At 36.0% G+C, this 72,089-nt stretch overlaps 4 protein-coding genes across 10 annotated transcripts in view; 2 read left to right on the top strand and 2 right to left on the bottom strand.

Moving 5' to 3' along the window:
- Fundc2 (FUN14 domain containing 2) overlaps nt 1-6,706 on the top strand; it is a 14,255-nt gene extending 7,549 nt beyond the window's left edge. Inside the window, exons 4-5 of the mRNA XM_005342011.4 lie at nt 4,121-4,252; nt 5,642-6,706. Coding sequence (XP_005342068.1) covers nt 4,121-4,252; nt 5,642-5,719 — 210 coding nt within the window. The 3' untranslated portion in view covers nt 5,720-6,706. The remainder of the gene's footprint in view (nt 1-4,120; nt 4,253-5,641) is intronic.
- A 4,448-nt stretch (nt 6,707-11,154) lies between these two features.
- On the bottom strand, nt 11,155-23,609 carry Cmc4 (C-X9-C motif containing 4). The gene is made up of 3 exons (XM_005342013.5): nt 23,543-23,609; nt 22,454-22,521; nt 11,155-11,512 (listed from the first exon to the last, which is right to left on the bottom strand). Exons 2-3 carry the CDS (start codon nt 22,509-22,511, stop codon nt 11,370-11,372), a joined length of 201 nt encoding a protein of 66 aa, XP_005342070.1. The 5' UTR covers nt 22,512-22,521; nt 23,543-23,609; the 3' UTR covers nt 11,155-11,369.
- Mtcp1 (mature T cell proliferation 1) lies at nt 11,440-24,669 on the bottom strand. 2 transcript variants are annotated; one of them, XR_013431607.1, is made up of 5 exons: nt 24,532-24,669; nt 24,229-24,399; nt 24,096-24,147; nt 22,454-22,521; nt 11,440-11,512 (listed from the first exon to the last, which is right to left on the bottom strand). XR_013431607.1 is itself a non-coding variant. In XM_013366029.4 (4 exons), the coding sequence occupies exons 1-3, from the start codon at nt 24,634-24,636 to the stop codon at nt 24,100-24,102; spliced, it is 324 nt and encodes a 107-aa protein (XP_013221483.1). In that variant the 5' UTR covers nt 24,637-24,669; the 3' UTR covers nt 22,464-24,009; nt 24,096-24,099. The 2 variants fall into 2 exon arrangements, 1 of the variants encoding a protein (XP_013221483.1); XM_013366029.4 differs by lacking the exon at nt 11,440-11,512 and having other exon boundaries at nt 22,464-24,009.
- A 4,870-nt stretch (nt 24,670-29,539) lies between these two features.
- Nucleotides 29,540-69,621, top strand: Brcc3 (BRCA1/BRCA2-containing complex subunit 3). 6 transcript variants are annotated; one of them, XM_078034020.1, is made up of 12 exons: nt 29,540-29,814; nt 30,441-30,457; nt 31,378-31,432; nt 35,384-35,504; nt 40,502-40,588; nt 43,322-43,410; nt 44,479-44,534; nt 51,145-51,219; nt 63,809-63,940; nt 65,064-65,107; nt 65,436-65,604; nt 67,999-69,621. In XM_078034020.1, exons 1-11 carry the CDS (start codon nt 29,692-29,694, stop codon nt 65,585-65,587), a joined length of 951 nt encoding a protein of 316 aa, XP_077890146.1. In that variant the 5' UTR covers nt 29,540-29,691; the 3' UTR covers nt 65,588-65,604; nt 67,999-69,621. The 6 variants fall into 6 exon arrangements, with proteins under 6 accessions (XP_077890146.1, XP_077890145.1, XP_077890148.1 ...); XM_078034019.1 differs by having other exon boundaries at nt 31,375-31,432; XM_078034021.1 differs by lacking the exon at nt 51,145-51,219 and having other exon boundaries at nt 29,542-29,814; nt 31,375-31,432.
- Nucleotides 69,622-72,089: the final 2,468 nt, after the last annotated feature.

Genomic DNA, 72,089 nt, shown 5'->3' with positions numbered 1-72,089 from the left:
GTAAGTTCTGTACTACAATCATAATTGCATGGACTGGGATTGTGGCTCAGCGGTATAGCGTTCATCTAGCACGTGTGAGCCTTGGGTTCAATCCTCAGTACCACATAAAAATAAATAAATACAATAAAGGCATCATGTCCAACTACAGTGTACTTATCTGGTTTAAAAAAAAAAGAATCATAATTGCAGTGAGTTTTCCAGACAGGTCAAGTGAAAATTTAATGTGTGGAAGAAGAAAGTTAGTAACTGGCTGAGGCTTGGTTGAGGTATAGTACTGCTGCATAACATACCCCTTCAAACCTAATGGCTTCAGACAACAATCATTTTGTTCTCTCTCATGGATAATGAGAAGTCAGGAGTTTGGCAAGGGTTAAGGTGAGTGCTGTGGCTCAGGATCTCATATGGTTGGCATGGCAATCATGGCAAATGGTGGCTAGAATCAGATGAGTAGGCTGGCTGAGCCTCTGTGTCTGTCTCTTTTTTTTTCATTCTAGTACATCCTGTGATTTGGTTTTATTTCTAGATATCTTATAGCTCTAGTCATTCTTGTATATGATAAAAATTTTAAAATTGCATGTTCTAACTCATATGTTGAAATGCAGTTGATATTTTATGTTACCCTGATAGCCAACCACCTTGCTGATGCCTCTTATTTGATTTGTATGAGATTCTTTGAGGCTTTATGTATAAAAATATACCATCTATGAACAATGATATTTTTACTTGATAGTATTTGTGAATTTAATTGCTTCTTGTTTTTTTACCAAGCTAAAAATTGTTTCAGTTACTTCTTGCAGCTTTCCAGCCAGATTTCAGTCAATACACAGCAACAATACCCATGACTGATTAATGTGCCACTTATCAACATATCCAATTTCCTGTTTGCCCTGGTGGACTGGACTTCAGTGTTTCTCCTTTGCAGTGAGGATCATGATGCTTTGTCAGTAGAGGTGCTTCTTTTCACAGTTTTGTTTTTTTAAATCCTTCAGTGCATTTTACCAGTCATGCAAGTTGAGAGCACAGAGACATCTCATAGTCGTGGCTTGGTCTTGTGGGACACTTCACCTACCTCCATTAACTCTTTTACACTTTTGTTAAAAAAAATCATTGTTTATTTGTGTAGTCTGTTTCTATGCATTTTATTCTAGTCCATTGATCTGTATGTGTCTCTCTTCTTCAGTACCATACTGTGTCTTGACTGCTGTAATATTATAGCAAATATTAAAATCAGGTAGTATGATTTTTCCAGTTCTGCTCTTTTTCAAAATTATTTGGGTTACTCTAGTTCCTTTCCTTTCCATATAAATTTTAGAACCTGCTTTATATCTATAAAAATCCTACTGGTATTGTGTTTCACGCACACAGCATGCCTTTCCATGTATTTGGATTGTCTTTGAGTTCTTTCTTTGCATTTTGTGGTTTTCAGCATATAGAACACCTGTACATTTTTGCTGGATTTATGTGTAGTATTTAATATTTTTGCAGCTACTGTACATCATTTTAAAATTTCCACTTCCAGTTCAAATTGCTATCATAGGGAAATTCAGTTGCTTTTGTATGTTGATCTTGTATCCTGTGACCTTGCTAAACTCACTTTTTTAACTTGAGGAATTTCTGGGTTTTTGTTGAATTCTTTGAGATTTTTTTGTTGAATTCTTTGAGATCCCCTGTGTAGACAAAGATATCTCTACACAGGGATATTGTGGCTTCTACCTTTTCAATCTGGATGCCTTCCTATTTTTTCTTGTCTATTGCATTGAGTATGACTTCACTTCTGGCATGATGCTGAGTAGAAATGGAGAGATGGACTCTTTGCCTTGCCTCAGCATTCATTATTTAACATTTTTTACAATGTTAGTTATAGGGGTTTTGTAGATGTTTTTTATCCAGTTGAAGAAGTTTCCCTCTATTTCTACTTTCACTGAGAGTTTTATCATTAATGTGTATTGAATTTTGTCAGATGTTTTCATGTCTTCAAGGAGAGGCCAGATGGGACTGCAGACAAAACAGGAAACATAACAAATTTGGTGGTACTTTGAATTCTGGTCTTTTCCAGTCTGTGTGCTGTTCTTTTCTTGTTATAGTCCTCAAATAGCTATTCTATGTATTCTGTTGGTGTAATAAGAGGATTCTGTGGGAGGAACTGGGTGAAATGAACTGGAGCCTTCATTTAGCATACAATTTTTGATATTCAACTCTGTTGCTACTATAAATAGCTTTATTCTTTTTAGTACTAAGTAATATTTATTGTGTAAACATGACATAATTTGTTTATCCTTTCCCCTACTGATAGACTTGTGAGTTATTTCCAGTTATGCCTATAACAAGTAAACCTACCATAATATAAATAACAGCATATGGAGATTCAGTGTTGGTAGATAACGCCAAGTTATTCTCTTAAAAGTGTCCACTGAGGGGCTGGGGCTGTAGCCCAGTGGTAGAGCACTTGCCTAGCGTGTGTGAGGCTGGGTTTGATCCTCAGCTCCATATGAAACTAAACAAATAAGGCATTCTGTCCACCTACAACACCAAAAAATATTTTTAAAGTCTCCAGTGAACACCCTCAGAACATAATAACAGTGTCTGCTTTCCTACATCCTCACTAACACAGGATATTTTCAATCTTATAATTTTCTCCAATCTGATAAAAATTGTAAGTAGCTCACCAGGCACTGTGGCACATGCCTGCAATCACAACAGCTCAGGAGGTTGAGACAGGAGATCCACAAGTTCAAAGCCAGCCTTAGCAATTTAGTGAGACTGTCTCAAAAAATGAAAAGGGCTTGCAATGTGGCTCAGTGATAAAGTGTTCCTGGGTTCAATCCCTGGTAAGCCCTACCCCCTGCAAAATTATAGGTGGCTGACTTCTTATTTTAATTTTAATTTCCTTCATTACTTCTGAAGTTGAATTTTTTCCTTTTTTGCCATCTTATTTTGTAAATTATCTTTATGGATTTTTCAAGTGGTTTTTTTAACTATCTCTAAAATAATATTTTATGAGTATTAATGTTTTGTGATAGCGCATATTTTCTCCAGCCTGTTTGGGTGACTAGGTTGGCTGATGGTGTCATTAAATAGGGATGAGAAGAAAATAAGCAGCTGGAGGAAACATTAGAAGGGTGAAGAGTTTCAGTTTTAGATGACATATAAAAATTTTGATAAATAGAAATAATATTGTTGGGGATAGCTACAGTCATTGTCTTCATTCCTTGAAAGAAACTAACCCATCAGACAACTACATAGTTGAATTAATTTTATCCTATTTACAATTCTTTGATAAAATTGTGGGGCTGGGGTTGTGGCTCAGTGATAGCTTGCTTGCCTCACATGTGAGAGACCCTGGGTTCTATTCTTAGCACCACATAAAAATAAACAAACAAAATAAAGATATTGTGTCAATGTATAACTAAAAAAATAGTTTTTAAAAAATTGTTTTCACTAGATAGGAGACCAAGAGGAAAGAGGAAGGGAGATCAAGGAGAGGCACTAGGGTATAAAACTTACTAAATTATATTATTATATTCTGTGCATGTATGAATGTGTAACAATGAATCCCACTTTTATGTATAGCATACCAATAAAAATTTTTTAAGAGTTGTTTTCACACACCTGTCAACATTGATTTTCATTTTATCATCTTAGTTTTTAAGCTAACTTAAAACTGTGTAAAGGGACAAGAGTATAAGTAAAAAAATTGCCAGCAGTTATTGAGGACCTATTTCTTTTTTTTTGGTGGGGGAGTACTGGGGCTTGAACTCAGGGGCACTCGACCAGTGAGCCACGTCCTCAGCCCTATTTTGTATTTTATTTAGAGACAGTGTCTCACTGAGTTGCATAGCACCTTGCTTTTTGTTAAAGCTGGCTTTGAACTCATGATCCTACTGCCTCAGCCTCCCAAGCTGCAGGGATTACAGGCATGTGCCATTGCGTACCGGCCTATTGAGGGCCTATTTCTAGTACCAAACATAGGACATTTCATATAGGGTCGATACTAAAGAGATGTTGAGTGAATGTCATCCCACAAATAACTAGAGCAGCTGTCTGAAAAAATGGAAAGTAATTTATTCTGAGAAAAAGGAATAACGAGCTTATGTTTGTTTTGTCATTGTTCAAACTATAGCTTGCAAACCATACTGGGTATATTAAAGTTGATTGGCAGCGAGTAGAAAAGGACATGAAAAAAGCCAAAGAACAGCTGAAGATTCGTAAGAGCAACCAAATACCAACTGAGGTCAAGAGTAAAGCTGAAGAGGTGAGAATTGTTTTGTTCAAATCCAGTATATAAAGGATATAGACAGTTTTGTATGTATAAAATGGGGTAGATAGATATGCCAGTATCTCAGTGATGGATATGGCTTAAAACTTAAAAAGAATTTGGAGTAATGAGACAAGAGCTATATTGTGTAGTTAAGCCTTAGTTGGAATATCTGCATTTCAGAGGCATTTTTTAAAGCTACATAATTGAAGTATTTGTTGACCTTTTTCAGTGAGTGAAAGTACAAAGTGATATAGACAGTACTTGTAGTTAACTCGGATATGTAGACATGGGGGCACCACAGTGGATGTTAAAGGATGTATTTTCAGTGTGATCATTTTGAGTTAAATTTATTTCCATGCCTGCTTATATCTGAAACATCCATACTCTGCTTGTTCTACACGTAAGTAGTAAGTAAGTAGCTGAGGGGTTGACAGACTTTTTCTGTAAAGGGCCAGATGGTAAGTATTTTCAGCTTTGTTGCTCATATGGTCTTTGTCACAAATACTCAACTCTACTATGTAGGGTGAAAGTAGCCATAGATGATATATAAAGAAGGGGATGTGGTTGTGTTGCAGTAAAACTTTATTTAAAATAGCAGAATAGATATGGACCATGGGCTGTAGTTCTCTGACCCCTGATCTACTGCAAAAAGCCAGGTTAAATTATATTGGCTAGCATTAAAGGGACAGTTGGTACTTTGGCCCATAGTGGAATGTGGCAGAGGAGGACATCTATGGGGAATTATACAACTTGTGGTCTGATTTAAGAAGCTGGGTGAAGATAAGTTCAGTTTTTAGCAATAAGATGACTTCATGAAGAAGAGTTTTAGTTTGCTGGTGGAGTTGAAAGCAAAACTAACAAGTTGAAGAATGAGTAGAAATAAAGTAAAAGTAGTAAATGAATGCAGTTATTTTAAGTGCTTTGTTTAGGGAAATGAGATCTAGGAAAAGTTAGGCATTAGAGCAGAAATGAGGCAGGAAGACATAGGCATTGTGGCAGTGAGGGGACACCAGATGGTTTGGAAACTGGTTCAAAAAGGATAGAATGGTAGAATGATGGGGAATGCCAAGATGTGAGTCCCTTGTATGGTTGGCAGATAAAGCTACTGCATTGGAGTTCAAGAAATGATTAGGATGTATTAAGGGAAGTAGTCAGGAGATTGATAGCACATAGACAAAGGAGCCATAAAGGGTACCTAAGTGTATGTTCTGAGCCTCAGATGAATAGGAGCTTTTGTAGGAAGGTAGGTGAATGGTGGGAATCTTTGGGAGTTTAAGGAAATAAGGACCTCACTTGTTAATCAACAACAGTAATAGAAATGATTCCTAATATTATCATTCTTAGCAGCTGACTCACTCATTGTGCCAAATCTTTTATTCACAGGTTGTGTCATTTGTGAAGAAGAATGTTCTAGTGACTGGAGGATTTTTTGGAGGCTTTTTGCTTGGCATGGCATCCTAAGGAGGACAACTTCACTTCCATTGTTCTGATTTTTTTCTAATCAGCAGCCTCTACACTCCATCATAGGACATCAAGTCTCTCCTGTTCTCCCATGCCTTCCTCCCTGTTGTGTCAAACCTGAATTGGCTTCTATAGGCATCTGTTGGTACAAGTTAATACAGGCCCTGCCTGCTGTGAGCTTGATGGTGATGGAAGAGACATTAGACATTAGCTCTCCTCCCAGTATACTCCCCACTTGGTCAATCTGTAGGTCAGCAAAAATGTCCTTTCCCTTATGAAATACCAGAATACATTGCAAGATCATTTGCCATGAATGGGTCTTCAAAGGTTGTCCCACACTTGATTTGGAAAAGAAGCAGATAGTTAACTTATGTGCTGCATGGGAAGGAACTGAATACATTTGCCTTTAAGCATGAAAGATTTTGGTATCTTGGTGTGTATTTTATTTCTAGTTGGTTTTAGATTACAGAAAGAGAAGCTATTTAAACCTGTTATAATTATTCTGACAAAAAATGGCAGTCTAAGAATGATAAATGACAGAAATCTGAATATGAAATGAACTTATGCTAAAGGGTATATGCTGTACTGAAGGTATTGTATTTGGTAGGCAGATCTCTTAGGGAAACCAGCTGTTAGAAATACATTGTTGGGTGGTCAGAGAAATCATTTAAGAACATTAAGATACTATTCAGGAATGTTTTCCACCGTATCAGATAATGTATTTCATGGCTATTTCCAAAGATTTGATTTATGGTAAAATGAATGATTTAGCTAGGAGAAGGAAGAAGCTCTTGGATTTTTATTTCAAAGAAAAGGCTTTGTGCTTTGAAATGTGAAGTATTATTCCTGTGTCACAGCATTAGGGGTAGCCATAGATCCTCGTTGTCAATTCTAATTCTTTATCCAGTTTGTATGAAATGCAGCATTTAATCCAGAATTTTATTTATTTTTTGTTGATTTTTTAAAAATAAATGACAGTGGAATGCATTACAATTCTTATTACATGTATACAGTACAATTTTTCATATCTCTTAAACCAAAATTTTAAATAAGCAACATTTCCAGACATTCAGAATTAAGAAAAATAATGATAGCACACATGAAATGAATTATTTCTGTCATCAAGTGAAGTCTGTGTCACTTGATGACACCCCTCCATTTCTCAGAATTATTCTTTAAAAATTTACACACACTTAACACATTTTGTTGTAATTCTAACTAGAATATCAGCTTTGGATGGTAAGTGAAAACTCCTTGTCCCAGGCCTTGAGAGCCCTTTCCCCATTTGTGCCCTTCAGTACCTGTCAGCATGTTCTTCTTCTCCATTGTCTTCATCTTTATGTCACAGGGCCTAGCACTTAATAAGTTCTGAGTATTTGATGAATATATGAATTTTAACCTTCTAGAACAAAAACTTACTATTAAAGGTTAGTTTTACTCAGATGTAAATCTTAAAACTTGCAGTCAATCCATGTAAAATGGGGATATAGCTCATTTGGTAGAGTGCTCACCTAGCATGTACAAGGCCCTGGGTTCAATCCTCAGCACCACTACAAAAAAAAGTTTTTAACTATCTTGAGAATGATGTATTGAATCTGAAAATTGAAACTACCAGTGGATGTGTAGAACTTTATAGAATTCACCTATTTGCATTTTCCTCATTAAATTACAGTAACATTTAAGGCAACAAAGTTATTTTGCTTGCAATATGTATGAATCATCGAATCATAATGGTATGAGCACCTCTCTGCTACATATTTTTTCCATGAACTTAAAAATTATTTTCACTTTTTATTATGGAAATTTTCAAACACACATAAAATTAGAGAATACACTGACTTCCCCATGTATCTATCACCCATGTAAAACCACCATGAAATTTTAACTAACCAATTATTGTAAAACAAATACCAAATAATCATTTTATTGTATTTCAGTATATATTGTTAAAAGGTAAGTACTTTTTAAAATCATAAGTACAATACCTTATTATCAAGTCAAAAATCAATAATTCTCTAATGTCAAATATCTGGTTCAATATTTCCCCATCTCAAAAGTGTTTCACATTTAGTTCAAATCAAAATTTAAGGTCCATATTGCATTTGGATGGTATAAGTCTCTTTTAATTTATAGGTCCTCCTTTATTTTTGCTTGGAGTGTATTTATTGGTAACAGTTCCAATAATATATATATAATGTTCTTCCCTTGTTCCCTACATCTTTTTTCTGATGCCAGGGTCTCTGGTTTTGGTATTTATGGTGAGCATTGTCTACATGTATGGCCAGATAAACTTGTTTTGGATGTGTTTGGGGTTTTGGCACCTCCTGCTGGTGGGTATGTCAGAACATTATCCTTGAATCTTCAACTTTGTGGACCCATGTAGTGAAAACTCCTTGTCCTGGGGCTTGAGAGAGCCCTTTCCCCATTTGTGCCCTTCAGCACCTCCTGCCCTTTCCCAGGTCACTACAGCTCTGCACTGCATTTTCACTACTCTGGCAGCCCTCCAACGCAGTGCCCCTCCCAGGATGGGACAGGGTAGGATGAAAACTTGGGACCTGTTAGATCCGAGCTGTAACATTTGTCTCTTTGCTGAGGTTGTCCCCAGAGTCAAAGGAGTGAGGTTAGCGGTCAGGGGCAGTTTCTGGCAGCTGCCTGCTTGGGCTTGAAAGGTTTGACTCATAAGCTTCTAGTCTCCCCAAGCTCTGATTCTCTTTGCTGACCTTGAGCTCAAAGGAAACCTGCTTGAGCAACCCCACTGTCATAAGTGTTACTGGCATTCTGATAATATGGTAACAAGACTATCCTTCATCCAAATGGCCATTGTTTGCTTGGACCTCCCACCACTCAGCTTCTGGATCTGAACAGTTACTATCTTGTGGATTCTGGAAGAAGACCAGACATATTCAAGATGGAGGAGTTTAATGTAATTCTAGCTAACACTCCCTTAGGGCTGGTGTTTGTGGTTTTGAAAGGCAGAGTTCCTGTGTGGTTAACTATTAATGTGCTTTTTGTTCATTCTTTTGATCAATGTTTGCCAGAAAGATAGGCATAAAAAATGGTTGAATTTTTATTTGCATCTTGTACTTTTTTTACAGTTTGGGAAAATACCATGAGTCTTTGCTTGAAAAAATAGTACAGAGATGGATTTAGAATTTTTGAGTATCAGTGTTTTGGATGATCTGTTTCTTCCATGAGGGAAACTTCTACATGCGATCCTGTAGGAAAATTAGACTGTTCCCCTTTCTGATCCCCTGTCATGCATGTCCAGTATGATTTCTTGGAAATTAGGTCCAGAACTAAAAAGGGTTCTCTGCCCAATAGTCACTTACACAGTATTAGTGTGAACTCTTGGAAAACAGGATGGAAACCTAATTTAGTTCTTGACCTGATTTCCCAGAAATCTTACAGTGTGGCTTGTATCTGTGATGCCTTTATTCTGAAGGAATCATGAATTTACAAACTATTTTTCTAAAGAAAACAGTGTTGCACTTTTTTCACATTTTTGACTTGCCAAAACTTTTTACAATTTTAAAATGTTAAGAAATGACATCATTATTGAGAACAGTGCTTCTCAACCTTTTTTGCACATGGGTGTATCTGTAGAATTGTAAAATCTACTGATGCCTGGTTTTCATCCTAGAGATTCTGACTTCAGTGGTCTAGGGTGCTGTTGTGGCAGCCTGAGGTTTCAAAATGTTGCAGATGTTTCTAATGAGCAGCCAGGACTGAGAGCCACTGAAGTAAAAGAATTGGTAGCTGGTACTAATAAAATTATAGTTCTGCTATTAATGTGACTACTTAATAGGACTTCAATATCATTATAAATTAAGTGCCCTACAACTTGAGATAACTGCTACATACCGAACAAAAGTACGATATTACAATTCACAAAATTTGAGTAGATGCAAGGAAGGGAATTGTACTGTGGTGCTTTTTTTAAATCTCTAAGATAGAGGAGATCATAGTTTCCAACTTCCCTGAAGACTGAGTTTCATTGTTAATATCAGCTCCTATCACATAAAAAACATTTGAATGTTAAACCTTCTCTAATGGCTATTGTATTTTTATCTACATCATAATAATGGCTAAAGAGAATGAGATTGATTAAACCAATGGCTTCCAATATATCTGTTTAAAGGAAGGAAAATTGTTTTGAATCTTTCAAAACTCTAAATACCTGGCAGCAGAGGGACATTGTTACGAAGGCCACAACTAAAACACAGAAAAGCCATCTATTTGATTTGTAATGGTAATGTAAATCTTGGCACCACAATCTATTGATAATTTTAAATGTAATTTAGATCCATAGATGATGTAAACATTATAGTTGTAAAATGCTTTATTAAATTGTTTTACTATTAACATGAGAGTTTATTTAAATTATTTCATGGAAATTTAGCATTGCTTCCCTGGTGTGTGGACCAGACATCTCTAAAGCAACATTTCTCTTGTCTGCAAACTGGATTCACAATGGCAATACAATAGTCCTTTCCAAAGAATCATAATTCACATTAACATAGGAAAAACTCTAAAGTCCAACAGGAAAGAAACCTGTTTACCTGTGTTTAACCTAGTATTCCCCAAATATCCAAAGATTTTTTTTTCATTACTGTTCCTAGAAACACTTTCAGAAATGCTGCTTTAAAGAAACAGTTTGCCTAGGGGCTGAGGTTGTAGTTCAGTGGTAAAGGGCATGCCTAGGACATGTGAGTCACTGGGTTCAATCCTCAGCACCACATAAAAATAAATAAAATAATAAAGGTTAAAAAAAGGAAACAGTTGGCCTAAAATAATAATGGCATTTAATCATCAAGGACCTATCAGAATTTGCTCATAAAGTCATCTTTCTTTTTGGAAGGAGGGGCAATGACAGTTCTAGTATCTATTTGAGCCAAGTGGATGGCCATAAGGTAGCTGTCAATTGTCAACAGGCTTCATTCAGTAGATTTTTATTAATTAATATCTGGATTTATTGGAGCGGTTTTGACTATAAGGATATAAAAAATAGGTATATGATCTAAGACTTTATTTTGTTCCTGCTTGCCTGACTTCCAATGGAATTTTTTCTTCATTCACAATAAATTAGGGATCACTAAACATTACAAAAATCATTTCTATGCCTTTCATGCCACTGAGTGAAAAAATATTAAGCACCTTCTTCTGACTAGGCACTGTGGTGGGGATGTAAAAGCAGAAAGAAATATTCCTACTGGCACCTAGAAGGACATTTTGTATTATTGGAAGTACAATAGGTATGGAGTTAGGTTAAAGGAAGTTTTGAGTTAATTCAGCATGTAATCTATACTTGTTACCCTGGAGGCATGAGTCTTCACCTCATGTCTCATATGACTGGTGGTATGAATTCAAGTGCTAAAGAGAATTCATTAGTAACTTGTACTGAAGATCCTTAAAATACACTTAGTACCAAGCCAAAATTTTTCACTTAAACAGGTTTATTTTAGCAGCTCAATTTTATGACATTCTACACATGTCTTAAATCGTCTGTTCTGCATAGATGGCATATTCCACTAGCTCTTACAGTTGATTTTTCTTTTGCTATTTGCTGCTACCTGGCCTAAAGAAAGGAAGATAAATAAAATGTGCTTGGTAGAAACATGGAGCAGCATTTAATTAATTCTTCAGCAGAACTTTACTTTGCTGGAGACTTCAGTGTCTGGTTTTCTTCTTTTTCAAATCCTGAACAGACGAGAGATCTTCCCTTGGGATATCGAGCACAACACTTACGCAGTTCTTCGATAACAGCCTGACACTTTGATTCGATGTAGTTGTTGGCTGCAAAATAGACAGGGAGACCCCAGTCATGATCTCACATGGCTGAGAAGGTACAAAGATCGGCACTTAATATCTAACTATGGAACTGGAAGAAAAAAGACATATCTAAGTCAATGAAATTCTTTCTGATTTAGATACCTGTCAATAGGTCAATTAGGGAAAAAAAAGTATGATGTACAAAGTACTTGAAAACTTTTAGTATATCATTTCCTTTTACTATTGAGTTAATAGATTATCTTTCTTCTAAGGCAGTGGTTATTATTAGTATTGGTAGTCACTGATCTCTTGGAAATATCATAAAATAGAAAAATGTACAGGACCCACATAAAGACCTTATGGCCTCCATAGCCTAAAATATTATCTGCTTGGCTCTTCACAGAACACATCTGCAGAGTCCCTAAGTAAGGAGAACTTGACCAAAGATTTTATGTCAGCTGCAAGTAATCTGAGAAGCTGCATGGAAGTTAACTATACCACTTACTAGTTATGTGACCCTGGACAAGTTACATAATTTCTGTGTCTTATTTTTCCAGCTCAAAAAGGGCAATCATAGTAGTATCCATCTTGTGTGAAAGGATTAAATTTTTTACCATGTGTAAAGCCCTTCACATCTAGCAAGTGTATAGTCTTTTCTGCTTTCATTGTTTCATATTGCACCAAGAGTGTGGAACCAACTTTTTAACTTGGTTCTTGTTCTCCTATTGTCTTATTGTCCTTTTGAGTTACTACTTCAAATCATATAAAGATTTATTTAGGAGAAGAAATTATAAGCAAAAAAATTAAAAGCCCACATTTTTTCCTTTTTTATTAAAGTTGGAGAGAATAAAGTATGACTAAAATGATACTATTATGCTTTGTATACAATAAGAGACATGAAAAAGTGTGCTCTATTTTTGTAATATGAAATGATTGCATTTTGCTGCCATATAGCAAATTAGAATTAAAAAAATTAAAATGGTTTTATGCATCAACATTTTAGAATAATCTAAAAGACTATAAAATAGTGCTTCCATCATAATAGGAACCAAGATAAACAAAATAAGGGTTTTCTTTAGGTGGTGGGTATTTGGGGAATCCTTAACCATTTCTCCTTTACTTGTTTCTATAATTTCAAGAGCATCTATCTATTACTTTAATAATGGGAAAATTACCAAAAAGCCAATTTTCAGGTAGTTCTATAGCTTTTTTTATTTGTTCTGGCAATAAGCATTTGCTGATAAAAAATAAAATCCTCTAATATTTGGTCATACTAAGAGGCTGAATTGAAGCTAAACAGGCAAATAACATCAAATATGCTTTAAAAGAAATTCACTTTTCATACTGAGTGAATTGCTGAATCTGGCAGCCTGAATTCCAATTGTATTTTCAAACCACCTTCTACCAAATTGGTTTAAAAAAGAGAGTGGTCAGTTGCAGCTTCAGTGAAGCCTGGTTTACTCTTTTCTTTTGTCTTGCAGTGCTGGAGACCAAACTCAATGCCTTGTACATGCTAAGCAAACACCACTGAGCAATTTCCCCTGCCTTGAAGACTAGTTTTAAAATGAGTCAATTTACAAAGGACTTTGCTCCACATAAGAATTAGAACCAAAATATTAAAAATCAAAATGGTAAGAAATATTAAGCATCTCTATAATAACTTTGAACGAAAATGGTCTCAATTCTCCAATTAAGAGACAGAATGGGTTAAAAAATAAGACCCAATTATATATTGTTTGCAAAAGACTCACCTTGCAGGCAAAGACAGCCACTGTGAAAGTGAAAGGATGAAAATGGATATACCATGTGAATGGAGTCAAAACAAATTACTCTCATCCAACAAACTTCCAAGTCAAAATTAACCAGAAGAGAAAAGATCATACTGCTAAAGGGAATAATCCAACAGGAAGATATGATAGTATATATTTATGCCCCAAATGTTGGTGCACCTAATTATATAATGCAGACACTAATTTTGGTATAAAGACTTGGATAGACCCCAGCATGAAAATACTGGGTGATTTCAACACACCTCTCTCACCAACAAATAGATCATTTAAACCTAAAAAAAAAAAATACTAGAAACCTAAATGAAATTTATAGAAAATTTCATCTAATAATACCTGAATACACTTTCTTCTCAGCTGCTCATGGAACCTTCTCCAAATAGACCATGTTTTAAGTCATAAAGCAAGTCTTGGCAAATATTAAAAAAAGATTGATATATTCCCTTGAATCTTATCAGATAATGGAGTGAAATTAGAAATCAATACTAAGAAACTGTAGAAACTATATAAACACATGGATATTTAACAATAAACTTTTGAGTAACAGATGAAACCGGTGACATTTGAGGAGAAATTTTAAAATTCCTAGAATTGAATGAGAATAGACATAAAACCAACCAGAAACTGGAACACTATGAAGATGGTTCTAAAAGGAAAATTTATAGCTATGAATGCCTCCCTAACAAAATCATAAAGATTCAAAATAAATAACCTAATGATGTACCTCAAAGGTCCCAGTGAAACAAGAACAAATCAATTCTCAAATAAGTAGTAGGAAAGAAATAATTAAGAGCTGAAATTAATAGAGAATAAAAAGTAATACAAGGGATCAATGTAACAGAGTTGGTTCTTTAAAAGATAAACAAGATTGATAAGCCCTATGTAAACTACTCAAAAATAGAGAAGATCCAAATTAATAAAATTAAGAAATGAAAAAGGAGATGTCATCACAGAAAACTGAAATTTCAAAGACTACTTTAAAAACTTACATTCCCCAAATCAGAAAATCTAGAAGAAATGCACATGTTTCTAAACACATACAAGGTATCAAATCTGAATCAAAAAGATTGAAAATCCAAACAGACCTAAAAAGTAATGAAATTAAACCAGCAATTAAAATCCTTCTAATAGGCAGGTTTGGTGACACATTGTAATTCTAGCAGTTTGGGAGGCTGAGGCAGGAGAATCCAAAGTTCAAAGTCAACCTCAGTAACTTAGCGAGAGCCTGTTTCAAAGTGAAAAATAAAAAGGGGGCTGGGGATGTGGCTCAAGCGGCAGCGCGCTCGCCTGGCATGCATGTGGCCCAGGTTCAATCCTCATCACCACATACAAAGATGTTGTGTCCGCCAAAAACTAAAAAATAAATATTAAAAAATTCTCTCTCTCTCTCTCTCTCAAAAAAAAAAAAAGGGCTGGGGATGTGGCTCAGTTATGACTCAGTGGTTAAGAACTCCTGAGTTTAATCCCAAATACCAAAAAAGAAAAAAAAAAGCCTTCTAACAAAGAAAAGCTCAGGACCAGATGGATTCATAGCTGAATTCTATCAGACCTTTAAAGAAAAAAAATAATGCCAGTGTTCCTGATAGTATTCCATGAAATCAGAAAAGGGGGGCACACCCAAATTCATTCCACGAAGCCAGCATCACCCTGATACCAAAACCTTATAAACATGTCAAATAAATAAAACCACAGGCCGATATCCATGATGATCATAGATATAAAAATTCTTAATAAAATGTTAGCATTTCATTAAAAACCACATTAAGATTGTACACCATGATCAAATTATTTTTATACCAGGGATGCAAGGATATTTCAACATGCAAATCAATAAATATAATTCATCACATAAATAGATTTAAAGACCAAAATCACATGATCATAATAACAGGAGCAGAAATAAGCCTTTGATGAAATCTAGCACACATTCATGTTAAAAGCACTGCAAAAAACTAGGGACAGAAGGAACTTACCATTGCATCATACAGGCTATATATGTCAAACTCAAACCCAGCATCATAGGGAATGGGAGAAAACTGAATGCATTTTCTCTAAAATCAAGAACAAGTCAAGAATATCCACTCTTACCACTTCTATTCAATATAGTCTTTTAAACTAGCCAGAGAAATTAGGCAAGAAAAGGGAATCAAAGAGATAAAGTAGGAAGAGAAGAAGTCAAATTATCACATTTTGCAGATATGATTCTATACATGAGACCCAAAAATACTCCAATAGAAGACTTATGGAGCTGACAAACAATAGTCAGCTGATATTCATCAGCATTTATTGATTTTTGTATGTTGAAACATCCTTGCATCCTTAGAATAAAACCAATTTAGACAGGCGTGGTGGCATATGCCTATAATCCCAGTGGCTGGGCAGGCTGAGGCAAGAAGATCACGAATTCAAAAGTCAGCCCCAGCAACTTAACAAGGCCCTAAGCAACTTAGTGAGATCCTGTCTCTAAATATAAAAAGGGCTGGGGAATGTGGCTCAGTGGTTAAACGTCCCTGGGTTCAGACCTTGGTACAAAACCAAATCAAACCAAACCAAACAACAACTTGATCATGATGTACACAATCTTCTTAATGTGTTATTGAATATGAAATGCTAATATTTTATTAAGGATTTATCTATGTTCATCAGAAATATCAGTCTGTAGTTTAATTGATGTGTTTATATGGTTTTGGTATCATGGTGATGCTATCTTCATAGAATTAATTTGGGAGTCCCCACCCTTCTCTACTTTATGGAACAATTTGAGGAATACAAAATCCACTTTAAAAAACCAATAGTTTTACTATACACCAATAATGAACCTGCTGGGAAGGAAATCAGGAAAAAATTTCTTTCATGATACCCTGAACACCAACCAACCAACCAACCTACCTATGGATAAATCTAACCAAGGAGGTGAAAAACCTCTACAATGAAAACTATAGAATATTGAAGACCTCGGAAGATGGAAAGACTTCCTGTGTTCCTGGACAGGCAGAATTAAAGTTGTTAAAATGGCCGTATCACCAAAAGCAATTTGTAGATTCAATGCAATCTCCACCAAAACACCAATGACACTCTTCACAGAACGAGAAAAAACGGTCCTGAAATTCATATGGAAGAATAAAAGACCCAGATAGCAAAGCAATTAAGCGCCACACTACCTGATCTCAAATTATACTACAGAACTACAGTAACAAGAAACAGCATGATATTGGCAACAAAATAGACATAATGACCAATGGAATAGAAAAGAAGACAGAAAACAAATTCATACAGTCACCTGATCCTTGACAAAGGTGTTCAAAACATACATTGGAGAAAAGGCATCATTTTTAACAAATAAAGCTGGGAAAACTGGTTATTCATATGTAGAAGAATAAAACTATTTCTCTGCATCTTACCCTACACAAAAATCATCTCAAAATGAATCAAAGGCCTAGCAATTAGACCAGAAACACTGCAACTGCTAGAAAATAGGAGAAACACTCCATCATATAGATGCAGGCAATGACTTCCTCAATAGGACTGCTAAAGCTCAGGAAATAAAACCAAGAATTAATAAATGGGATGGTGTCAAAGTTTCTGCACAGCAAGGAAAACAATTAAGAGTGTAAAGAGAGTGATGAAAGAGCAAAGAATTATAATGCATTATGCTGTCATATATAAATTAAAAAACATATAGTCATCTGAAATATATAACTTTAAACCAAAGAAATTTCACAGCATTTTTCTAAATAAATAAATAAATAAATAAATAAATAAATGTCGGTATATAACTTCTGCCTCAGTATTTCCACAACAAAGAATATGTTCTAGATTCACAAATTCCTATGTTCAAACAAGATACACTTATGATGTCATTCATTCCATAATTGTAATGTAAAAAATGAGGAAGGAAGGAAGCAAGCAAGCAAAAAGAAGGAGGGGATGAAGAAAGAAAGAAAAATGGAAGAAAAGAAAGGGAAATTACTTATTGATAAACTATTGATTGGTTAAATAAATGAAGCAATATGCAGCCAACTAGGGGAAAAAAAGAGTGTGAAAAGAAAGTCTTTGGAATGGGAAAAAGTCTTTGCCAGCTACTCTTCTCTAACACAGGATTTAGATCCAGAATTATAAAGAACTTGAAAGAATTATCACCAAAAAACAAACCAATCAATGAATAGGCAAATGAATTAAATAGACATTCTGCAAAAGAAAAAAATACAAATGGTCAACAAATAAGAAAAAATGTTCAACATCTTTAGAAATAAGGAAATTGCAAATCCAATCTACACTGAGATTTCATCTCACTTCCATTAAAATAGCATTCATTAAGAATATAAAAAATACAAAAAGTAATAAATGCTGGTAAGGATGCAGGGTAAAAGGAATACTCATTCACTGTTGATGAGACTGTAAATTAGTACAACCACTATGGAAATCAGTAGGAGGTTCTTCAAAAGACTAGAAATGGAAGCACTACATGACCCAGCCATACCATTCTGAAAGAACTAAATTCAGCATATTATATCAATATACAAGCAGCCTAGGTGTCTGTCAACAGATGTATGGATAAAGAGAATATGGTATACATATACAATGGAGTTTGAGTCAGACATAAAGAAGAGTGAAATTGGGCTGGGGCTGGGGCTCAGCAGTAGTGTACTTGCCTGGCTTGTGTGAGGCACTGTGTTTGATTCTCAGCACCACATACAAATAAATAAAGGTCTGTCAACAATTTTAAAAAAAATTTAAAAAGAAGAGTAAATTATGTCATTTGCTGGTAAATGGATGAAACTGGAACACATCGTAGTAAGTGAATAAGTCAAACTCAGAGAGTCAAGAGTAGATAATATGCAGAAGCTAGAGAGAAAACAGGAATTAAAAAGGGGATCTCATGAAAACAGAAGGGAGACCATTAGAAAAGAAAAAGGGGACCAGGATATCGAAGAAGGGATAAAAAGGGCAATTGTTAGAGAACAGAGTTGAATAAATTATGTTATATACATGAGTGAACATCTCACAATGATCCCACTAATATGTATAATTATAACGTACTAATAAAATGGTTTTTTTAATGAAAATTAAAAATTAGAATATTTTTGTGTTTTTAGATATATTAATCAAGGAGCATGCTTTAAAAAATAGTAAGAACACTAAAAAAAAATTGAGGAAGACCTTAGAAGAGGGAAAGATCTCCCATGCTCCTGGATAGGCAGAATTAATCTTGTCAAAATGGCCATACTACCAAAAGTGCTATATAGATTTAATGCAATTCGTATTAAAATGCCAACTATACTACAATGACATTCTTCATAGAACTAGAAAAAAACAATCATGAAACTTATATGGAAAAATAAGAGACCCAGAATAGCCAAAGCAATCCTTATCAAGAAGAGTGAAGCAGGAGGCATCACAATATCAGACATTAAACTATACTACAGAGGTATAGTAACAAAAATAGCATGGTATTGGCACAAAACAAACACGTAGACCAATGGTACAGAATAGAAGACACAAAGACAAACCCACATAAATACAGTTATCTCACACTAGACAAAGGCACCATAAACATTTATTGGTGAGAAGATGGCCTCTTCAACAAATGGTGCTAACAAAATGAAATTAAACCCTGATCTCTTACCCTGCATGAAATTCAACTCAAAGTGGATCAAAGATTTAGGCACTAAAACAGAGAACCTGTGTGCAATAGAAGAAAAAGTAGGCCCAAATCCTCACCATGTCAGCCTAAGTTTTGACTTCCTTAATAAGACTCCTAAAGCAAAAGAAGTAAGATCAAAAATCATAAATGGGATGAATTCAAACTAAAAAAGATTGTTCTCAGCAAAAGAAACAATAATGTGAAGAGAGAGCCTACAAAATGGGAGAAAATCTTTACCACATGTACCTCAGATAGAGCACAAATCTCGATATATAAAGAACTCAAAAAACTTAACACCAAAAAAATAAAAAAACAACAATCAATAAATGGGCCAATGAACTGAACAGACACTTCACAGAAGAAGATATACAACTGACCAACAAACATGTGAAAAAATGTTTAACATCTCTAGCAGTTAGAGAAATGCAAATCAAAACTACTCTAAGATTCCATCTCACGGGCTGCAGTTGTGGCTCAGTGGTAGAATGCTCACCTAGCATGTGCAAGATACTGGGTTCAATCCTCAGCACCACTTAAAAATAAAATAATAGTATAAAAAGGATTATGACTTAAAACGTGCATGCAATTAAAAAATAAGATTTCATCTCACTGTCAAAATGGCAGTTATCAAGAATACAAGCAAGGGCTGGGGATGTGGCTCAAGCGGTAGCACGCTCACCTGGCATGCGTGGGGCCCAGGTTTGATCCTCAGCACCACATACAAACAAAGATGTTGTGTCTGCCGAAAACTAAAAAATAAATATTAAAAAATTCTCTCTCTCTCTCTCTCTCTCTCTCTCCCCTTCTCTCTTAAAAAAAATTTAATAAAAAAAAAGAATACAATCAACAATAAATGTTGGCAAGGATGTGGGGGAAAAGGTACACTTATACATTGTTGGTGGGACTGCAAATTGGGGCAACCACTATGGAAAGCAGTATCGAGATTTCCTCAGAAAACTGGGAATGGAACCACCATTTGACCCAGCTATCCCACTCCTCAGTTTATACCCAAAGGACTTAAAATCATCATACTAAAGTGATGCAGCCACATCAATGTTTATATCAGTTCAAGTCACAATAGCTAAAATATGGAACCAACCTAGATCTCCTTCAACAGATGAATGAATAAAGAAAATATGGTATATATACACAATGGAATATTACTCACCCTCAAACAATAATGAAATTATGGCATTTGCCAGTAAATGGATAAAACTAGAGAATATCATGCTAAGCGAAATAAGCCAGTCCCCCCAAACCAAAGGCTGAATGTTTTCTCTGATATGTGGATGATAATTCAAGGTGGGGAGTAGCTAGGAAAGAATACAATTACTTTGGATTAGGTAGAAGGGACTGAAGAGAGGGGAGGTGTTTGGGGGTAGGAAGGATAGTAGAATGAATCTGACATTATTACATTACATTACATATTATTACATTATGTCCTATGTACATAAGGACATGTGATTCTACATCACATACAACCAGAAAAATGAGAAATTATACTCCATTTATATATAATGTGTCAAAATATATTCTACTAAAAAAATAAGATTTCATCTCACTGTCAGAATGGCAGTTATCAAGAATACAAGCACCAATAAATATTGCTTGTATAACTAATTAAAACAAAAAAAAATATTTGTGGGGTGGGGTTGTGGCTCATTAGTAGAGCACTCACGTAGCATGTGCGAGGCCCTGGGTTCAATCCTCAGCACTACATAAAAATAAAATAAAGGTACTGTGTCCAACTACAAATAAAAAATAAACATTTTAAAAAAACTGTTTGGAAGACTCCTTTCTAGGTCCTATTAGAAATACTATATAACTAGTAGCAAAAACAAATGTTTTAATGAGCTAAATGGTTATCTTTAGAAAAATAAAAATACTTTGTATGTAATTTATCAAATGTAAAATACTGTACTAGATCTTATTTTAAATTAGAAACAGAACACTATAATCACCACCCCTCTAGGAACAGTTTGGTAAAAGAATGAGATCTAGACCAAAACCTACCACATTTAAGCATGTGATCATCACCACTACATAATCATCACACTTTTTGTTTATTGGGGATTTTAAGGGGTTCAAAAATTGGTTTATAACCTTTAATTGTGTAATCATTGCATGATATGATTCTGTTCATCACTATTATAAACAAAGCAGCAATGTAAATATATATATATATATGTGTGTGTTTGTGTATATATAAAGATATGTTGTAAAATTTACTCATATTATCCAGTATTATTTGAAAAGCAACATTTGATAAAATCTGGCAAATATTATGTATGCAAGATTTTTTTAAATATTTTTTTGAAAATTTATTTTTAGTTATAGATGGGCACAGTACATTTATTTATTTTTATATGGTGCTGAAGATTGAACCCAGTGCTTCACGCAAGCTAAGCAAGTGTTCTACTACTGAGCTACAGCCCCAGCCTCTATATGTAAGATTTTGATGAGAAAAAACTGGCTCTTGGGAGGGGCTAGGGTTGTGGCTCAGTGGTAGAGCGCTTGCCTAGCATGTACGAGGCACTAGGTTCAATCCTCAGCACCACATAAATGTAAAATAAAGATATTGTGTCCACCTAAAACTAAAACATAAATATTTTTAAAAAAGCAAAAACTGGCTCTTTAGAATAATAGACATGTGTTAATTGTAGGGAACTACTTCCCAGGAATTTTTTATTCACAGCCATTTTTTGTCTAAGTTTTACTCAAATTCACTATTTTTCTTTTAGCCAAAATTTTTCATTTTAATTATCTATTTGGCTTTTTTTTTTTTCAGTGCTGGGGACTGAACCCAAGGGTGCTCTACCACTGAGCTACATCCCTATCTCTTTTTTCTGTTTTTTGAGACAGAGTCTTGCTAAGTTGCTGACGCTGGCCTTGAACTCTCCATCCTCCTTCCTCAGCCTCCTAATCAATAGGATTGGAGGTATGCACCACTGCGCCCAGCCATCTGTATGTATTCTTGTTGCCATGTGTTTAAAATTCCCTCAAAATTTATGTGGAAAAAAACAAAATAAAAAGAACTTTGCTCAGCTCAGGAATTCTCAACTCTGGCTGTGCATTAAAATCATCTCATGCAGGACATGGTGGTGCATACCTATAATCTCAGTGGCTCAGGAGACTGAGGTAAGAGCATCACAGGTTCAAGTCAGCATCAGCAACTTGCAAGGCTCTCAGCAGTTCAGCAAGACCCTATCTCAAAATAAAAAATACAAAGGGCTGGGGATGTGCCTCAATAGTTAAGCACCTCTGGGTTTAATCCGTTGTTTAAAACAAAACAAAACAAAACAAAATCTGCTTAACTCTCCAGAATGATTCATGTTCAGACCGTAGCTCCAGGAATTCTGATTTAATTGTTCTAGGCAAGTCGTTAAAGCTCTCCAGATGATTCTAATGTACAATCAGGATTGAGCACCCCTAACTTAGAGCATATCACTTTTTATTTTTTGTATAAAAGAATAATTGGTCTCTTACAGTTTACAGATAAAGTAAAAAATATCTTAAAAGCATTTTACATACTACCTTGTAAACATTTCTGTATTTCACAGGCTTGTTTCTGGCACGGATCCTTTTGCGGCATATCCAGAAAACTAAAACAAGAAAAATGATTTTTATTTTGCTTTTTTACTCATAAATAAAGCTCCTTACATGGAATTTTCTTCAGAGACAATTAAAAATTACACTATAAATACTCTTCCCGTGTAGGATGAACCAACTGTATTTTATAATATCCAGTTCTTTAAGGTTAGAATAAATAGCTTTACATGGGAAAAAAAATCCTTAAATTCAATGTACTTGTCCTGCATATCGTAAACCAATGTTGGGCCAGAGGAACTGATGCTGCAGGTCAATGGGCCTAGACAGCTGCCCATTTGTATCATTCAGAGAGAAAACCCTTAATAAATGATTAAATTTCCTCAGCCTTTTTCCTTACTACTCATGTGTAAAATGAGATCATACCTACCTCAAAGGATTGATGGAAGAACTAAATGTGATAAAGATATAAAATGTATAGAATAGTGTCTAGAAGGCAGTAAGTAAAGATTCAAAACATGGTGATTATCATTACCAAGACGCTTTTTTTTTTTTTTTGAGACAGGGCCTTGCTATATTGCTGAGGTTGGTCTGGAACTCCTGAATTCAACCTGCCCTCAACCTGCCCAGGAGCTATGATTATAGGCGCATGCCACTGCACCCAGCCCAATGCTTTAAAAAAACATATTTTAATGTATATAAACTGTTATAACTACTTTGACTCAAGAAATTCTTTATAGGTGGTAAGTCCTTTCCTAGAAATCAGCAATGTTTGTCTACTATGTCCTGAGAAAGGTGCTTATTGCTTAAGCAGCTACAATGAGTTTGTGGAGCTCTTATGGAAATCAGCTTATTTAAAATATGTAACCAAAGAAGGAATTTTAGTGCCTACAATTTTGATGTGCAACTTCTAATAATTGGAAGACACAATTTCAGAAAGAATAAAGGCCTAAAAGCCTTTGTAGCTAATTTCATCAATGCAAATATTTTTTTTTCAGAATCCCCTAAGTTCTCAATAGATACAAATTAGGTCAGTACTGGGATGGGAAACACCAGAGCAAAACCTAGGATATTTACAGGATGGGAGAAGGAAAGGCAGGTGAATGTGCTGCAGGGCAAATAAGCGACAAATAGATGTTGATGCTGCTAGGAGCTGCTCTCTTCTCTCTAAATCAGTACCAAGTCCTTGGTGATCAGGGCATCTGTTCTGTAGCACGTGCTGATTTTTGTGGGATTCATCAGATCCCAGTTCCAGCCGATGATGTCCATTAAAGGTTCTATGGCAATTTCCAAAGGAGTCAATTTCAAGTTATGTATCCTTACTAAATGCTTTTGTTGACTCACTTTGTGCCTGCATAACCCTCTCTCTGCAGTGTCACTTGCAGTATTCTTCATAACCCTTCCTAAACTTCTGTGTTCTTGATGAGTTTTTCAACCCATGCCCTCCCCCCTGGGCCCAAGGGTGGGTGCACTGCAGTGGTGGATGAAGTGATTGCCATATACTGAACAGAACAGAGGAGCATATCTTCCTAGAATCCCAGCACCTGGAAAAAAAAATCATTAAAATCACCACAACGGAATAGAGTGAAAACAAAGAAGGGGAGGAAGGGGGAGAAATAGAAATACATACCGGATTAATCATCAGGCAAAAGCTTAAGCAACAGCTCCTGTACTCCCCTGACCTGTCAGGAAAAGAAAAGTTTATAGAGTACTCTGTTATGAGAGTTCTAATACAATGGGAAATGACTAAGCAATATGTGTACCATTAAATGATGCTGTATCTGCCACAAGCGAGAGTTGTTATCCATGTAGCGCTCCTCAGGGTAGAGTTGCCACATGAGAGGTAGCTGGGAGGTTAGAAGATGACTTGGCCTAGTTGCATTACCTAAGGGAACCTGAATTTGCTGGACTCGTGCCCTTAGGAAACTTGTCTCCTAATGGAAGGGAATGATTAAAAAAAAAAAAAACACACACACACACACACAAATATTTCAGAATATTGAGATTGGTTAGAAACCAAGTTACTTGAAAGCAAAATCAAAGAAATAAGCAAAATGAAAAGTTACCTCTTCCACAACGGCCACCCATGTGCGCTGGTATTCGTCGCGGTAGATACCCTCTTGGTGAACCCAGAGGTGATCGGGTGGAGCCCCCACATCCTCTCCTGCCATTCTGGGCTTTGGGTTCCAATTCTAGCCCTGCTTTTCTCCACCTAAGCCTGTAGCACCCGTGCACAGGACACAGGTGTGACTTTTGAGGTTTGAATAACTCACCAGTGAGTAAGGTACCCTGTGACTAGGAACCATCAATCAGAACCAAACCCCATAGATGTCTATTTGCACAGCCTAAATAGAACCAAGGACATCTGAAACTTTATGCAAGACTAAAAGTGACACTGAGGAAAGATTCAGGCAAAGCCTCAGGTAATGCTAACTGTTGACTGCAAAGTACTCAAGAATTCGAAGTGAGTTTTGTGGAAACCTAGGATAAGCAGTACAGGAGGCTAGGTACTGGTCTCGTATTCTTTGCATTCACAAAGAAATGTCTGACAAAATGTAAGCAATAGAGAATGCACAGGAGAGTGCCTAACGACGCAGTATTTTGGCAGGAAGTCAGTAACATGGACATATGCATGCCATATTCCTTAGGTAAAAGCCACTTCCAAGCAGTTTCCATTTTAATAAATGTAAGATTCTGAACCACATGCATGGATTTCTAAACTGGAATTTAAAATTTAAGGACAAAGGACCTATTTATCAGATCACTAGAAAAGGTTACCTATAGCAGCTGGGCATTTCTAGAAGATGATTTCTATGTTTGAAAAAATATTTAGGGTAGCTTCATGGAGTTTCTGAGCTGCAAGAGACTTTAGGGATCATGGTGATGTAGAGCTGAGTGAGAACAAATCATAGTTATCCATCTAGATCTTTGTTTCATCTTAATAATGCTGCAAGATGTTACAAGAGTCCATTTTTTTTCCCATTGAGGCATAGGTTTAAATTTTTATCTCCCAAGCCAGAAAAGCCCCTCTACCCTTTGAGAGATCTAAAGGAAGCACAATTCCCAAAATATTTGGGTGGAGGACAAGCTCTTTCCATAACAATCCTCTGCCCAGGCTGGGATCTCATTTTAGGAATTTACAATAATTTGAAATGCATTTTGCACGAATGAATCTTTTTGTCCTAACTCAGCATTGTGGCATAGTTTCAAAGGTAAAGGTCTACCTTTTTCAGAGAAGATAGGGCAATGGGGAATCTGTTCCACTAAACAAAGACCTCCTATTCACATTAGGTGGCCATTAGGTGGGAAAGAAAATGTAGCATAGCTTGGGAGGTTGTTAGAGCCTTCAGAGTGAGATTGTCCAGAGCAAACCAGATGTCAGAACTCATATGATACAGAACAGGAAAAAGTCAGAAATAAGAATGAATCAAATTAAACCAAGCCCTCTTTTACAAGGATAACAATCTGAGTCTATTTTTTTCCTTAATAATGTTAAGTTTTTCTTTCCTAAAAAGGAAAATAGAAAAATACTTTTATACAGGTAAGGAATGGTTTTAAGAGCATCACAGTTGTTTCACTCACCATACCCTGAGTAGATCTGATTCTGAGCCTGGCATATGCTGCTGTTTTCACATGAATGTGCTTCCTCATTAAAGATGAAATTCTTTCACCTTAACCAAATCCTGACAATAGCTCTCCTGATCCTGTACACTCAAAACTTATGAATTATATTGGATTTCTTCTTCCTTCTTCTTCTTCAATTCTTATATCCTATCTGTCACCTATTCCAGCAAGCACCACCACTACCACTGTATTCAAAATAAACTTTCCCCCAAATACCATGTTCATTTCAAGCTTCATACTTTTCATCTTCCTTCCAACTTGTCTAAAATACATAAGTCTCTATATTTTAAAGCCATTTTTTCCATATAGCAGATAACAATCATTCTGCTTCTCTTTCCCAGAGCTTTGGAAAGAAAAGTCACAAACAATATCCAGTATATGCTATTTTCAAAATAAAAAGTTAAAACCTTGATTTTGAGCACACACACACACACACACAAAAAAAAAACATAATTGTTGCCAATATTTTTTAAACTAGAAGCCAAGTGTTAAGGGTTTCAGGACCATATCAACTTCATAGATCCTATCACAACAACACATTAATGTTTAAATTTCTTTTGAATGAAAACAAATTTATATTGGATATACTACATAAAGTAAAATAATTACAGTGGCAGAGAGGGTAAACAAATTGGAGATGATGTTTTGAGTTACTATGAATCACTACAAAGGGTTCTTATGAGTTACTCAAAATATTCTCAGAAGAAAGGCAATGTGCTGTGTTGCTTTGACCCAGAGGTTAACATGCTGGGCACTGGGCAAGATAAGCCTGGAAACAAACCTCAGAACATTACCCTGAACTTGGGCTTGCTACCAATCAGAAAGCATGGTGACTCAGAGAATGACAACAGCAGTGATCAAGGGACAGAGAAGCCACCATAACCAGGAATGAACAACATTCTCAGTAGAGAAATGCAAAGGCTGAGCAAGAGGAATCAGATCAAAGCCTATAAAAATGACAAGCTGTATGAATGGAACACCATTTCCTTAAACATGATTCTTGGAACACTTGTTCTCAACATTTTCCTTAGTCAAATAATTTTGGGAATATTGGAGAGTGATACTACCACAGCAAAAGCTCCAGCAAGTTATGTAGTAAAAAAAACTATGCTGTTTAATATTTCCCAAATTTATTTGACTAATGATTTTTGGGTTTTTGCATTGATCCTTGTTCACAAAATTTAGGAGTCCTTGAACTAAAAATGGTTAAAACTTCAAGATAAACTTAGGTACAAGGTACAAAACAATACAGAAAATATAAACCTTTGCAATTCAATTCAAGCAATATAACCATCTGCAAATAAAAAAGTATTTAAAATGTTTAGATATATTTATAGCTATGTTATCCACTAAAACAGATTTTCCCCAAGGAGGTTACATTGACACCAGAGACCATATTGGCCTAGACAGATTATTTTTAGGCATTTTGTAAATTAGGTTCTAAATGGATAATATATAATCTAGAAGAGCTTCCTTAGGTGGTGATCTAAGTAAAACCATCACTTTTTTTCCTTTATAGAATAACTGTTTTGTGCCTTTTATAAAAATATAATTTGTTTACATTTTCAGATGTTTGAACAGTTTTTAAACATTAATCAGTTGAATATGTATATTTTATTTGAAGTCTTTTAATAAACTCATCCAATAACATTGGGTGAAATCATCAATAATCCCTCAAATCAGCCTGACCTGTATATGATCTGTGGTTCTGTAAGTCATAAGCTTTGTGACCGTGGACAAGTTAACTTCTCTCCATCTCAATTTCCTGAGGTGTAGGATGAAAATTATGTCTAGCACATAATAAATTTGCTATAAATGTTAATAGTTTTTTTGCACTCCATTAAAAGTTTGGAGGTGTAAAAGGTAGCCATAAGAATTATAAAAGTTAGTCAATGTCATTCTGTTATGAGATTGACACCCACAACAAAAAGACATGTTTTTCTCTTTGAAGATGCCTAAATAAACTTTATAAATTCAAAATATCCCATCTGAACAAACAACAACGAGAAGAATAGCTGTTGCTGTCCCATCAGGACAGGGTGCACTAGCCATACACAGTAACTGAAAATAATATATAACATAAAATGAAAACTTAAGAGAAAATGTTGATAGATCCAATGTAATCGTACAGTTGGAAAATTTTCCAACCTTCATTATTATCAAAATTTATCACGGAAAGCTGTGCCATGTGATCTTTAAGCATTAGGTAAAAAATGGAGGTTGCTGGTATGTACATTACAGCTAGTTCACTGATTTGGAGCCCTATTTGTTGGGAGTCTTGGGTTGGAACTGACTTGGGAGAAAAGAGCATAGCATCAACAGTTCTTCAAGTAGCACTTGGGAATGTTCCCTTTCCAGTACTGTGCCTGTCTACAGAAATACACAAGAAATAGAAAATCAAATCAGAAACATAAACGCGGATGGACTCTGGAGGCAACCTGGCATGTAATTTTCTTTTATATAGAATCGTTCCTAAAATCCTGTATAATTTGTAAACTTGTGACTTGGAAGATCTGTACTTTTAACCCTGGCATGATGACATACCGCAAAATAAAAATACTTTCATAATGTAATTTTACAATGTCTGGTACCATTGAGACAAGATCTGAGGAAACTTGTTTTCTGGATATCTGATGTGATATATTCGAACGTGAATAAAACCTGAAGTCCCCTAATTCCTCTTCCCCGTATCAAACAAATAGATACCTAAAAGCTTTTGTGAAAAGTAGCAGCAGCCAAGCTCAAGAGTGATACTTTTTCAGATACAGTATAGCACTGTTTCTGCAAAAGGTTACTCACATGAATATAACGTTTCTTGTGCTAATTTCTCCGCCACGAGAACAGCTAGGCTAAAACTTCCAGGTCTCCCACCCTGGGCCACTCGAACCAAGATCGTGACGTGAGCCCGGGAAAAGCCGAGGGGTAACCCCAACCGAGGTCACTAAAACTGAAGTTGCAAGGCGCTGGCCGGCAACCGGAAGTGGTCCAGGGAGAGTTGTACCAGATTCATGGGCTGTGACTTGGAAATAAAATAAAACAAAACCTTAACTGTTTTAGGACCGACTTTCAAAAGAGCGTCCCTCTGGCTCAAGAGGCCGGCGTTCGCGGAGATGTCGCTTCAAAGGGCTGTCCCCAAAGCGTGTAGGCCGCGCACCGCGCTCCTCAGCGGGCGGGCAAAATGGGCGCCGGCGCTCAAGAAGCGCCTGCCCAGGCGCCCGGGCGCCGCTCACAGACCACTCCGCCTGAGGATGGAGAGCGCCGCCTCCCTGCCGCCCCCGCCGCGGGCCAGATACCGCGACCTCCGCCAGCCACCGCCCTTAGCCCCAGTGGCCACGCCTGCCCCAACTGGCGCGGGCGTTTCCCAGGTGCTGCTGGGCAGGCCCCGCCTCCGCACCAAGCTCCGCCCCCAGGCAACCACCAGCAGTCCCGCCCCCACAGCCCTCCCCCGCGCGCGCCCCCAAGCTCCGCCCCCGCGGAACCCGCGCGCGGAAGGCCAGGCCTGGGAGGAGCTCAGAGCGCCGGGTGCTGGAGAAGCTGTGCTGGAGCACCCGGTTGGTCAGGCCAGAGTGGGCCCGAGCGGACGTGAACAGGGTCGGATCAAGATGGCGGTGCAGGTGGTACAGGCGGTGCAGGCGGTTCATCTCGAGTCTGACGCTTTCCTAGTTTGTCTCAACCACGCTCTGAGCACAGAAAAGGAGGAGGTGATGGGACTGTGTATAGGGGAGGTGAGTAGGTCATTCTGCCTAGCTGGAACCCTGCTAGCAGTCCCCAGTACTCCCTGAGGCGACTGGTAGGCCACAGGAACCTCTGACTTAGATTTTTGGACATTTTTTAGGTGGCTCAATCGCGGTGGCCTTTTCTTCTTGTCGCATGACACTTGCTCATCCTCCTGCAAGCCCTCAGCGATTTGCATAAACCCACGGGGTTGGGGACTTGCTTCAGAGATTATCACCCATTGCCCAAAATTGCAAGTCAGACCAGAAATACATTTGAGTAGGATGAAGGCTACAAAGTATATGAAGCAGACCTGCAGACCAGGGTTAGAGCCCCTTGCTTTGCCACCAGCCTTCCTTCTAGAGAAGTGGAGGTACCGAGAAAGTGAGAAAGCTTTTTAAAGCGTCGCAAAGATCCTAAGAAAGAAGAAACCCTTCCAGAGACTCGAAAGTTTTCTTTGTGTTGCAGAGGGGAGAAAGTAGATGAGGAAATACAATTCAGCTGTTTATTCTCTAAATTCTCCAGTCTTTCTTGTTGATATGTATGAACACATGACCTAATTTTCATATAATCTGCATCCCTGTAATCAAATAAGCATAATGTGATCAATAATATTTTCTGCTCTTTTCCACTCTAGTTGAATGATGACACAAGGTAAGACCTTTTGTTTCCTCATATTTTAATATCTCTAAGGTATTCTTAAATAAAAATTATGACAGGTTTGGCAGTATTGTATGTTGATTGGATCTTAAATTACCTTTATGAGTCTGGAACTCTATCAGTGATACACTTTGAGTTCCACCCCAACTCTGAAGGTTCATTTCTGCCTTATTTCTTACTAGAAGGATTTTCAGTTGAGATGTATATGCCTTTATGTGAAAGACATAGTGGAGGAACCAAAATCATAAGTGAATCTATGAAAGCACTCGTAAATACAACCTTATTAACTGCAATAAAGGCAGCATACTAACAACACTACCAGTACATTTACATTTGGTACTATTATTTTTCATTTTCTTGCTTGATGTGTTTTCATTTGCTATTTTTTCTGCAATGCCAGTAACATGCCAGTATTTTTCTTTTATCTGATATTTTATGCATTTAGGACTTTCCCCCTGTTAATCCAAATTCCCCTCCGTGTAAATGGTCAGTGGCCTTCTCCTTGGTGGCCCCTACAGTGATCCCAAAGATCTATAATAGCTTGAATGCTTGTGGTAGTCAATCTTTGGGTAACTTTTGCATAAACTTCAAAGTATAGTTTAATGTATTTCTCAAGCCCACCTCATATATATATAATATTAGTTATTGATAGACCTTTGTTTTTATTTATTTATATGCAGTGCTGAGGATCAACCCAGTGCCTCACATATGCTAAGCTAGCCCTCTACCACTGACCCACAACCCCAGCCCACCTCTTTAATAGTTAGAAATCTTCAGCTCAGTTTACTTTCCCTCCTCTTTTGTTTCTACTAAGGTCGCACTGCAAAAACTGTTAATCCTGTTATTTTGCTTTAACTTCCATTTTCTATTCCAAACCTTAGTTTCTTTTTTTTCCCCTAATTTATCCCCAGTAGGAGTGACTCCAAATTTGCATATACCGGAACTGAAATGCGCACAGTTGCTGAAAAGGTATTGTGCTAGAATACTGCATGACAGAAAGTTGTAGATGGGGAGGGATATCTCTATTCTCTATTCTGATGACCTCAGGAGAATATTATTAAGTTTTATAGCTGGGTAGGATTTCTTTCTAATGAAATCTGACAAAGAATTCACTCATTGAAAATGGAATGTAATTTATTGTTCTTTGTAGCAATTTATAATACTTGATCAGAATGAATAATCACTATCATATCACCCTTTTCCACTCCTCCTTGCCATTACTGCCTTCATTATGGCCTTTTCTTTAAGACTTTGACATCTGGTTCACATTGTTTGTTATCTCTTTATCCCATGTCTCAATATCTGCTCATGCAATCCCTCTGTTCTCAAATACAGACCATCCATAGTGTCATAGTTATTAGTCCACTTTGGCTTTTCTCCTGTCTTCACTCCCATCCCACCTTTTTGCCATGCTCTAGCCTAATCGTGGTATAATGTTAATTCCTCCCAATATATCACACACCAATTCTTTTGTAAAAATATAATTAAAATGAATCACCTCCTCCTAGCTATTAGGTAAAAACCCCACTTACTTCTTATTCTTATATACAAACTTCTCAACTCTAAGCATTAGCCTCCTTTCTTCTTCTATGAAGAAAAAAAAACCCTCTTCCTATTCAGAGCTGCAACTTACTCATAGACTTTTCTGGATCATCAGTCTTTTCATGTCACCTGGCTCTTTTCTCTTAGGATACAAATACTCATGTTTAAAGTTACTCTCATTTTCAGAAAGGAAAAAAAAAACCCTACTCGATCCTATATCTTGCTATAGAAACTATTCTACATACTTCCTTTAATAGCTAGACTTCTTTCTTCTTTTTTATGTGTGTGTTACTGGGGATTGAACCCAGGGGCAATGAACCTCTGAGCCACATCCCCAGCCCTTTTTATTTTTTATTCTGTGACAGGATCTCACTAAGTTGCTTAGGACCTCACCAAGTTGCTGAGGCTGGCTTTGATCCTGAGCTGCTGGAATTATAGGCATGCACCTGGCAATAGTTAGAGGTCTTAAAAGAATGGTCTAATATCATTTCTTCACCTTCCCCAGTCAAACCCACTGCAGACTGGTGTCCAATTCTACCTCTCCAGCGATCTCCTCATTGCTGCATCCAACAGATTATTTCTTGATACTTCTCTTTCTCCCTGAAACTCTGAACTCTCCTGGGTTACTGATTTGTTTCTTTTACTCATTTTCCTTTCCCCAACCTTTATGGTCCCTTCCTCCTCTGTATGTGCATTAAATGTTGCTCATTACTTTTAGGCACTGAAACCTTCTCTGATGAGAGAGAGTGTTTGTGTGAATTGGTTTACCCTGGGCATCAACTGCTAAAATATATTATAAATCTTAATAATATGATTTTTTTCCAAGAGTTCATGACCTCATCTTGAATTTTGTATAAATTTGTACTGTTCAAATTAGATATTAAGCTTAATGAATTTAGAAGTCTTATCTTTTTAGCTAGTGTTGGCATCTTTTTTTTTAATCAATAATACAGATTCTTCTTGACTAATAATTTGGTTATGTTCCAATAAACCCATTGTAAGTAAAATATATTGAGGCCCAAATTACATTTAATACACTTAAGCTAGCAAATATCATTGCTTAGCAACATAGTGCACTGTAGAATACCTGTTGTTTCCCCTGTTTGTGTCACTGATTGCAAATTACAGCTCCTTGCTGCTGTCCAGCATTGCAAAAGAATATCACATATTGCTAGCCTGGGAAAAGATGAAAATTCAAAGTATAGTTTCTAGTGAATGCTTATTGCTTTTATACCATAGTCAAGTTGAAAAGTCCTAAGTTAAAACAATTGTAATTTGAGGATCATCTGTACTAGAATCTTAGGACATTTTATTTTCATGTATACCCTCCTACCTTTTAGATTATTGCTATCATGCATTTTAATTTTATGAATATTTAAGCCTCTTGTGACATTGTGATAAATTTTTCACACAGTTAGTATATATTATATATACCCAAATGTTTACTCTTTATGATGTTCATCATTCCTTTCTTCATTTCTGTGATTTTCTTTCTGCCTGAAGAATTCTGTGCTGGTAATGAATTCCCTCCATTGTGCATCTGAAAATGTCTTTATTTTTCCTTCATTTTTGAAAGTTTTATTCTGTGTATAGGATTCTTGATTTGCAGATATTTTCTTGTAGGTCTCATAAGATGTCATTCTGTTTAGCTTTCAAAAGTCAGCTATTTGTCTTATTGCTCCTTGAAAGGTTATAAATCTTTTTATCCCTGCTTTTAGTTTTATTTATTGTGGACAATGTGATTGCTAGACACAACAAATAGTTGCTAGTGATAGAAAATAAATAAAATGAAGTCCCTGCTCTTAAAGGAACTTGCATTTTAGTAAGGGAGGAAATTGGGTAAATAATAACTGTGGGGTGGACATGGTGGTACACGCCTATAATACCAGCAGCTCAGGAGGCTAAGGCAGGAGGATGGTGAGTTCAAAGCCTGCCTCAGCAATGGAGAGGTGCTAAGCAACTCAGTGAGACCCTGTCTCTAGATAAAATACAAAATGGGCTGGGGATGTGGCTCAGTGGTCAAGTGCCCCTGAGTTTAATCCTTGGTACAAAATAATAATAATAATAATAATAATCGGGCTGGGGTTGTGGCTCAGTGGTAGAGTGCTCACCTAACATGCACAAGACACCAGATTCAATCCTCAGCACCACATAAATGTAAAATAAAGATACTGTGTCCACCTAAAACTTAAGAATAAATATTTAATAATAATAATGTGTACATATGTGTGTTATAAAAGAAGTCATACATGGTAAAAAAACAATTCTTTTTTTCATTTTATTATTTTTTTGGGGGGGTGGTACCTCAGATTGAACTCAGGGGCACTCGACCACTGAGCCACATCCCCAGCCCTATTTTGTATTTTATTTATTTAGAGACAGGGTCTCACTGAGTTGCTTAGTGCCTAACTTTTGCTGAGGCTGGTTTGAACTTGTGATACTCCTGCCTCAGACTCGAGAACTGCTGGGATTACAGATGTGTACCACCATGCCTGGCACAATTCTTTTTTTTTTTTTAAGTAGGATTATCAGGAAACTTAAAAGAATTTAAAAGGTCCACAAAGTAAAAAAAGGCTGAAAAACAGAAGGGAAAGTGTGAAAAGGCACACAAGCATGAAATGGGACCATAAATAGGGAACTACAAGTAGCTGAATAATGCCAGAACTTAAAATATTTGAGATGCTTTACAGAGGTACTCTTAATTACTTTTCAACAAATTATCACTTGAACAGCTTTTTATTTATTAAAGAAAATGTGCATTGGGCTGAGGTTGTGGCTCAGTGGCAGAGCACTTGCCTAGCACATGTGAGGCACTGGGTTTGATTCTTAGCACCACATAAGAATGAATGAATGAATGAATAAATAAATAAATAAATAAATAAATAAATAAAGGCATGCTGTCCATCTACAACTATAAAAAAAAGATTAAAAAAAAGAAAAAGAAAATGTGAGGGGACTTGGGTTGTGGCTCAGCAGTAGAGCGTTCACCTCACACTTGCGGGGGCCCTGGATTTGATCCTCAGCACCATATAAAAATAAATGAATAAAATAAAGGTATTGTGTCCAACTAAAACTAAAAAATAAATATTTTTTTAAAAACAAAATGTGAATTAATTCAAAGAACTGTCAGCATTTGATATGCAAAGTTTGTCTAAATACTAACTTTTATATTTTTGTTTCTGAAATATGTATATCAAGGAAGGATTTCTTTATTTGAAACATTTCATTTTTCATGAGAAAAGTGTCAGTTTCCTGAAAGGAAATCTTTAACCTGATACCATAGTAAAATGCAATCCTATAACTAATTGACAGGAGGTTGGAGAGAGAAGTGATACTGGCCAGAGACAGAAGTAATGATTTCTCTGGGTTTTCCTTTAGGTTGACACCGTCAGAATTGTTCATATTCATTCTGTCATCATCTTGCGACGTTCTGATAAGAGGAAGGACCGAGTAGAAATTTCTCCAGAGCAGCTATCTGCGGCCTCAACAGAGGCAGAGATATCCTTATTGATCTAAAAGAATCTCTGGGGCTTCTGTGCCACATTGATTTGTTTGCTGCAGGCATCTTACTTTAGGTGGTTTCACAAATTTTCTTCCTGATAACTATTCCCCAGTTTTCACATTTACCCCTCAGATCCAATTGTTGGGTTAATTAGAATTTCTATATTCCCTTTTGAGTGGCTTTTATTGGAAGAATTATATATTTATGCTCCTAAATGTCAAAAGATTCCAGGGTCAAATATTATGACAATTAATTATATGGGGACTCCCCTTCACTTTCCTCCACATTCCCCACTCTCCCTTTTTTCCTTTGTGCCCCTCTTTCCTTTAGCTCAATAGCAGCACAAGGCTAGGTAAGTAAGGAAAAAAAAAAAAAAAACAGAAACAAAAACAAAGAACAAGGCAATAGCACCAATTTCTATGATCCCATTTCTTCTCTCTCTCTCTCTCTCTCTCTCTCTCTCTCTATCTATCTATCTATCTATCTCTATCTCTCTCTCTCTCTCTCTTTTCTTTTTTGGTACTGGCCCCTCCGGAGACATAACAATGATTATCAATTTTTCCTATATACTAAAATATATATGGATATTTTTCTTTCTGAAAAAGAAAAGTATTTAATACTTGTGATAGCTTATGACATGCCATATCCATCTTTTTTTCACCTAACAGGGTATCATCAGATTTGTTCAATTCAATATACAGAGGTGCCTCATTCTGATGCCATCACTTATTTCACCTGTCCTTATGAACATGTTTTAAAGTGCAGCAATGAATACCCTTATACAGACAGCATTTCATAAACATGTGCATATCTATAGGATCAATTCCTAAAGGTACTTTTTATGTGTTCAAAATGCTTGTCTTTAAAGTTACTTGAAGTTAAAAATGGTGTGTTTCCAATGAACTATTAATATCCAAAAATGTTAAATTCTTTATTAGGAATTTATAATAAAATAAAGATATCAATAGTACTACCTGATATTTCAATAAAAATATATACACTATACAATGGTATCTAGGCATCTGTTCTTTTTATTATAGCATAATCTCCCAATCAGACAATGTAACATGTTATTTTCTTTTTCCAATGTACTAGATTTAAGTTTCTAGAATTTATAACTCAAAATGTCTATACAAATAGAGTATTTCCTCTAAGAAATTTTGTTATAATATAAAATTTGAAAAAAATGGGATTTCCTGAGTTACATATACAGCTTTTACATTCTTTTAGAATGTTTTTTTAAATATCAAAAATTATATATCCATAATACACATCCTTGCTATTCACATAATTCTTTAAGTAGTCATCAAGTGAACCCTTTCAATAAAACTTTATCTACAAATATTTAATATGTGAGACAAAATCATTATGAAAAGTTAAATTGCTACTATAGTTTTCTCATCTTCCATTTTATGCATTTCCTGCCAACCATGTAATTTCCTGTTCTAGAGGGATGTTGATATATTTTTTATGTTTTAAATCTCAACACTGCTGCTTTCCCAGATTGGTATAGCCATTGGTTCCAGGGTTTCTGAGTACACAGTATTCACTCTGTGTATCAGATACAGCAGTGAAATCTGACACCAGTTCCAGTTATTTCAACTTTCAGAACTACCTTATTAGCTGCTTCCAAGGGATTTATGACTGCAGCTCTTGTTTACTCATTTCAACAAAAATATAGTTGTACTTTTTCTTTTATATCTAGATGAAGGTTTAAATGGCATTTGTAATATAGCAATCTTGTTTCTAGAAAGGTTTAACTGCCAATCAAAATCCTGTAGCTGTCCAAAGAAATTACCAATGATTTTTTATTGTTATCAATATGATGAGCAAAAATTTGCTTATTTAAGAGTCATTTGTATTTTTATCTGAATTATCTGATTGCTTCCTTTGTCCTTTTTTCTATTGATTTCATAATATTCTTTTTTTTTAATAGGGCTAATGTGGTCTTTTTTCCTCTTTCCAGATTTTTATTGGTGCATTATAGTTGTACTTAATAATGGGATTTGTTGTTATAGATTCATACAGGCACAAAATATAACAATATAGTTTGGCTAATATCACTCTTCAACACTTGATTATCTTCTTTTAATGACTTATAGGCACTGTATATATTAAGGAAATTAACATTTTGCAATAAGGGTAGTGATTTTTCTCAGTTTATTTATGGTATATGTTTGGGTTTTCCCTAGTTAAGTTATTGCATTATTTTATATTTATTTTTTTAGTTGTAGTTGGACACAATATGTTTATTTTATTTATTTATGTTTATGTGGTGCTGAGGATAGAAATCAAGGACCTCGCACGTGCTAGGCGAGTTCTCTACCACTGAGCCACAATCCCAGCCCCAAGTTATTGCATTTCTATTTAGTCAAATTTATCAATCTCTAGTGTATATCTTTTGTATCTTGATTTTTTAATTCTTTCTTTTGAAATAATTATGGATTCATGAGAAGTTAGTGAAAGTTCTCTGTGTGGGTTGGTGGTGTGCCTCAGTGGTAGCACACTTGCCTGGCATACATGAGGCACTGGGTTCGATTCTCAGCACCACATAGAAATAAATAAAATGAAAAGTCTATCAACAACTAAAAAAATACATTTAAAAAAAAGTTCTCTGTAACATTAATCTGGTTTCCCCCGAAGGTTATATTTTACACAATTGTGGTATAATAAACCAGGGCATTTACATGGATAGAATGTATATAATTGTATGCTATTTTGTCACATGTGTAGATACATGTAATCACTACAGCAGTCAAGATACAAAATTCTTACATCACTATGAAGATCCCCTTCATGCTGCCTTTACAGACAAACCGATGTTCTTTTTGCTTACCAACCCTATCCCCTAGCAACCACTAATCTTTTGTCTCTGTCCTCTCTATGAGTTGCATTTTCCTGCTGCTTTGTATCCCGTTCCACCTTCTTCCTGGACCGCTGGGTATTTCTGTATTCCTAGACAGAGCCCTGAGCTGTGTGCTGGGATGCTGTTAGAGTGACTTGGAAAAGGTTTGATCCTTCTGGGTCTTGCTTTGAGGATGAAGGACATGAGAACAGGGCAGCTCAGTGTAGGAGACATATTTCTGTGCTGACAGGGCACGGCCCTCATGAGTGCCCTGCCTGATGCCTCCCTGTCAATGTGACCTTCCCCACCTGGTGGGTGGGGAAAGCTGCTGATCTCTTTCCTCCCTGAGTGCTGTGCAGTTACTTGCATCCTCTTGAGGGGCAGAGCCTTTCCCAGTCCTCAGGTAGTTTCCTCGTGTGCTTGTGCTCCCCTGTGGTCTGCTGAATACTCGAATGGGACACACTGGGGATGTAGGGTTCTCTCCCTCTGCAGTTCCCTTTGCTCTGGTCCTCTGCCCTGGAAAGCTCCACCTGTCTAGACTCTGTGGCTCATCTCCTAAACTCTGGATGGTCCACTCAGCTCTACTTTAAATTCCCTCCTATTCTGTGGCCTGGATGTCTTCTCAAGGGCTCACCCTATTCATTTCTCATCTGTTGGCCTTCTTTGCATGATGATCATCGTCTTGAAAATTGTTGGTTCATATATGTTGTCCAGTGTCTTTGTATCTGGCTTGGCTAGAAGCAGAAAATCTATTCATTGGTATTCAAAAAACAAAGGCAAATTTGGGAAAGTAAAAATTCCAAGGACATAATTGTGTAAAAAAGATGTTTATTATTGGAAACACATATTTTACTTTCAAACTGAAATGAGCCCATTTCCAAAATTGGGTGATAGGTAAATACATTGCTCCACTTTAACATTATAATCACCATTTATTAAGTATTTTCTAGGAGCCAAGTCCCATGCTAAATATTTCCACTGTTGTGTAAAAGCATGTTTCTGCACAGTGTACAACAGAAGAAACAGGCTAAGAGTAGTTAAGTAATTTCTCTTGGCATTGGAACATTTAAAAATGCATTTAAAATATTGTTCTCAGGTTTAGTTGTATGAATAGGATTATTGTGTTTTAGTATAATTTGTAGAAAAATTAATCAACATCTTATAGTACAGCAGCAGTAGTCTTGAAAAATTTTTGAGTAATATTCTCATGTTTGAACTTAAGATAGTTATTGGAAACTTTTATTTTTACAACAAAAGAGGAAGATATTCTTTTAGGGGGATGTTTCTAAACAAGTAGGGAGACTTAACTGGGGTTTTTGCTCTTTGATCTCTGGATTCACTATATTGGCTGCTGTTCACATTAACAACCTAGCTGGGCATGTGGCACATGCCTATAAAATCCCAGGGTTTCTGGAGGCTGAGTCAGGAGGATCTCAAGTTCAGAGCCAACCTCAGCAAGGGCAAGGTGCTAAGCAACTCACCGATACCCTGTTTCTAAATAAAATATAAAATAGGGCTGGGGATATAGCTCAGTGATCGAGTGCCCCTGAGTTCAATCTCCAGTACCAACACCACCACCACAAACAACAACAAAAACATTAACAACCTGCCAAAGAGAAATCCAATGAATAAAACAAATTGTTAGGCTGAGGGGTAGAGTACTGAAGTGCTTACCTAGCATGAATGAGGCCCTGGGTTGGGTTCCATCCCCAGCACCAAAAACAAACAACCTTTGTGTTTCTTTTTTCAAAAATGGAAGACACGAATTGGTGTCAACATACTTTACATACAACCAGGATATGAAAAATTGTGCTGTATACATGTAATAAGAATTCTAATGCATTCTGCTGTCATTTATTTTTTAAAAAAATTAGTAAAAAAGATGGAAGTAAACCAGAACTAGAGAGACAGGACAGAAGATTCAAGCTGATAATGTAAGTGACATCTGAGGATTTAAATAAGCTTCTTTTCAGATAACAGTGGTAAGGATTTGAGTGACCAAACATCAGCTAAATCGGATTAGGAGGATTTACATCAACCTTATTTCATTCTTCTGTTGCACATAAATTGTAATGGCTTCACTTTAAATTTTAGGATGCTTTCTGAGCCGTTAGTTTCCACCTTTTGAAAATACCTTGACAAACACACAGATTGGCTGAATTAACAGGTCGCCCCATGAGAGTAGTGGGCTGGTATCATTCCCATCCTCATATAACTGTCTGGCCTTCACATGTTGGTGAGTATTATGGGGTTGTAGCATTTATTATCTTCAGAAATGAATATCATTTTTCCTTCATTACATAAACCATGGCTTTTTTAAATCACAAATTGACTGTCCTTAAATTAGATGTCATTATTTTGATTTATTTTCCATGTTTTAAAAAGTAATGATTCATGTCATTTTTATTAGTGAGAGGGAAATTTTCAGTATTCAATTTTTATTTCTATTCAGGAAATCAAGAATAAGGCCCAACAATGAGCTGATATCAAAAGTAATGTAACTGAAATTGTGATTCTATCTAGTATATGCCCATTCTGAAGGCTCACAGGTGTAAAGTGTTAATTTAGCAAAATTGATTTTTACAATCTCTGTTTATACATAATCAAGTGTAGCTGTTGGAACTATATTCTCACTCCGCTAATTAGTATAATGTAACTAAATTGCTTTTTCTCTTTTTACCAACTTTTTTTTTTTTTTTTTTTTTGCAAATCATGATTGATTTTTGTCTTTTTCTGACACTCTAGAAAGAAGTAGAGGGGCTGGGGATGTGGCTCAAGCGGTAGCGCGCTCGCCTAGCATGCGTGCGGCCCGGGTTCGATCCTCAGCAGCACCACATACCAACAAAGATGTGTCCGCCGAGAACTAAGAAAAAATAAATAAATGTTAAAATTCTCTCTCTCTTTCTGTCCCCCTCTCTCACTCTCTCTTTAAAAAAAAAAAAAAAAAAAAAAGAAAGAAGTAGAAAAACTACTTGGTGGGTTAAGTAAGTGGCAGAACTGAGGTTAGAACCTGTATCATCTATATCACTAAGCACATTGTTTAGTTCAGTTTCTTTTTTTCCTTTAAGAAGGCTTTCTCAGGCTGTAGCTCGGTGGTAGAGTGCTTGCCTTGTACACGTGAGGCTCTGAGTTCGATCCTCAGCACCACATAAAAATAAATAAACAAAAATAAAGATATTATGTCCATCTACAACTGAAAAAATATTTTAAAAAAAGAAGGCTTTCTCACTGAAGAAAGCAGTATATTAATTGTACTCTATAGTTCAAGTTCCTTAGCTCCTTGGGAATAGGTAACAAATAGTTCAGAAATTTGAATAGCATTGTTTTAAGACAAACAAGTTAAAGTGTCACGTAGATGATTAAAGAGATTAAAAAGGTAAGGCCATGGAACTAGATGAAGTTCCTCAGTGAGTGAGGGCGCATAGATTCAAGGACAGAAAAGTGAGCCATGACAATATTTTGAATGGAAAGATAAGAAGAATCCAGCAAAACAGATTGGAAAAGATCAAGCAAGACATTAAGAGAACAGGTAGAAAGAATGAAAACTGAGGAGGGAGTGATCAGCTGAGATACCAGGTAAATTGAGGACCAAGAATAGATTATTGGTTACCTTGACAAAAGCAATGTGAATAACATGATAGGGACAGTCAAACAGTATTCTGCTTCTTTCTAGAAGTTAAGAAATAATTGACCAAAAAAAAGGGGAGGTAAGGAGAGAAAAAGCAATTTTCCATGGTCATGTATAAAATGAAATGGAATCAATGCCCAGGAAATACCTTTGGTAGACTAGGCATTGTACTAAAAATAAAAAGTCTTGCAATTTTAAAAATACAAAACTCTGTGAGAGAAGGGATACTATTTATTATCATTTAATTTATGAGGATGTAAGCTTAAAGATATTAAGAATTTTACTCAGGTCATATAGCAATACAGAGATGATTTACACAACGTTACATTTTCAGCAATGGTGTCAGCAAATATTTACTTCATTTTCACTCTTGGGTGCTGTTTATTCTTGATCATTACTTGGGAATACATTGAAAAGTCCTAAGACAGATCAAAATGGTGAAAATACTAAAACTGTTGGCCAAATAGATTGCCAAAGTAAGACAGCATAAGTTACAAGACCCAGTTCTGCTCTGCAGTATTTTGTCATCATACCTGATCTTTTTTGTATCCTTTTTGCACAATGGTCTCAAGATTTCAGCTTTTCAAGTTAGCTTCTCTTTAGTTTTGGATATTTAATCTTTTAACTAGTCCTTATCTTCTTTTCAAAAATTGTGTAAATTTTAAATAGTGGGGTATTGTTTCTACTTTCTGGAATGTTTGATTCAATTATACTACAATAACTTATTTTTTATTTTTAGTTGTACATGGACACAATACCTTTATTTTACTTATTTATTTTTATGTGGTGCTGAGGATCAAACCCAGTGTCCCACATATGCTAGGCAAGCACTTTACCACTGAGCTACAACTCCAGACCCTGCAATCACTTCTATGATAATTTCTTCAAAGAAGTAGTTCTATAGTAGTTCCACATTTCCTGTATTTAGTAGCAATTCTAATATATTCACTGACATAGAAGCTATCCATCAAAAACCCTTTTTTCCCCTAAGAAATATTTTTGTCTCCTTCTAAAGCCTTTCTGTTTGAATCCCTATGGAGGAAGTTATCAAGTTTGGCAAGGGTTTAACTGAAAGTTTTAATATTTTTTATGATACATTTAATAGCAGGACTATTCTTAGGATAGGCAACCTAGAGTTATTAATGTTTTATTACTTAATAGCATACTTTTCATGGTATTTCCTTAACCCAGCAAATACATTTATACTTGGACAATCATAGTATACTTAGTATATATCCCTGTACTCACTATAGAATCTGAATCCTGGGAGAATTTCGTACCACTATTATCTTTAAATGGAGTCTGTGAAATACAATTTATTGACAGAATTTTATTTTTCAGATGTTCGCACTCAAGCCATGTACCAGATGATGGATCAAGGTTTTGTAGGACTTATTTTTTCCTGTTTCATAGAGGATAAAAACACAAAGGTGTGTGTGGTGTGTGTTTCTACATAGAGTAGAGAAAAAATATCTTTGTAATTTTAATAGGATGGCCAGGAAATTTTCAATGAAAAAAGTTATTGAGTCAGGACCCAAAGAAGGTGAGGGAGCAAGTCTTGTGGATTTCTTGGGGGAAGAGCATTCCAGGCAGAGGAAATAGCCAGTGCAAAGACCCTAAGGTGAGTTTGGCATGTTCAGGGAACATTGAGGAAGTTGATATGGCTGGAGCAAAGTGAAGAAAATCACAAATGTACATCCAAGTGTACGTCAGAGAGTCTTAGTTTTACACTATTACCCCAGTCTCCTATTTACTTAGCCTCTTTTCATCTTGGGAGTATCTGGGTTTATATGATAACCCAGTTGGTTATTATAAGGTCTGAAAGACAATTGGGTCAGATCTTGTAAGACCTTGTATTTGACTCTCATTTGGGAAACCACTAGAGGGCGACTTTATGTTTTAATAGGGATCTCTCTGGCTACTGTATTGATAACTGACTAAATGGGGATGGAGGGTATGAAATCCATGGCATCAGTGAAACCAGATAGTCAAGAGATGATGGGGCTTTGATCATGTTGGTAGAAGTGGAGATAATAAAAAGTGGTGAGATTAGTTACATTCTCAGAATCAGTGTTAATAATGAATATTTTCCATGAAATCACTCTTTTCCAGAACATTAAAGTTCAATATCTAGAACTTTTTACTTCATTTGAAATGCTTTCTACATTGTTATCATAAGTATTTATTGAATGAGTTTTTCAGCTTCCAACATAATAATTTGTTCTGATTCTTACTTTTTTCGGATTTCATATTTATTAGCAGTTGTATCACATGAGCAGATGTTTGGTTGTGACCATTTTTATGTTGACAGAGTGTATGTTCCCTCTTAAGGAATTCATTTATGGCATATTCAATCTTCAGAATCTGTGTTAGTCTTCTACTTCCAGAAGGACCTTTGGGTTTTAGGTTAGAGTAACTAAATTGCTATGAAATTCTTAGTACATAAAAATGATCAGTCCTTCTTTCTGTGACTTTTTTTTTTTTTTTTTAATAAACAGACTGGTCGGGTACTCTACACTTGCTTCCAATCCATACAGGCCCAAAAGAGCTCAGAGTAAGTATGACAGAGACATGTGTATATAATGACGGGTTAATTTCTCATTCAGGGAATTGATTGTTTCATTTCATTTTATTTCTCTCAGTGGTAATCATTAACAACTCTGTTTCTAGTTATATTTGCTAATGGTTTTATGAGGAATTAGAAGCTCTTTAGCAGCTTGGATATTGAGTATATAGGAAGCTAATAAGAGGAAGACTGAGTATGCAAAGTGATACTGATTTTTATAGATTCTTGACTTTGCTATCCCATTAACTTGATTTCAGATTTACAGTTATCTCACTTAAATGTTTACATAACTTAATTTCCTCATTATAACTTAACTCAATTTAAATTAGCAAATCTTAATTGAATACTTGGTATATGCCAAGCACTATGACAGACACCGAAGATACAGAGGCAAAAAACAAGTGTATTGTCTATTTGGGAGATGTAAGCAGATTATCTTAAATTTTTTTTCTTGTAGTACATATCAATTGATTATAGCATTGTTTGAAGTAATAAAGAGTTGGGGGAAAGCTTAGATGTTTATCAGTAGAGAACTAATTAAATGAATTATGATTTATCCATATAAAACAACTATGATAAATCTTACTTGGAATACAGAAATCTCTAAGAAATAATGTTAAATGAAAAAGGCATGATATAAGAAAAGTGTGTATAGTAGGCTACTATTTGCAAAAAGGTAGAAGAGAAATAGATGCATGAACATACCCGTATATTTGCTTATAAATACATCAGTCACTTCAGTAGAGGGGAAGTGGGTATGAGGGAGTAGAGAGAGTGGAGAATTCATTATATACTTTTCATAGGTTTGGAATATGGAACCATACATAAGTGTTATCTTAGCTTGTTCACCACTGTAACCAAAAGATCTGACAAAAACAATATAAAGGAGAAAAGATTCATTTGGGGCTTGTGGTTTCAGAGATCCATCCATGGTTGGTCAATTCCATACCTCTGGGCCCCAGGTGAGTCAGAACATCATGGTGAAAGAGCATAGAGGAGGAAAGCAGCTCAGGACATGGCAAACAGAAAGCTGAGAAAGCTTCACTCTCCAGGGACATACTATAAACCTCAAATGTACACCCTCATTGACCTACCACCTCCAGCCACACCTTACCTACCTATAGTTACTGCCCAGTTAATCAATATCTATGGATTAATCCACTGATTAGCTTGTACCTCACTTAATCATTTCACCTCTAATAATTCTTGCATTATTTCACACATGAGCTTAGAGGGGATAATTCATATCTAAACCATAATAGTTATCTAATCAAGAAACATTAATTTTTTAAAATATCAGCAAATGAATATATAACATGCATAAAAATATTAGGTGGTATAGAATGGCTTATAATAAATAGCCTCACTCCTCAAAAGGATCACTGTCTCTAATTTTGTTTTCGGGTCTTCTGATATTATCTTTGTTATCTCTAAACAGTATACTTAAACTCTTTTTTAAAAACTTTTTTCTTAGTTGTAGATGGACACAATATCTTTATTTTTATGTATTTCTTTTTATGTGATGCTGAGCATTCTACCACCAAGCTACAACCCCAGTCCTTAAACTCTTTTTTGATTTACAAAATTTGGATAGTATTTATTATTATTAAGCTAATATTTATCATCATCATCATCTTTTTAACTTGATCTCACGAATGGAAGATTTAGCTCACTTGCACTACCCCATCTCCATTCCGTTGGTTAGTTTTCTAATCTTAAGTTTGCCTTTTTTTTTTTTTTTTTTTTTGGTATTGGGGATTGAACTCATGGGCACTGGACCCCTGAGCCCCATCCCCAGCCCTATTTTGTATTTTATATAGAGACAGAGTCTCACTGAGTGGCTTAGTGCCTCGCTTTTGCTGAGGCTGGCTTTGAACTATAAGTCTTCATATTCCCAGTTGCAAATACCTGTGCACTGCATTATAACCATAATTGTTTTGTCTATTGATTAACTGTAAGGGTGGGAAGTCAAGTGTTTATATTATGATGGTGTGAATATTATTCTCTGTACAATTAAGCAGTGTAAAGTAGTGTACTGTGATTCCACTTCCTTTCTTTTACAGCCTTTTGTTTTTATTTCAAATGGCTTTTTCCCTTTATTTTTCTGCTTTTATCACCTTCCTGAATTCCAGATTCTTGATATTGTGACATTTTCTTTTAATCTACAATCTACCCAGTTCATAGGAAAAATTCTTAGTTATAACTCAGTTTAGTTCCCTAATTCAAACAGTTTCTTCAAGTTTAAATCAATCTTTGAGGAGAGGAATTTCTCATTGCTTCAGTTACTTCCCTTACTTCTGCATTTGACTCTTAGATGACATCTGAAGCATTGGGGCGTTGATTTAAGTGATCTATGCTGTAGGGAAAGGAAGCCTCCTGGTCTTGTGCTGGTTGTGAGAATCAGGGTAGAAGTTAAGGTCAGTGTTCTGCTTAACTTGTTCAATATACTTTTCTTTTGTGGACTTGCAGTCTTAGTAAGAGATACATCTTCAACTCCTCTCTTTCAGCTCTGTCCCTCTTCCTTATAAGCTATACAACAGGTCTATCACATCCTTTTTTTTTTTTTTCTAATTCCTCCCCATTTTCCCTTTCTCTTTCTACTACTCTGATCATTCAAATATTAAAGATCCTAGATTGACCTTAGTAATACTTTTCACTTATTTTCTCTCTCTTTTCTTCCAGTTTCTTGGGTATTTTCTTGACTCTTATTTTCTAATTCCTTCATTGATTGTTTTGTTTTGTTTTTTGAGACTGGGTCTCACTGTATTTACCCTGGCTAGTCTCAAACTCTATACAAGGAATCCTCCTGCCTCAGCCTTCCCGGTGCTAGGACTATAGGTGTATGCCACTGCACCTATAGCCTTCATTATTTTTTTTTTGTAAATTTTATGTTCTTAATTTCCCAGAATTTGGGTATTTCAACAACTTTCTTGTCTTTTTTCCCCTAGTACTGAAGACACTCTATCAGTGAGCTCTGTTCCCAGCCATTTTTATTTTTATCTAAGTTGCCTAGGCTGCCTTCAAAATTGCTGTCCTCCTGCCTAGGTCTCCCAAGTAGCTTATCCATCCATATTTAAGAACAAGGCAACAAAAAGCTCAGGAAGCTTCACTTTAGGGGGAAAAGGTTGGGAGCAAGATGTTTTATTCAGGTATCACTAAATGGTAGACTTAGATATCTTATTTTAAGACACAACTATTAATAACTGCTGTCATATTTCCTCACAGTTCATTACTTTTACTATAATTATTACTTAAAAGAACTCTTCTGTACTGTTGTTGCTAATGATGATGATGTTGATAAAGCAACTCCATAAACTTGTTTATGAATATCTGGGCTCAAATTTGAGCAATGCATGGATCTGATCCTAATTCACATAATTGTGAACAGGATTAACCAATAGATAATCATACCCTAAAAATCCTGGGGTAGGGGAAACCCAGTTCTCCATTGAAAATAGGCAATGACCAGTATGCCCATGAAAAGATGTAAACATCATTAATCATTAGGAAAATACAAAGCAAAACACAATGATATACCACTCTAAAACCATAAGGATGATTACTATACTATAAAAAATGGAAAATAATAAGTGTTGGCAAGAATGTGGAGAAATTTACACCCTTGTGCACTGTTGGTGGGAATGGTGGTTCATCAGAAAATTAAGAATGAAATTACAATATGGAGCAGCCATTCTACTTCTGGATATGTACACAAAAGAACTGAAAGTAAGATGTCTAAAAGAAATTTGTACACTCAAGTTCGTAGCATCATTATTCACAGCTAAAACATGGAAACAACCCAAGTGTCCCATAGACAGGTGAATGAATAAGTAAAATATGATATATATACACAATGGAATATTATTCAACCTTAAAAAGTAAGAAAATTCTGCCATGTGCTACAACATAAATGAACTTTAAGGACATTATGATAAGTGAAATAAGGTAGCCATAGAAAGACAAATGCTGTATGATTTCTTTATATGAGGTACTTATTATGAGGTCCAGTTCCAAGAGACAGACAATAGAATGACACTTGCCAGGGGCTCAGGAGAGGAGGGAATAGGGTATTAGTGTTTATGGATATAGAATGTCACTTTTGTTTGTTTTTTGGTGGTGCTGGGGATTGAACCCAGAGCGTTGTGCATGCAAGGCAAACACTCTACCAACTGAGCTGTATCCCCAGCCCTAGAGTGTCAATGTTTTTTAAATTTTTTTTTACTTGTAAAGGGACACAATATCTATGTATGTATGTATCTATCTTTCTTTCTTTATTTATTTTCATGTGGTGCTGAGGATCAAACCCAGGTTCTCACACCTGTGAGGCAAGTGCTCTACTGCTGAGCCCTAGCCCATCCCTAGAGTGTCAGTTTTATAAGATAAAAAGAATTATGGCAATGGATAATGGTGATGGTTGCACAACATTTTATTTGTACACTTAAAAATGGTAAATTATGTAATTAAAAATGTATGTGATGTATATTTTATTACAACAAAATATTTGGGAGAAAAAATCCTGTTCTCTAAAATATTTTACACTTAAATAAATCTTTACTATTATTCAATATAATACAAGCACATACATTTAATAATAAAAGGCTTATTAAAATAGTACAGTCAAACAAATGAAACCCAGAACACCTGTGTCCAGTGCCTTCTGGGGAATTGATTTTCCTTATTTTGATTTCTTCTTTGGTTCTTTTTTTTTTTTTTTTTTTTTTTGGTGATTTTCTTTATATTTTCTACTCTTTATTGAGTCAATTATGGTAACTTATAGTTTCTTAGGACATTGTCCATTTCATCTAAGTTTTTAATTGTTTTGACATGAAAATCTATATCATTTTTAAAAATCTATTTTGTTTTCTTTGTAGCATCTAGCATTCATTTAAATTACTTATTCATCTACTATTTATTACCTCTCCTTTCCCCATTAGGTTATTGTCTCATGACTGTGAGGAACTTGTCTATACACACAGTACCTTGTGTAGAGCCTGCCACATAGTAGCCACTCAGTAAATATTCTTATTGAATGAATGAATAATTGTGTGGTCTCTTTGTATGTCCTCTTTTCCATTGCTACTACTATTTATTTGTGTTTTCTTTTTTCTTTTTTTCATTTTATTATCACAGACTTATCTTTTTTACTGTCTTTAAATGATCAGCTTTAGGTTTTCTTTGCTTTTTCTTTTCTTTTTTTTTTTCCTTAAGAGAGAGAGAGAGAGAGAGAGAGAGAGAATTTAATATTTATTTTTCAGTTTTTGGCAGACACAACATCTTTGTTTGTATGTGGTGCTGAGGATTGAACCCGGGCCGCACGCATGCCAGGCGAGTGCGCTACCGCTTAAGCCACATCACCAGCCCAGGTTTTCTTGATAAACTATTTCTTAGCTTTTAAAATTATTTTTTGTTCTGCTTTTCTCTTCATCAATTTTTTCCCCTTTTTTATTTTTTGTGTTTTATTGTTGTTGTATTTTTATTGTTATTCTAAATTCTTTTGTTTTTATTTTGTCTTCAACCCAAGAATTGTTTAGAAGTGCAATTTTTAGATTGTTAGGTGTGGAGATTGGGAGTTAAACACTATATTATGGTAACTGTGGTCCCTGTGATGTCAGCTTAATGAAGTATGTGTTTGTGTTTATGTAGTTTTCCCCTTGTTATCTGGAACAAAGGTTCACAAACTATAGTCTGTTGAGCAGATAAACCTGGGGCCTACTTTTCAGCTGCATTTGCAGAGCTGAGTGTTGAGATAGAGATTGTGTGGCTCACACAGCTTAAAGTAATCACTGTCTGGTCTTTAACTTAAACTTTTGCTTACCTCTGACTTAAAACAATTTTTATGGCTTTATTTGTTTATTTTTATGTGGTGTTGGGGAACGAACCCAGGGTCTCTCTCATGCGTGTGAGGCAAGTGCTCCACCACTGAGGTACAACCCCAGCCCATGGCTTTTTCATATAGGTTGAAAATATGTGTATTTTCTCTTGGAAACAAGTTCTTCATATCCATGTTAGAATAAGCTTAAATTGTGTTACACCCATCCTTGTAGCACTCTTCACTAGTTTTGGTTTTGCTTATAGATATATAAACCTCCCATCACACCTAGATTTGTCCACTTTTTTCATATTTTACTCAGGATTAGCATTGTATCTTTTGGAGGTATTTTATTAGTGCATAAAGCGTACATAATGGCCAGTTGTTTGGGAGCCTGAGGCAGGACAATGGCAAGTTCCAGTCCAATTTCTGCAATTTAACAAGACCCTGTCTCTCTCTGTCTTTTTTTTTTTAAAGAGCATATAAAAGTCATAACTATTATATCTTTCTGCTGGTTTTTCTTCTTACAATATGAAAATCCCTCTTTGTCCTATATATTTATTTATACCTTGGACTCTTTCTCTCTAAAGAATATTATTATTATCCCTGTAAGGACTAGGTTTAAAAAGAATGATTTTTTTCTTTTTTCTTTTCTTTCTTTCTTTTTTTTTTTTTTTTTTTTTTTTTGAGTAGAAGTAGTTTGGAGATAGATATCTCTCTGTGATGTCATCAGAGACCCAGGCTCCTCTTTTCTGCTTCACCATCTTGGTATATGGTTTCCATCCTAAGGTCCCCTCATGGTCCACAAGACTTCTGGAGCTCCAGCCAGCACATCTCCATTGAGGGCCAGAAGGAAGAGGAAAGGTAGGAAGACAAAAAGGGACACATCCCAACTCAGCTAATTTCCAATAAGTGACCTTGCCAGAAGTCCCAGAAAACAATTTCACTTTCATCTCATTGGCAGAATTTAGTCAAGTGGCCATACTTAAGCTACCAGAGAGGCTGTAAAATCTGGTCTTTTACTTCAGGTAGGTCTATCTTGAATAAAAATCGGCATTCTGTTACCAGGAGGAAGGTGAGAATGGACATTTGGGATAGGCACTACTCTCTGCCACTGCCTGTTCTTCTGATTAGCATTTGTTTGCCTGTTATAACTTTTTCTATTCCCTTAATTTCAACCTTCCTCAGTTATTTTATTTCAGGTATGTCTTTTATAAAATATAGCAAGATCTTGAGTTATTCGGTTTTAAACAATCAGAACATCTATTAATAGGTGAGTGTAATGTATTCATTTTATTATTATTGTGTGATATATTTCTGCTATCATCTTTTTTTGCTGTGTGTTTACCATGTTTTCTTCTTTCCTGACATGTATTAGATTGATTGGGGTTTTTTCTTATCTGTTTTTTTTTTCCCTGTTTTTCAATTGTCCTTACTGTTTTGATTCTTTTTGTCTTTACTCTTACTATTCTTTAACATTTCTGTTTTGAAATAATTTCAGACTTACAGAAAAGTTGTAATTATAGTACCAAAATACATTATTTTTCTTTTTATATGTGTAAATATTTTTTAACAATTTGAGAGAAATTGCATACGTGATGCCCCTTCAGTAGGTATTTCCTTATGTATTCACTAAAGAAAAAGGACGTTTCTTTTACATAACCAGAATGTCCTTTTTTCATACAATATTGTTATCTAATCCATAGTTTCAAATGGCTATACAAATGTCACCAGTTTTACTAGTAATGTGCTGTATTTTCAAAAAAAAATAAAGTGATACATAAGCACATGATAATTATACTTATTAGTTGGCTTTGATAGCATATGCCTTTAGACCCTGCTACTTGGGAGGCTGAGGCAGGAGGATTGCTTGAGTCTGGAATTTGAGACTAGTGTGGGCAACTTAGTGAGACCCTATTTCTCAAATAAATAAATAATAGAAAGGATAGGGGTGTGATTTAGGGGTACAGTGCTTGACTAGAATGCATAAGGCCCTAGGTTCAATTCTGAACACTGCAAAAAAAAAATTACATATATATATGTTTTCCATGGTGGCTGCACTAATTTACATTCTAAGACAGTACCATGTGATGTTTTGATACATGTATACATTATGTAATCCTTAAATAAGGTTAAACATATTTGTCTCCTCAAATATCTATAATTTCTTCATAGTAAAAACATTCAATATCCTTTCTTCTTTTTGCAATAGACAGTGCATAATTGTTCTATTCTTCTAGTTTTTTTATAGTCCATAATTGTTATCTCTAGTCATGATACTGTGCAATAGTACCCCAGAGCTTCTTGTTACTTAGTACCCATTGATCAACCTCACCCAGTCCCCACTTTCCCCAACCTCTGGTTCCCAGCATTTTACTTTCACATTTTATGAGATCAGTTTTTTTTTGTTTTTTGGTTTTTTTTTTTTTTTGGTATCAAGTGGAGCTGCTTTTCCACTGAGCCACATCCTTAGCCCTTTTATTTTATTTTGAGACAGGGTCTTCCTAAGTTGCTTATGGCCTCACTAATTTGCTGAGGCTGACTTTGAACCTGCAATCTTCCTGCCTCAGTCTCCCAACCCACTGGAATTATAGGCATGCACCTGGCAATACTTAGAGGTCTTAAAATAATGGTCTAACATCATTTCTTCACCTTCCCCAGTCAAACCCACTGCAGAATGGTGTCCAGTTCTACTTCTCCAACCATTTCTTCATTGCTGCATCCAACAGATTATTTCTTTGTGCTTTTCTTTCTCCCATGAGTGGCCAAAATCAACTTTTCTAGATTCCAAGTATGAGTGAGATCATATAGTACTAATCTTTTTGTGCATGTCTTATTTCACTTAACGTAATATATTCTAGTTCATCCATGTTGTTACAAATAATAGGATTTCATTCTTTTTATGGCTGATTAGTATCCTATTGAGTATACATACCACATTCATCAGTTGATGCACATTTAGGTTGATTCCATATCTTGGCTATTACGAATAGTGCTGCAGTAAACATAGGAATGCAGATGTCTTTTCAAAATACTGATTTCATTTCCTTTGGATATGCACCTAGGTGTGAAATCTATGGGAGGTATACACACACACACACACACACACACACACACGTATTCTATTTTTAAGCTTTTAGGAACCTCAATACTGTTTTTCATGGTGACTGCACTAACTTACATTCTAATCAACAGTTTGCAAGAGTTCCCTTTTTCCCATATTCTTGCCACCACTTGCTATCTTTTGATAATAGCTGTTCTTAGTGGACTGAGTTGATAATTCACTGGTTTTGATTTGCATTTCCTAATGATTGATGATGTTGATTATTTTTTCATACACATCTTGGCCATCCATATGTCATCTTCTTTGGGGAAATATTTATTTAGATCTGTTGCCCACTTAAAAAACTGAGTCATTCCCTTTTGAGTTCCTTAATATTTTGAGTATTAACCCTTTGTCAGATGTATAGTTTTCAGATATTTTCTCCCATTCTTTAGAATGTGTCTTCACTCTGATAATTTTTCCTTTGCTGCAGAAGCTTTTTAGTTTGATGAAATTCTATTTGTCTATTTTTGCTTTTGTTTCCTATACATTTGAGATTTTGTCAAAAAAAAAAAAATCCGGACCTATTCTAATGCACTGCTATGTTTCCCCTATATTTTCTTCTAGAAGTTTCAGTTTAGGTCTTTGATCCATCTTGGATCTGTTTTTGTAGGTGATAAAAGGACAGATTCTAGTTTCATTCTTCTGTAAATGGATACCTAATTTTCCCAGTACTAGGAATGAAAAAGACTTTCCTTTTTCCAATGTTTGTTCTTAGCACCCTTGTTTAAAATTAGTTGGCTATAGATGTGTAAAGATGTTTCGGGGCACTCACTTATTCAATGGTATGTGTGACCACTTTTATGCCAGTATTGTGCTATTTTAGTTACTGTACTTTTGTAGTATATTTTGAAGTCAAGTATGTGTCAAGTGTTATGCCTTTACTTTCTTTTTGCTCAAGACTGCTTTGGCAGCTGGGTGTGGTGGTGCACGCATGTAGTCCCAGTGGCTCAGGAGGCTGAGGCAGGAGAATCACGAGTTTAAAGCCAGCCTCAGCAAAAGTGAGGTACTAAGCAACTCACTGAGACCCTGTCTCTAAATAAAATACAAAATATGGGGCTGAGATTGTGGCTCAGTGGTAGAGTGCTCACCTAGCACATGCGAGGCCCTGGGTTCAATCCTCAGCACCACATAAAAATAAATAAATAAAACAAAGATATTGTGTCCAACTACAAATAAAAAATAAATGTTTCGGGCTGGGGATGTGGCTCAAGCGGTAGCGCACTCGCCTGGCATGCGTGCGGCCCGGGTTCAATCCTCAGCACCACATACAAACAAAGATGTTGTGTTCGCCGATAACTAAAAAATAAATATTAAAAAATTCTCTCTCTCTCTCTCTCTCTCTCTCTCTCTCTCTCTCTCTCTCTCTCTCTCTGTATCACTCTCTCTTTAAAAAAAAAAAAATAAATGTTTAAAATAAATACATAAATAAATAAAATACAAAATAGGGTGGGAATGTGACTTAGTGGTTGAATGCCCCTGAGTTCAATCCCTAGTACCAAAAAAAAAGAGAGATTGTTTTGGCTATTAGAAGTCTTTTGTGCTTCCATATAAATTTTAGGATTGTCCCTTCTAGTTCTGTGAAAAATGTCATTAGTATTTTGTATTGCATTGACTGTAAATTGCTTTGGGATATATGAACAATTTAACAATATTCTTTAAACCATGAACATGGTAAGTCCTTCCTATTCTTTATTTGTATGTATCCTTCAAGTTCTTTCATCAGAGTTTTATAATTTTCATGGTAGATGTTTTTACTTTCTTGGCTAAATTTGTTCCTATGTATTTTATTTTTTGGTAATTATCATAAATGGGATTCCTTTCATGCTTTCTTTCTCAGCAGTCTTGTTATTGATGTATAAAAATGCTACTGATTTTTGTAAATTGATTTTGTATTCTGCAAGTTTACTCGATTTTTTATTGGTTATAATAGTCCTTTAGTCTTTAGTTTTTTTGTATTAGAATCATGTCATCTGCAACAGGGATAATTTGACTTCCTTCCTTTCTATTGTTATGCCTCTTCTTTTTTTGTCTTTCCAATTGCTCTAGCTGTTTCCAGTACCATGTTGAATATTAGTGGTGAGAGTGCACACCCTGTCTTATTCTAGATTCATCATGCTACTATGATGTTTTCTGTGGGTTTCTTTTTAAAATATTTATTCTTAAGGCTTTAGGTGGATACAATATCTTTATTTTACATTTATGTGGTGCTAAGGATCGAACCCAGTGCCTTGTGCATGCTAGGCGAGCACTCTACCACTGAGTCACAACTCCAACCATTCTGTGGGTTTCTTTTTTTTAATCTTTATTTATTTATTTTTTTATGTGGTGCTGAGGATCGAACCCAATGCCTCGTGCATGCCAGGCGAGCGCACTACCACTTGAGCCACATCCCCAGCCCCCCTGTGGGTTTCTTATAGCTAGTCTTTATTGTATTGAGGTGTTGCTTCTGCAGTCAATTTGTTCAGTGTAGATAAAAAATGCTTTTTCTCAGGCTGGGGTTATCCACTCAGTGGTAGAGCACTTGCCTAGCACAGGTGAGGCACTAGGTTCAGTTCTCAGCACCACATATAAATAAACAAAGGTCCATTGACAACTAAAAAAATACTTTAAAAAAGTTTTTTCTCCATCTCCAGAAATAGATATGATTTTTGTCCATCATTTTGTTGATGTAAAGTATTGAATTAATTTATTGAATTGTATATGTTTGGGCTGGGGATGTGGCTCAAGTGGTAGTGTGCTCGCCTGGCATGCGTGTGGCCCGGGTTTGATCTTCAGCACCACATACAAACGAAGATGTTGTGTCCACCAAAAACTAAAAATAAATATTAAAAATTCTATCTCTCTCCTTCTCTCTCTCTCACTCTCTCTTTAAAAAAATGAATTGTATATGTTTAATGATCTTTATATGCTTGAGCAAAATCTAGCTTAATCATAATGATCTTTTTGATATGCTGTTGAACTCAGTTTGCTGGTATTTTATTGAGAACTTTTACATCTACTTTTATTTGAGACATCACGATAATAGTTTCTCTCTCTTTCTCTCTCTGTGTCTTTATGTGATTTCAGTATCAGGATAATAGTCACCTCATAAAATGAATTTAGAAGAATTCCCTCCATTTAATTTTATGGAACAGAATAGAAGAATTGGTATTAGTTCTTTCTTAAAAATTTGATAGAGGGCTGAGGTTGTGTCTCAGTGGTAGAGCACTTCCCTAGCACATGCAAGGCCCTGGGTTTGATCCTCAGCACCACATAAAAATAAATAAATAAAGGTATAAAAATTTATATTTAAAAAAAAAGTTTGGTAGAACTCAGCAGTGAAACCATCCAGTCCTGGACCTTTATTTGTTGAGAAATTTTATTATGGATTAAACATCACTACTCACTATTTATCTGTTGGGGTTTTCTGTCTTCATTATTCAAATTTGATAGGTTATGTATTCAGAAATTTATCTATTTCTTCTAAGTTTACTAATTTGTTGGCATGAATTTATAATAGTCTCTAATGCTGTTTTGCATTTCTGTGATATCATTTGTAATGTCTCCTTTTTCATTTTTAATTTTATTTACTTGTAGGGCTGGGGTTGTGGTTCAGCGGTAGAGCACTTACCTAGCATGTTCAAGGCCCTGGGTTAGATCCTCAGCACCACATAAAAATAAATAAATAAAATAAAGGTATTGTGTCCAACTACAACTAAAAATTAAATATTAAAAAAAATATTTACTTGGGTCTTCTCTGTTTTTGCTTTGTTAGTCTAGCTAAAATTTTGTTGATTTTGGTTATGTTCTTTAAAAACACCTCTTTCTTTCACTAATTTTCTTATTTTTTACTTTAATTTTTTAGTCTCATTTCTTTCTACTTTGATATTTGTTATTTTTCTTCTAATTTTGCTTTCCTAGGTCCTTGAGATGCATAGTCAGGTTATTTGAAATATTTCTTTTTTAAAAATATTCTTTTAGCTATAGTTAGACAAAATACCTTTGTTTTATTTGTTTATTTTTATGTGGTGCTGAGGACTGAACCTAGGACCTTCCATGCGCTAGGCAAGCACTGTACTGCTGAGCCACAACCCCAGCCTCCTATTTGTATTTTATTTAGAGACAGGGTGTCACTGAGTTGTCTAGTGCCACTGTTTTGCAGAGGTTGGCTTTGAACTCTCCATCCTCCTACCTCCAGAGCTGCTGGGATTACAAGCATGTGCCACCATTCCTGGCTCTTGAAATATTTCTACCAATAATTTTTTTTATTTCCATTTTCATTTTTTTCAAGAAATGTTTAAATTTTGTTTTGCTTCAGTTGACTCATTGTTCATTAAGTAGCAACTTGTTAAGTCTCTGTGAAATTGGATAGCTTTTAAACTTTCTTTTGTTGTTGATTTCTAGTTTTATTTCATGATAGTCAGAGATGATACATGATATGATTTATTTACTTTATTTATTTATTTATTTTGTTATCTGGGATTGAATTCGGGCACTCAACTACTGAGTCTCATCCCCAGCCCTTTTTTGTATTTTATTTAGAGACAGGGTCTCACTGAGTTGCTTAGCACCTTGCTAAGTTGCTGAGGCTGGCTTTGAACTCACAATCCTCATGCCTCAGCCTCCCAAACTGCTGGGATTACAGGAGTTCACCACTATACCTGGCCATGATATGATTATTAAAATTTGTTGACTTGTTTTGTGGCTCTCTGTGTGTGTGTGTGTGTGTGTGTGTGTGTGTGTGTGTGTGTGTGTGTGTGGAAGGGAGGGAGAGAGAGAGAGAATATATGTACATATACACTAAAGAATGTTTCATGTGCTAAAGAAAGGAACATGTATTCTGCAGCTATTAGATGAAATGTCCTGTTAATGTCTGTTAAATCCATTTGATATATAGTATAGTTCAACTTTGAGGTTTTTGTTGATTTTTATCTGGATTATCTGTCCATTGATAAAAGTACAGTATTATGGTATTGGATCCTATCTCACCCTTTAGTTACAATAGTATTTGTTTTATAAAATTGGGTGCTCTGGCATTAAGAGCATATACATTTACAATTGTTTTATCTCCTTATTGAATTGATCACTTGATTATTATACAGTAACCTTCTTTATCTCTATTTATAGTATTTTTTCTTTAAGATTCTTGGGAGGAATTTTAGCATTAAGTGATGATCTTTCCTAAATTATTCATTACTAAAGTGGTTGTCAAATGATAGTATTCTGATTCTGTCATTCCTTCTACATTTACTAGTTATTTCTATTCCCAGCAAAAATTTTCCATTCTTTTCCTTTTACCTCTTTGGCTCCCACAGGTGAGAGAAAAGTATGACCCTTGATTATCTGAGTTTTGCTTATTTCACCTAACATGATGCTCTCAGGTTCCATCCATTTTCCTGCAAATGACATAATTTCATTCTTCATTATGGCTCAATAAAATTCATTGTGTATACATACTACATTTTCTTTATCCATTCATCTGTTGATGAACACCTAGGCTGGTTCCATAGTTTGGCTATTGTGAATTGTGATGCTATAAACATGAGCATGCATGTATCGCTATAGTAAGATGACTTTAATTCTTTAGGATAAATGCCAAGGAGTTGTGTAGCTGGGTCCCATGGTGGTTTTCTTCTTATTCTTTTGAAGAACCTCCACAGTGATTTCCATAGTACTTATACTAATGTACAATCTCATCACAGTGTAAAAGTGTTCCTTCTTCTCTACATCCTCTTTGGCATTTATTATTGTTTGTATTCTTGATGGCTGCCTTTCTAACTGAAATAAGATGAGATCTCCATATAGTTTTGATTTGCACTTCCCCAGTTGTTAATGATGTTAAACATGTTTTCATATATTTGTTGGCCCTTTTATTTCTTCTTTTAAGTGTCTGTTTAGTTCATTTGCTCATTTGTTAATTGGATTATTTGTTTTTGTTTTTGTTTTTAATTTCTTATGTATTCCGAATATTAATCCTCTATCCAAAGAGTAATTAGCAGAGACTTTCTCCCATAGATTTTTTCTTTGTCATGCAGAAGTTTTTAAATTTGATGCCATCCCATTTACTAACTCTTGACATTATTTTCTCAGTGAAAGTTGTTGCCTGTACCTATATGGGACTGTGGACGCTACATTTTCTTCAAGGAGTTGCATAGTTTGTGGTCTAACTCTTAGGTCTGTGATCCATTTTGAGCTGATTTTTTTATGCAGGGTGAGAGGTAAGTGTCTAGTCTCATTCTTCAACATATGGCTAACCAGTTTTCCCAGCACCATTTGTTAAAAGGCTGTCTTTTCTCCAGTGTATGTTTTTGGCACCTTTGTCAAGGATCAGATGACGGTTTCTATGTGGGTTTGTCTCTGTGTCTTCTGTTCTGTACCACTGGTCAATGTATCTGTTTGTATGGCAGTACCATGCAGTGTTCTTACTATAGCTCTGTAGTATCACTTAAAGTCAGTTATTGTGATGCCTCCAGCATGGCTGGCTTAGCTCAGTATTCTTTGGCTATTCTGGGTCTTTGATTCTTCCAAATGAATTTTAGGAGACTTTTTTCCTAGTTATCGGAAGAATGTCATTGTTCCTTGGATAGGCTTTGTGTTGAATCTGTATATTGCTTTTGGTAGTACGGCCATTCTAACAATATTCATTCTGCCTGTCCATGAACATGGGAGGTCTTTTCATCTTCTGAGGTCTTCTTCAATTTCTTTCTTCAGTGTTCTGTTTTCATTGTAGAGGTCTTTCACCTCCTTGGTCAGATTTAGTCCTAGGGTTTGTTGTTGTTGTTGTTGTTTCTTTTGAGGCTATTGTGAGTGGGATGATTTTCCTGATTTCTTTCTCAGGAGATTGATTGTTGATATATAGGAAAACTATTGATTTTTGTATGTTGATTTAGTAACCTGCTACTTTGCTGAATTTGTTTATTAGCTCTAGCAGTGTTTTGGTGGAGCTTCTTGGATCTTCTAGGTATAGGATCATATCATTTGTAAACAGTGATCACTTGACTTCTTCCTTTTCTGTTTTTATCCCTTATATTTCCTTTTCTTGCCTAATTCCTCTGACTATAATTTCTAGCACTATATGAGGTTAGCTTTGAGGTTTTTTGTATATAGCCTTTGTAATGTTGGAATAAGTTCCTTCCATCCCTAGTTTCTCTAATGTTTTTATTGTAAATGAGTGCTGAATTTTGTCAGAGATTTTCTCTGAATATGTTTAGATGCCTAAGTGATTTTTGTCCTTAATTCTATTTATGTGACTAATTATATTTATTGATTTGAGTATGTTAAACCATACTTGCATCCCTGGAATAAAACCAATTTAGTCATTAAGGAAAATCTTTTAGCATCAGATGATTTCTATTTTTTATACAATTTCTTAATGTTATTACATATGATTTGCTGATATTTTATTAAAGATTTTTTTGCATCTAACTCAATCAGGGATATTTCTATTGATTTTCTATTCTCTATTCCTTTAATCTCTAATCTTTACTATTTCTTTCTGCTTGCTTTAGGTTTATTTTGTTCTTCTGTGTCTACTTGCTTGAGGTGTAAAGTTAGATTATTGATTTGAGATTTCTTTTTTAATGTACATGTTCACAGTTATAAAAGTAATATTGTGATTTGCTCTTAGACCTGCCTTTTCTTCATCACATGAGGCTTACTATGTTGCCTTTTTAGGTTTTCATTTGATTCATGGTTTCATCATATGATTTTTCTTTTAACATATTGGTTAAAAGCAATGTGTTTAATTCTGTTTAATTTACACTTCTGTGGATTTTCTAGTTTCCTCTAGCTCTTCATTCCTCATTTCCTTAGACTGTGATTAGGAAAGATAATTTCTATAATTTCAGTGTTAAAATTTATTAAGACTTGCTTTGTGGTCTCACATGTGGTCTATCCCAAAGAGAGTTCCATGTACACTTTAGAAGACTATGTATCCTTTTGTTGTTCATTGGCTTGTTCTGTATAGTCCATTAGGCTCAATTGGTATATAGTGTTGTCAAAATCCTCTACTTTCTTATTTACCTTCTGTCTTATTGTATTATCCATTTTTGAAATTTAGGTATTAAATCTCTTGCTATTATTATATTTCTAATTCTACCATCAATTCTGTCAAACTTTGCTTCTTTATATTTAGGAGCTCTAATGTTTGGTACATAAATATCCTTAATTATTAAGTAAACTAGATATTAGACTAAATACTATTTCCTGGAGAGGTGTGCCCTTTCTTATATCATGCAGCTCAGATAAGAAGCTTATCACTTCCATCCAATCAGAGATTGTCTATGTCGGAACTGTGTTGCTACTTTAGTTATTTTTTGGTTTACTTTGGTTTCCTGGAATACAAGCACAGAGTAAGTTCTGCCCTATGATTATCCATTTTCCACCTCCTAACAGGAATTTTAGAGCTAAAAAACATGAAATAATGAAGATTTATCTGCTTTTTAACATAAATCCCAACATCCTAGGATTCCACATTCTTAGCAAGTCCTGTTGGTCAAAATGGACAGGAAGGAGAGTTAATTCTGTGTTTAGGGCTTCTGCAGATTGCAGTCTGTCACATACACATGCATGATTGTTAAAATCCACACTGGTTTCTGCTTACCCAAGCAAAGCTGTCTATGCCCCGAGATAAGTCAGATGCAAGACAGGAAGAAGTATCACTACTGGTCTCTACTCAGGTCCATCTCGTGATCATGATTCATTTAAAATTGCCATTGTATCTACAGCACTCTTGCGTTATAAAAACTCTCTTGAACTTTTTATCCTTTAAATTTCATCCTCTGGAATTTGGGGTTGTGGCTCATTGGTAGAGCGCTCGCCTAGCATGTGCAAGGCCCTGGGTTCAATCCTCAGTACCACATAAAAATAAATAAATAAATAAATAAAGGTATTGTGCCCAACTGTAACTAAAAAATAAAATATTAAAAAGTAAATAAATAAATTACCTCCTCTGGAATCAGAAAGTACCTTTCCAGGAAAATTGTCTTAAACTCTGAAGTTCATATCTCTGGATTTTCTTGCTTTCCCATTTATTGACCTGATTGAATCAGTAGTTTTTCCAATGATTTATATAACAAATGCTCTTTTATTTGGTCCAAAATCTAGTTCATTAACAGAAGCAGATCTCTACCTTCCTTGGTTCTCATATTATAGTATCAAGTAAACTAACAGAAGCTGCAAAAGCTTCCTCTAGCAATTTATTAAGATGATGTATATCCAGAGCCAGTAGACTACTGGAATCATTTCTGATCATGCTCTTGACAAACTCAAATGAATACTTGTAGACTGACTTCTTCAATATTGTTGGAACCATCAGCAATGATAGTCACTCTGTAGTATTCCAAAGAGCCTTCTTCAAAGCACCTGGCACATACCTGTAATTCCAGCATCTCTGGAGGCTGAGGCAGGAGGATCACAAGTTGAAAGCCAGCCTCAGCAACTTAGCAAGGCCCTAAGCAACTTAGCAAGACCCTGTCTCAAAATAAAAAATGGAAAGGGCTGTGGATGTGATTCAGTGGTAAAGCACCCCTAAGTTCAATCCCTGGTGCTAAAACAAAAAGCATATAGCAGATATGGCATGTTCTTTCATGAATTTTTTCCTGACTACATGGTTATGGGGAGGGGAGAGAAGGTTGTAATTCCTTAATATTTGTGCTCCATTTAGGTTGTGCTATGGGACGTAATCACATGTTCTTGTGTGGGAAAGAGAACAGGGAATTAGATCTTATTCTGCTTTATCACCATGTACCAATGGGCCTCTTTATAGCAAGTGTCCTCAACCTGGATTCTCTGCTGAGCCCAAGAGTTTAGGTGTATTTAATATGAGAAGTATGTAGAGGTGAATTGGTTGGTCTTAGTAACATATATACCTGGTTCTTGCACTGTAGCATGAAAATGCAAGTATATGTGTATTTCTTACCTTTTCCCCCAGGAGATAGTGGGAAATGAGGGCTGCTAGTGAACACTGAGTTAGAACAAGTGACCGTTTATGAATCTGATGGAGTCAATCTTTGAAGTATGCCATATCCTAGAGTCAATTAAAAAACTATACAGAACTTCTGATTATATCTAAGGATTAAAAACTGACCTGAGGGCTGGGGATGTGGCTCAAGCGGTAGCACGCTCGCCTGGCATGCGTGCTCACCTGGCATGCGTGCGGCCCGGGTTCGATCCTCAGCACCACATACAAACAAAGATGTTGTGTCCGCCGAAAACTGAAAAATAAATATTAAAAATTCTCTCTCTCTCTCTCTCTCTCTCTCTCTCTCTCTCTCTCTCTCTCTCTCTCTCTTGCTCTCGCTCTCGCTCTCTCCCCTCTCTCACTAAAAAAGAAAAAAAAAAACCTGACCTGAACTGGTTGCCTTGCAGGTATGAAAGAATTGAAATTCCAATCCATATTGTACCCCATGTCACCATTGGAAAAGTATGCCTTGAATCAGCAGTGGAGCTGCCCAAGATCCTTTGTCAGGAGGAACAGGATGCATATAGGAGGATTCACAGGTAGAGCCTGTCTTTGTCCCTCTTTTCTACTTCTTGAGGCCTAGTCTTTTTATCTGTAGCATCTCAACTCACATGATTCCCTTGTCTTTCATCTCTCTCTGAGAAAGCTTTATAACAGTCCCTAACCATGTTTCTTATACTGTAGGATAACAATCTTCTTTGGATCATACAAGGGGTAGGATATTTTTCTTTTTGGTTATGAAAACAAGATAAACTACAACATCTTAGTATCTCTGTTAGCAAGCACTGGGTCTTGTGCAATGAACATGTATTATATCAAGGCTTCAGTGAGTGAGAAGCAGTGACTTAAATAAAATCACATCCCCCAAATCATTTAAAAATGAATAATAACAATGGGAGCCTGGCATGTTGGTACACACCTGTAATCCCAGCTGCTTGGGAGACTGAGGCAGGAGGATTGTGAGTTCAAGGCCAGCCTCAGCAACTTCAGAAGGCCCCATCTCAAATTTAAAAAATAATAATAATGGGAACTTGAATATCATGCAAAGGCCTGGGTTGTTTATTGCCAGGTTTCTGTTCGCGACTAAAAGGCTCAAGGCTCACTCCAGGAAAACAAGAGACACAAATACCTTTTTCTTTGGGGTTGCTGTGATGGCTCCTCTGACCTTAAGGGTCCGCAGAAAGAGAGAGAGCGAGAGCACATGCTGACCCCTTTTATTGAGGAGAAGCTATTCAAATGAGGCAAGGGGTCAGGTTTCAGGGGCTGAGTCTATCTTCATGATGGCCACTGTCAGCAGGTTGACTGACACCTGGGTAGGCCACACCCAAGGGCACAGTAAGAGGAGGGGACACACACAAGGCACTTCCATGGAAGATTCTACCCTAAACAGGGCAAGGGGTTATATTACAAAGGAACAGGTGAGCATAGCTTCACCCATGGGGCTGTAAGGAAGAGAAGCCTGGGCAGGAAGACACAAGTCACTCGAACCCTAGAAGAGTCGGGCAGTCTAGCAGCTTGGGTGTCTGATGCCACATCGTCCAGCAGGGGAGTTAACTCAGTCATGTGGGAGGTTGGACTCCCACAGTTTTCATTTTGTACGAAACCATTTTGTTTTCCTTTAGTGCTTCTTTGCTACTAACTGTAGCTATTTTATCCCTTTAGCCTTACACATCTGGACTCAGTAACCAAGATCCATAATGGTTCAGGTAAGATTTATGTTTTAGTCAGCCTTGTTTATTGCTGTGACCAAAAGACCTGACAAAGACAATTGTAGAGGAGGAAACGTTTATTTGAGGGCTCATGGTTTCACAGGTCTCAGTCCATAGAGAGCTGGCACCATTCCTCGGGGCTCAAGGTGAAGCAGAATATCATGTTGGAAGAGTGTGTTGGAGGGAGGTAGTTCACATGCTGATCAGCAACAGAGAAAGAGACTCCACTTGCCGAATATAAAACATATACTCCAAAGGCACAGTCCCAGTGCCTACCTCCTCCAGCCACACCCTACCCACTTAATCTGTGTTTTTCCTATTAAAGTGTTTACCAAGAATCTGTGCAGTCAGATGTCAGCAGTCAGCGGGCCTCTCCTACAGTGGTTGGAGGATAGATTGGAGCAAAACCAACAGCATTTGCAGGAGTTACAACAAGAAAAAGAAGAACTTATGCAAGAACTTTACTCCCTAGAATAAAGGAGGAGACAAATGGGGTAAAAAGCATTTTTTTTTTAACTTTGTACTGAACATCATCCCCAAATGCACACACCTCACTTGTAAGCAGACAATGGAATAGCATATTTTATACCCCAATAGATAAGTTTTATTCATGCAGTAAACATAAGATGCCATCCTAAAAATTTCACTAGAGCTTAGGAAACCTTCCTACTTATAACTAGCCTAAAACGGGCATATGCAAGCTGGGAGCAGTGGCACAAACTGGTAATCCCAGCAGCTCAGAAGACTTGAGACAATCACAAGTTCAAAGCCAGCCTCAGCATCTTAGTGTGGTGCTAAGCAACTCAGTGAGACCCTGTACCCTATATCTAAATAAAATATAAAATAGGGCTGGGGATGTGGCTCAGTGGCCAATGCCCTTGCGTTTAATCCTTGGTACCAAAAAAAGGAAAAAAAGGCTTATGCTAGATGATTTCATTGGTTATATTTTTAATTGGTGCTTTATAATTATACATAATATGATTAATTATGTCATATTTATACATGCACATAACATAATTTGGTCAATGTCATTCCCTAGTTCCTTCTCTTTTCTCCCCTACTCCCTCCCCCTGACCTGCTTGCTCTACATTACTGATCTCTTTTCCATTATTCTTAGTATTAGTATTTTAATTAGTGCAATATGATTTTATATATAAGGATTCATTACAGTATATTTGTATATAGACATGGTATAATTTAGTAGATTTCATTCACCAGCATTTCCCCATTCCCTCTGTCAGATCAGGTTGGGGAGGCTTTATTGAGATATCACTTCCTGGTGGAACTCGATCAGACCCACAGAGGGGACAGGGGAAGGGTCTGAGGAGAAACCTCGTGGAAGCTCGACTGGACTGCACTTTTATGGGGCTTACAGCAGGAAGGGAAGGGCTTGGGACAGGAAAAGGTGTTTCTAGGGTCCCTTGCCCCCTTGGAGTTGGTCAGGGGAGTTGGCTGAACTCCAGGATTGGCCAAGAGGGTCTTGTTGATTGACAGGCGTTAGTCAGGAGATCTGGCTGATTGACAGGCATTTCCGCCGGCATCTGATTGATGTTCTTTTCCCACGTGGGCTGCTTTGTTCTAAGTCGCTACCAAGTCGCTGCCACCGAATTGACACCCTCCTCTGAAAGTTATTTTTTAAAAGGCTGTGGGAGATCATTGGCAAGGGATATCTTGGAGCAAAATATCTGGGGAATGAATTTTAAATGATTATTTTATCTCCTTTTTAAACTTGAAAGTTTTGATTTTCACATATACCTACACACTAAACACAATCAGCTAAAGGAATAAGAGTATTTTATGTTTCTATTTTGTAGTTATAATGTAAATAGTATACTAGGGTTGGTGGGAGGAAGTATAGGTAACTCATCAATATCTTACCTCTAGGGCTGGGGATGTGGCTCAAGCGGTAGCACGCTCACCTGGCATGCGTGCGGCCCGGGTTCGATCCTCAATACCACATACAAACAAAGATGTTGTGTCTGCCAAAAAATTTTTTAAAAAAATATCTTACCTCTATTCTTTGCCCTTATTAAGAAATATATGTCTGATGTCTTCCTCCTCCTTTTTTTTTTTTTTTTTTTTTTGTACCAAGGATTGAACCCAGGGGCACTCAATCACTGAACCACATCACCAGCCTTTTTTTATATTTAGACACAGGGTCTCACTGAGTTTCTTAGGGCCTAAGTTCCTGAAGCTGGCTTTGAATTCTCGATCCTCGTGCCTCATACTCCTGAGCCACTGGGATTACAGGCATGCACCACTGCACCCAGCTTCACGTCTTCTTTCTTGATCTCTACAATATATATTCTGATACACTTACCAAAGGTTGAACCTATATAGCCGTCCTTCTTAAATAGATGAGTTCTAGCATATTTGACTCTGAAGCAAAGTACTATTGAGAAGAACCTGTCTATCTACAAATTTCTGCTAAGTATTTTTCCAGAAACATTTAGGATTTATAATGTAATAAGAATCATACTTTTAAAAGTTTGATTATATTATTTGTATCATGTACATACACAAATGATAATGCATCTTCAGAAAATAGTTTGGGGGGGGGGCTGGGGTTGTAGGTCAGTGGTAGAGCGCTTTTTAAGAGTTTAAATAAAGTGGGAATTGGAAGAGGTTGAAAACAAAGAAAACAGAGAGCCTCAATCCCAACAACAGTGATAAAGGTTGCTTTTGAGTTTTGGTTTTTCTTTTCTTGTTTCTCCCTATATTATTGTTTTAAAAGAATCTAGAACCAATTGTATCAAAAACAATTGGAGATCAAACTCTGTCTCAGGGTGTAGAACCCAGAAATCTGCATGAACTGCCTAACTGTTCTTAGCATACTTATGTAAGTTTCAACTGCCCATTTCTTCTCTATTCTTTTTCTTTCCTTTTAGGACAGAAGAAAATATCCAGTATAAAATTAATTAAGCTAAATCAATTTTGATGAAGAAAAAGTTGGAGGACTCACATTGTGTGACTGAAAGCTACAGTAATCAAGATGTTAAAGTGTTGCCAGAGGGATAAACACATAAGACAATGGAACAGAAGAGAACCTAGAAATAGACCCATACGAATATGCCAAACTAATCTGACAAACATAACAAAGACAATTCAATGAAGAAATCAAGCTGAAGCAATTGAATACACATTTAAAAAAAAAAAAAGAAAGAAAAAAAAAAGAACCTCAACCTAAACCTCACTAAAAATTCTATATAAAAGTTACCTCAAAATGTATCATGGACTTAAATATAATATGTAAAGCTACAACATTTGTAAAAAAAAACAAAACAAAAAAACAGGAGAACAATCTTCAGGAGAAAAGTTCTTCAATTTCACTTCAAAAGCACAATATATAAGAGAAGACGTTTCTATATTAAGCCTCATCAAAATTAAAAAGTTTGATTCTGTAAGAAATTTTTTAAGAAGAATAAAATACAAGCTACAGATTGAGAGAAATTATTTGCAAACCACAGAATATCTGATCAATTTGGAGTATTGCGCTCAAAACTCAACAGTAAAAAAACAGTCCAATTAGAAAATGAGCAAAAGATATGAATAAACATTCATCAAAGAGGGTATATGGATGGCAAGTAATCACATGAAAAGATGTTGAACTTCATAAGTCATCAGTGAATGTAAATTATGACCACAATGATATATGACTTACACACTTTTTAGAATGGTTAAAGAGAAAATGGTTTTGAGGATACAAACTATACTTCTCATATATTCATGATAGGACTATAAAATGGTACAGCCACTCTGGAAAAGAGATTGGAAATTTCTTTTGAAGTTAAACATATTAACATACAAACCAGCAATTGCCTTCCTGGATATTTATCCCAGAGAAATGAAAACCTATGTTGGCACAAAAGCTCATACAATAATTTTCATAGCAACTGTATTAATAATATCCCCAAACTGAAAACAACTCCGATGTCCTGCAATGGGTAAATGGTTAAACAAATTGTCCATATCATGGAATACTGCTCTGTAATGAAATTAACAATAACGTAAATGGACCTCAGGGGTATTATGTGTGGTGAATGACAAAAAAAAAAAGAATCTTGAAAGTTCACATACTGTACAATAGTGTTCATATAACATTTTTGAAATAACAAAATTATAGAATGAATAGATTAATGGTTGCCAGGGACTAATTGGGGTGTGGCATATATATTATACAAGGATGGCACAAGGAGTTCCTGTGGGCTGATGGAATAGTTTTGTATCTCGATTATGGTATTGAGTACATAAATCTATACCTGTGCTAAAATACATAGACTTATACAGATATGAATGCATGTAAAATCTGGTAAAACTTAATAAATTCTGTAGTCTATTTAGCAATATTATACTATTGTCACTATTTTGATTTTGAAGTTGTACTACAATTAAGACCTTAGCATTGGAGGAAAATGAGTAAAGGGTACATGGGACTCTCTGTACTATTTTTTGCAACTTCCTGTAAGTCTATTATTATTACAAAATTAAAAATGTGAATTTTAAATAAAGAACTAGGAAGTATGATACCATTTATGAACTTAGAAAAGGGTGACAGAGAAAATCTGAGGAGAATAAAATGATCTGAGAATTTTTTCATGCCAACCTTAAACATAAGTACCTTTCCTTTTCTGTGCTTCATTTTCTTCATATATAAAAAGAGATTAGAGTAGATGACCACCAAGATTTCTTTTAGTTCAGTATTCAGTCTTTTTTAAAATGTCAATATCACAAGGAATAGCAATATGAATGAAAGGTATCACTTTCCCAGTGGCACCAATCTGGCTTACCTTTATCAGAATATTAAATTTCAGTACAACCCTGTAGCCTCTTCTGGACCCCAGAGTCTACATTTTCATTCATATCCAAGACTCTGATGGGAATAACATACTTGTTCTCTCCTCTGTTTTCTTCTAAACATGCAACTTACTGCTTTCTGACCTCTACCCACATCATGCCATTGAAATCACTCTCCTACCAAAATTATCAATGACTTCCACAGAGTGAAAGCCAATAGATACTTTTCCTGCTGGGTGTGGCAGTACACGCTGGAAGTCCCAGTGACTCTGGAGGCTGAGGCAGGAGGATCACAAATTCGAGGCCAGGCTCAGCAACTTAGCAAGGCCCTATCTCAAAATGAAAAAATAAAAAGGGCTGGGTGTGGGAAGCCATTCTCACACGTGATTGGGCACCTCCCTGATTGGGTGTGAGACATTCTGGCTAAACTGTGTCGAACTAATCCCCACCCTCTCTAGGTGTGAGGGCCTGTCCGTGTGGGGGTGTGACTGACCATTGATCCTGAGACCAATCACTGACCCTGACCTTGGAATGCTGTCCCCCTCTACCTTCATTGGATGGAATTTTCTCCTGAATTTCTTGTTCCCCAATAAAAGGCCACTCCCTGGCGTGCTCTCTCTCTCCTGCTAGTCCTGATTAAGTCTCGCTGCCCCACTGGGTGGTCCGAGGCAGGAGCCAGAGGGAGGGCCATCTCAGACCTGGTCAAAGAAAAAGGTAAATTGAGTTTTGTGTGTTTATTTTGATCTCACTAGTTAACTTCTATGCTTCAAACCTCTTCTATGAAGCCAGCGTGCTGGTCGTGCGGCAGAGCTGGGGATATGGCTTACTGGTTAAGCACCCCTGGGTTCAATCCCTGGTACCCCCTCAAAAAAAAAAGATAGTTTTCCTGTCCTTGATGAATCTCTCAACACAGTAGCTCATTCCTCTTTAACTCATTTGGTTTCTAATATTCTATTTTTTTCTCTTTCCTTTCTCAAATTGATTCATAGGCTTCTCTATCATTGCTTACCTATATGCATTAAAAGATAAATCCATATCTCCACCATACCTCCATTTCCACCTGCCTATTAGATATTTTCAGTTGGCTGTCTTAATGACACATCAAACTTAAAACATTTACATCTGAAGTCATGAATTTTAACCTAAACTCTATTACCTCAGAGGTAAGAAACACAGAAAGGAAATAGTTTAGATTAAAATTTTACAGAAAAGGGCTGGGGCTGGGGCTCAGAGGTAGAGGTCTTGCCTTGCATGCATGAGTCACTGGGTTCAATCCTCAGCACCACATATAAATAAATACATAAAATAAAGATATTGTGTCCATCTACAAGTACAAGAAGTATCTTAAATTTATGCAAAAAACTGAATAGTCATCCTCACATGTGTTACCTTATAAACTATTTACATTGATAGAGTTATAGCAATTTGAAATTCTTTTTCTAATTTGATAATCTGAGTTGCAATGTGTAGGATATTGTATGTGGGATAAGGGGTGGTACATGGAGTAGCATAGTACCTGGTGGCTGGGATTATTACATGAAAACCTTAGAGTTCCCAGCCTTCTGAGAGAGGGGCAGGGAATTGAAAATTATCTTGTGCCAGGGTAAGGAGGGAGACAACAATAATATATTACATTAAGCAAGTAGGTAAATTGATTAAGCATATATGTTGAAGAAAATGGGAGCTGAGTTTTCCAGTGTCAGAGACATCAATAGGAAGGATATAATGAACCCCATGGTGTTGAATTGAAATTGAAAGTGCTAATATGAACTCTTTCCCAAAAGAAAAATATATAGAGAAAGATGGATGTATATATTGTTCCTAGTTCTATTCTCTAAGAGGGACTAGAATGGAAAAAGATTAGCTTTTCAACAACTGGTGATTGGACAATTAGACATGCAAAAAAAGTTGGACCCCTACCCAACACCATACATGAGTATTAACTTCAAAGGGCTGGGGATGTGGCTCAAGCGGTAGTGTGCTCACCTGACATGTGTGGCCCGGGTTCCATCCTCAGCACCACATACAAACAAAGATGTTGTGTCGGCCAAAAACTAAAAAAATAATAAATATTAAAAAATTCTCTCTCTTTTAAAAAAAATGTATCAAAGACTTAAATGTAAGAACTTAAAACTATAAGAACCTTATAAGAAAACTTGTATAATTTTATTTGTTTGTTTTGTGG

The sequence above is a fragment of the Ictidomys tridecemlineatus genome, chromosome X (assembly GCF_052094955.1).
Source record: "Ictidomys tridecemlineatus isolate mIctTri1 chromosome X, mIctTri1.hap1, whole genome shotgun sequence".
Lineage (NCBI taxonomy): Eukaryota > Metazoa > Chordata > Mammalia > Rodentia > Sciuridae > Ictidomys > Ictidomys tridecemlineatus.
This window is presented reverse-complemented; position numbering and strand designations above follow the sequence as displayed.

Excerpts from the sequence above, each read along its gene's own strand:
- Cmc4 (XM_005342013.5), bottom strand. The coding sequence starts at position 22,511 with ATGCCGCAAAAGGATCCGTGCCAGAAACAAGCCTGTGAAATACAGAAA. Across the intron at positions 11,513-22,453 it reads AATACAGAAATGTTTACAAG|CCAACAACTACATCGAATCA; the intron begins GTAGTATGTAAA and ends TCTATTTTGCAG.
- Mtcp1 (XM_013366029.4), bottom strand. The coding sequence starts at position 24,636 with ATGGCAGGAGAGGATGTGGGGGCTCCACCCGATCACCTCTGGGTTCAC. Across the intron at positions 24,400-24,531 it reads GGGTGGCCGTTGTGGAAGAG|GAGACAAGTTTCCTAAGGGC; the intron begins GTAACTTTTCAT and ends CCCTTCCATTAG. Across the intron at positions 24,148-24,228 it reads AGATACAGCATCATTTAATG|GTCAGGGGAGTACAGGAGCT; the intron begins GTACACATATTG and ends TTTTCCTGACAG.
- Brcc3 (XM_078034019.1), top strand. The coding sequence starts at position 29,692 with ATGGCGGTGCAGGTGGTACAGGCGGTGCAGGCGGTTCATCTCGAGTCT. Across the intron at positions 51,220-63,808 it reads GGCCAGAAGGAAGAGGAAAG|GTATGAAAGAATTGAAATTC; the intron begins GTAGGAAGACAA and ends GTTGCCTTGCAG. Across the intron at positions 63,941-65,063 it reads GCATATAGGAGGATTCACAG|CCTTACACATCTGGACTCAG; the intron begins GTAGAGCCTGTC and ends TTATCCCTTTAG.